Genomic DNA, 70,094 nt, shown 5'->3' with positions numbered 1-70,094 from the left:
GGGACTGAGGCTCGGGATCTCGGTGCCTTGAATATAAGTATCTGATTTGTGTATTGAAGGCTGAGAGGCTCAGGTTTTTGGTGGCTTGAATATCCATACCGTGTGTGTGCGGGTTTGTTTAGACTGGGAGGCTTGGGATTTTAACTTGAAAATCCATGGGCTTGGGACTGTGGTGGCTTGAATATCTGTTGTGGGTGTATTTGTTTTAAGGCTGGGAGGCTTGGGATCTTGGTGGCTTGACGATCCTTACCTGATATGTGTGTGGTTAGGCTGGAAACCTCAGGATCTTGGCTTGAAAATCCACAGACTTGAGCCTGTGGTGGCTTGAATATCTGTACTGTATGTGTGTGTGTGTGTGTGTGTGTTTTAGTTTAAGGCTGGGAGGCTTGGGATCTTGGTGGCTTGAATATTTTTACCTGATGTGTGTTTAGGCTGGGAGGCTCGGGATCCTGGCTTGAAAATCCATAGGTTCAGAATCTTGGTGACTTGAATATCCGTTGTGTGTGTCTGCGATTTTAACGCTGGGAAGCTTGGGATCTTGGTGGCTTGTGTAGCCATATGGTGTGTGATTTTGGGGGTGGGAGACTCGGGATCTTGGCTTGAAAATCCATAAGCTTGGGATCTTGGTGGCTTAAATATCCATACCATTTGTGCGTGTTTAAGGCTGGGAGGCTCATGATCTTGGCAGTGTGTATGTGGATTTAAGGATGAGAGGCTGGAGATCTTGGCTTAAAAATCCATAGAAAATGGTGTGGGTATCCAGACCTGCTGATGCTGGGGGAAGACAGGCTGAATATCCAAGGCCGTGGAGCCACAGGGCTAAGGAAGTCGGCCGAGGTGTTCGTAGGAGCTGGCCGCCGCGGAAGGAGCCCTGCCTCTTGAGAGAAGGGAGCTCTCTGCACCTTTTGGCCCCAGTTTATCTAGGGCTGTGCAAGCTCTGGGATCTCCTCAACCCCCCTTTTTTTCTCCCAGCACATCAAACCAAACTCCTGTCTGAGGTCTAAGGGAGAAGCAGGAGGATCGGAGAGGCCAGGAATCTCTTCTCCAGTTTCCCCAAGCCAGAGAGTCATTGCAAACTTGGGGCTCGACGCCTTTTTTCCGAGTCCCATGACCCCCTCCACCATGTGTCCCAGCCACTGCCCAGGGAGCTCCACTCTTAATAATAACTGTGGTACTTGTTAAGTGCTCATTTTGTGCCAAGCACTGTTCTAAGTGCTGGGGTAGATACGAACTAATCAGGTTGGACTCAGTCCCTGTCCCCCATGGGGCTCACAGTCTTCATCCCCATTTTACAGATGAGGTAACTGAGGCCCAGAGAAGTGAAGTGGCTTGCCCACAGTCACACAGTTGACAAGTGGCAGAGCTGGGATTCGAACCCATGATCTCTGACTCCCAAGCCTGTGCTCTTTCCACTGAGCCATGCATAATAATAATAAGTGGTGGAGTGGAGACTAGAACCCAGGTCCTTCTGTTTCCCAGGCCTCGATCAGCAGGGCCACACTGTTTTACTGTTTGCAGAGTACTGTACGAAGCATGTGGGAGAGAAATACTAATAGTATTTAAGCGTTTACTATGTGTCAAGACTGTTCTATGCGCTGGGGTAGTACAAGTAATCAGGTTGTCCCACTTGGCCCTCACAGTCTTCATCCCCATTTTACAGCTGAGGTAACAGAGGCCAGAGAAGCTACGTGGCTTGCCCAAGGTCACACAGCAGACAAGTGGCAGAGCCAGAATTAGAACTCAAGTCCTCTGACTCCCAAGCCCAGGCTCTTTCCACTAAGCTTTGCTGCTTCTCTACAGTGAAATAGGGTCGGTAGACACGATCCCAGCCCTCAAGGAGTTTAACATCTGAAGGGATATTAGGAAATATTTTGGAATAACATAAATAGCACAGGCAAAGAAGCAGTGACCTCTAACGGGTAGAGCCCAAGGCTGGGAGCCAGAAGGACCTGGGTTCTAATCCTGGCTTTAACACTTGTCTGCTATGTGACTTTGGACAAGTCACTTCACTACTCTGGGCTTCAGTTACCTCATCTGTAAAATGGGAATGGAGGTCGTGAGCCCCCTTTGGGACCTATATCTATGATTCTTTTTATCGATTTTGATGATATTGATGCCTGTCTACTTGTTTTGCTGTCTCCCCCTTTAAGACTGTGAGCCCGTTGTTGGGCAGGGATTGTCTCTATCTGTTGCCGAATTGTACATTCCAAGCGCTTAGTACAGTGCTCTGCACAGAATAAGGGCTCAATAAATACAATAGAATGAATGAATGGCAGGGACTGGGTCCAGCCTGCTTTGTCCAGCAGTGCCTAGCACATAGTAAGCACTTAAGAAATACCACAATTATCATTATTAGTAGTAGTAGTACTAGTGAGCGCCTAATAAATCCGTTGACTGACTGCAATCCAGTGGCTCGGATTTAACCCTCCAAGGAAACAGAATCCGGCTCCTGCAGCTGCAAAGAATCCAAACTCGGCCTTCCAGACTGTAAGCTCGTTGTGGGCGGGGAATGTGTCTGTTTATCATTCTATTGTACTTCAATCGTATTGAGAGCTTACTGTGTGCGGAGTACAATTTGGCAACAGATAGAGACAATCTCTACCCAACAACGGGCTCCGTGCCTGGTCCAGTGCTCTGCACACAGTAAGCGCTTAATAAATACGAGTGAATGAACCCAGTTTGGTTCAAAAGGAGCTCTGGGAGCCTAGATGCAGTCGCTCTTTCTAGCGCCGTCGAAGATATAAAATAAGGAAGAGCCCGCCTTGTGTATCGTTGGGAGGTGCCCCGGTTATTTGGCTCTAATTGCCCTTCGAGCCTCATTTTGCCGGGAGAGGGGACAGATTCATTAATGTTCCGAAGCTGGCCGTGGCTAGACTGCCTCACCCAAGACCTCTTCCACGCACGAACCCCATCCCCCGGTTCCCGTCACTGATTTATTTATTAATGATGTCGTATTTATCGGCAGCTCTCTTCCGGGGGGGCTTCCTGGACCACCTCCCGAGGGACCTATCGTCCGCCCCCTTTAATGCCGGGAATTCACTCTTCCTCAGTGTCTCGGTCGGCCCCCGCTGCTTTCTTCGCCTTTTCTCAGCACTTATTATGTGCCAGGCACTCTTCTAAGCGCTGGGGCAGACACAGGATAATCAGGTTGGACTGTGTCCCCCATGGGGCTCACAGTCTTCATCCTGCTATGTGACCTTGGGCAAGACACTTCACTTCTCTGGGCCTCAGTTACCTCCTCTGTAAAATGGGATAAAGAGCGTTAACCCCATGTGGGACAGGGACCGCATCCAACCTGATTAACTTGTATCTCCCCCAGTGCTCCAAACAGTGCTTGGCACATAGTAAATGTTTTAACAAGTCACAATATTATTATTATGAGGGAACTGAGGCCCAGAGATGTGAAGCGGCTTGCTTTAAAGTCACACAGCGGACAAGTGAAGGAGCCGGGATTAAAATCCAGGCCCTTCTGACTTCCAAGCCCGAGTCCTATCCACTAAGCCAGGCTGTTTTTCAAAGCAGGCTGCCTCAAGGGTGTCTGGGGATTAACGTAATGGATCCACGTGTGGGAAGGATTAAGTGCTTTGTCGATGGCCAGGGATAATGGCTTTTATCCAGGTGAGGGGAGCGAGGCACGGCCGATCGATGAGTCACATGTCGGGGTCCCGGCGGGCGAGAGGGTGAAGACACGGTGTCTGTCCACGCTGAGCGGACAGATTCCCCAGAAGAATCAGCAGTGGATCTGGGTTCTAATCCTGATCCGCCTCTTGCCTGCTGTGAGATCTTGGGCCAGTCGCTTCACTTCTCTGGGCCTCAGTTACTTCCTCTGTAAAATGGAGATGGAAGACCTGCTCTCTCCCCTATTCAGACCGTGAGCCCTGTGGGGGACAGGGTCTGGTCTGACTCACTGAAACACAGAACGGTGCTTGACATCTAGTAAACATACAACAAATTCTGTAATAATAATAATAATGCACATGCTTGGTGCTGGTGTGTGTGGGTGTATAGTAAGTGTCCGTACTTGAACGGTAACTGGAGACCGGACATTTATGTCCCCACAGATTTTGGTTTTTTAATTCTTTACAACCCGAGGACTGAGCGTGGAGAAGGCAGTGGGGAGAGAGGATTTCCCCCCTGTCCCCCAAACATTCCCCTCACCCCGGTCACCCCTCCCTCCCGGTCTTCCCAGAGAACCTTATTAAAGCCAATAATAATTCCGGCTGAGACCCCAAGAACCCAAAATGTTCCGATCCGCCTCCGGACCAAGGAAGGCGATGCCTTCTAGAATGGAAGCTCGTTGAGGGCAGGGAATGTGACTGTAATAATAAGAATGATGGTATTTGTTAAGCGCTCACCATGTGCCAGGCTGAGGCAGATTCAAGATAGCTTGGACACGGTCTTTGTCCCACTTAAGGCTCCCAGTTTTAATCCCCACTTCACAGCTAGGGGAACTGAGGCCCAGAGAAGTGAAGTGACTTGCCCAAGGTCACACAGCAGATTTGTGGCGGAGCCAGGATTAGAATCCATTACCTTCTGACTCCCAGGTCCGGGCTCTATCCATTACGTCGTGCTGCTTCTCAATCTGTATCAAGACTGTGAGCCCCTTGTGGGACAAAGATTGTGTCCAACCCGCTTAGCTTCTATCTACCTCAGCGCTTAGAACAGAGGTGTAAGCACTTAATAATAACAATAATTGTGGTATTCGTTATGGAATTCATTCAATAGTACTTATTGAGCGCTTACTATGCGCAGAGCACTGTACTAAGTCCTTGGAATGTACACTTCGGCAACAGATAGAGACAATCCCTGCCCATTGATGGGTTTACAGTCTAATCATAATAATAATGGTATTTTTTAAGTGCTCGCTGTGTGTCAAGCACTTTCAAAGCGCTAGGGTAGATACAAGGTTATCAGGTTGGACCTAATCCCCGTCCCACCTGGGACTCACCGTCTTAATCCCCATTTTACAGATGAGGGAACTGAGGCCCAGATAATTCATTCAGTCATATTTATTCACTCATTCAATCGTATTTATTGAGTGCTTACTGGGTGTAGAGCCTGTACTAAGCACTTGGGAGAGTATGATGTAACAATAAACGGACACATTTCCTGCCCACGACGAGCTCACAGTGTAGAGGGGAAGACAGATACTAATATAAATAAATAAATGACAGATATGGCCATAAGTGGTGTGGGGCTGGGAGGGGGCGGGTGAATAACGGGAGCAAGACGGGGTGATGCAGAAGAGAGTGGGAGAAGTGAAGTGATTCGCCCAAGGTCACACAGCGGGGAAGTGGCTGAGCCGGGATTATATCCAAGGCCCGGGCTCTTCCCGCCGGGCCTCTCCGCTCTGAGATCCGTGGCTCCGAGATGGTGACTCTTTGTGTTCCATTTGTTAGGGGATAAAAAAAAAAAAAGAAAAATTAATAAACTGCTAATTACACCTAAAAGGAAGTGGGCTCGTTTAGGGAAATTGTAAGCAAATATTCCCCGGTGAACTACTTTGCTTAATTGGACTGCGACTGCTGCGAATCTATTTCATCTGCTGAAACTCATTAGGTCTGGGGTGTTGTGGGTTGGTGAGGGTTTTTGTTCTGTTTTTTTAATTGAAACGACCATCTCACAGTTTCAGTCACTGGTATCCGTCGGCTGCTCAGGATAGGGTGCTGTATTAAACACTTGGGGATAGGCGATAGACATAAAAGGAGGGGAAGCAGCAGTGTGACTTAGTGAAAGGAGCACAGGTCTGGGATTCCGAGGATCTGGGTTCTAATTCTGACTCCTCCACTTGCCTGCCATGTGACCTTGGGCAAGTCCACTTCTCTGCGCCTCAGTTTCCTCATCCACAAAGTGGAGATTCGATACCCATTCTCTGTCCCACTCCCGCGGGACAGGGGCTGTGTCCGAACTGATTATCTGGTATTTATTATGCATCCGTACCCTTTAAGCACGTGGCCTGGTGGGTCGAGCAGGGGCGTGAGATTTAGGAGGACCTGGGTTCTAATCCCGGCTCCGCCGCTTGTCTGTTGCGTGGCCTTGGGCAAAAGTCACTTGACTTTTCGGTGCCTCAGTTCCCTCCTCTGTAAAGTGGGGATGAAGACTGTGAGCGCCAAGTGGGACATTCATTCAATCGTATTTATTGAGCACTTACTGTGTGCAGAGCACTGTACTAAGCGCTTGGGAAGTACGATTCAGCAACAGAGACAGTAATAATGATGATGGCTTTTGTTAAGCGCTTACTATGAGCGAAGCACCGTTCCAAGCGCTGGGGAGGATACAAGGTGATCAGGTTGTCCCACGTGGGGCTCATAGTCTTAATGCCCATTTTACAGATGAGGGAACCGAGGCACAGAGAAGTGAAGTGACTTGCCCAAGGTCACCCAGCAGACAAGCGGCAGAGCCGACCTTTGAACCCATGACCTCTGAATCCCCAGCCCGTGCTCTTTCCACAATCCCTGCCCACACCGGGCTCACGGTCTAGAAGTGGGGAGACAGACATCAAGACAAGTAAACAGGCATCAGCAGCATCATTATAAATCATTAGAATTAGAGATATACACGCGACGTTAATAAAAATAAGTAGAATTATAAATATGTACGTATATACCCAAGTGCTGTGGGGATGGGGGGGGCGGGTACAGAGGAAAAGGGGGAACTGTGTCCAACCTGATTGACTTTTATCTACCCCAGCGCTTAGTACGGTGCCTGGTACATAGTAAGCGCCTAAAAAATACCATAAAGAAAAGAAAATAAACAAGTGTTTGAACAATTTCTGAGCATTTTTTCCTCTGAGAAATTAAGGCCCAACAACTGAGTGCTGCCGCCACCTTGTGGCCAAAGGGAGTATTTCGCGCGTGAGGGCCTAAGTTCCCTCTGCTGCAGTTTGACCGTTTTTCAGTGCTAATCAATCAATCAGTGGTATTTATTGAGCGCTTACTATGTGCAGAGCACCCTACTAAGCGCTTCTGGAGAGTCCAGTGTAACTAATGGAAGTACAGCCCCACCCACCTGTGGCGTGGAGCTCAGTTTGGAAGAACGAGAAGCCGATAAATAGCGCCGATCAATCGATCGATGGGGGCTGCTGATAGGAAGTCACGCCAATCCAGAGACTGAGAGGGTTTGGGACTCGATGGCCTAGCTCAGAAACAGGACTTTCGATCTCTTCTCTCCCCCCCACTACTTCTGAGAGACAGGAGATTTCATCTTCTCCTCCGAGAGCAACAGATGTGACTTGCCCAAGGTCACGCACCTGGCAGGTAATAATAATTACAGTACTTGTTAAGTGCTCACTATGTGCCCAGCATTATTCTAAGCACTTGGATAGATGCACTTGAATCAGGTTGGACACAGTTCCCGCCCCACATGGGGCTCACTCTTAATCCCCGTTTTACAGATGAGGGAACTGAGGCACAGAGAAATTAAGTGACTTGCCCACGGTCTGACAGCAGAGCCAGGATTAGAACCCAGGTCTTTTGTCTCCCAGGCCTGTGGTCTTTCTACTAGGCCACACTCCTTCCCTCGCAATAGAGTTGCTATACATCAATCTTATTTATTGAGCCCTTATTGTGCAGACCATTTAATCAGTGATATCTTAGCGCTTACTATGTCCAGAGCACTGAACTAAGTGCTTGGGAGAGTACAGTGCAGCAGAATTAGCAGACACATAACAAACTTACAGTCCAGAGGGGGAGACAGAATTTACTATGAATAATAATAATGTTGGTATTTGTTAAGCGCTTGCTAAGTGCAGAGCACTGTTCTTAACGCTGGGGTAGATACGGGGTAATCAGATTGCCCCACATGAGGCTCACAGTCTTAATCCCCATCTTACAGATGAGGGAACTGAGGCCCAGAGAAGTTAAGTGACTTGCCCACAGTCACCCAGCTGACAAGTGGCAGAGTCGGGATTCGAACCCATGATCTCTGACTCCCAAGCCTGGGCTCTTTCCACTGAGCCAAAGCATACTATATTTCAAGAGCAGTGTACTGAGCGCTTGGGAGAGAACAATAGAACACAGTGGGTAGATATGTTCCCTGTCCACGACAAGCTCACGGTTTAGAGGGGAAGACAGACATTAATATAAATAAATTACAGATATAATATTTACTATCAATGCCCGTTCTCCCTCCTACTTAGACTGTGAGCCCCACGTGGGACAGGGACCGTGTCCAACCCGATTATCTTGTATCTATCCCAACACTTAGTACAGTGCTTGGCCTATAGTAAGTGCTTGACAAATACCATAAATAGCGAAGCCTATTGGATAGAGCGCGAGTCCGGGGGTCCGAAGGACCTGGGTTCTAATCCCCGTCACGTCTGTGCTGGGAGACCTTGGGTGAGTCACTTCCAATGCTCTGGAGCCCGGTTCCCTCATCCGTAAAATGGGGATTCAGAGCGTGAGCCCCATGTGGGACCAACCTGATGAAGTTGCATCTCCCCCAAAGCTTAGTACGGCGCTGGGCACATAGTGAGAGCTTAACGGATACCGTAATTTATTATTATTTATTAAAACCTCCCGGCCCCCCAGACCTTGAGCTTCCTTTGACGCTACCCAGTGTGGCCTGTGGCCATGAGAGGGCAGTCGACGATCTGACTAACGGCTCGGGCCTCCCTGTCCACCCAGACAACCAGAAAGGCCATAAATTGATTTTTCTAATAAAAAGAGCCCTGGGCCTGTTCTGCAGAGGGGAAGGACTCATTCAAACCGTATTTATTGAGCGCTTAGTATGTGCAAAGCACTGTACTGAGCCCTTGGGAAGAGCTTGGGAAGGCTCCCCCCTCCCCTCAGCACTGGGCTCATTTGTATATAGTATTTATTACCCTATTTATTTTGTTAATGAGGTGTATCTCTTCTTGATACTATTTATCTTGATGATGTTCTGGTTTTGCTCCGCTTTGCTGTCCGTCTCCCCTGTTTAATAATAATAATAATAATAATGTTGGTATTTGTTAAGCGCTATGTGTGGAGCACTGTTCTAAGCGCTGGGGGAGATCCAGGGTCATCAGGGTGTCCCACGTGAGGCTCACAGGCTTCATCCCCATTTTACAGATGAGGTAACTGAGGCCCAGAGAAGTGAAGTGACTTGCCCACAGTCCCACAGCTGAGAAGTGGCAGAGCCGGGATTCGAACCCATGACCTCTGACTCCCAAGCCCGGACTTTTGCCACTGAGCCACGCTGCTTCTCTAACAGGCTCTCAGCCGTGAGGAGGGTCAAAGAAGACTCCTTTCAACGAAGGTGCAAGCAGCAGCGGTTAGTACAGTGCTCGGCGCATAGTAAGCACTTAATAAATACAACTGAATGAATTGCGAGTTATTTAGCCGGCGGAAGCTCGGTGATCTCGCCTCATTGGTCGTGAAGGACGCCAGGAAAAAGTCTCGATATTCCTGTTCTTGTCCCAGGCCCAGGAAATCTAGCTGGGTCAGTCCATGGTATTTATTGAGCGCTTACTAGGTGCAGAACGCTGTTCTAAACTCTTGGGAGACTACAATATAATGGAGTTGGTAGACAGGTTCAAGACCCACCCCCCGTAGGCTGTAAGCTCACTGTGGGCAGGGAATATGTCTAGAATATTGTTACCTTCTCCTCTTCCACGCACTCAGGACAGTGCTCTGCACACAATAAGTGCTCAATAAATACAATCGACTGACCCCAGATGTATGGGGAGGGAGATCTCTTAGCCGCAGGTGGCCCGGGAGACGTTCACACAGTTGTCTTATTTCTGGACCAAGCTATGGGGTCAGTGTTCTTTGGCGGGGTTTTTAAGGGTATTTAAGCGCTTACTACGTGCCACGTGAGCGCTGGGGAAGCAGAAGGTAATCAAAGTACATGTCCCACGTGGGGCTCGCGATCTTCATTCCCTTTTTACAGTTGAGGTAACTGAGGCCCAGAGAACCGAAGTGACTTGCCCAAGGTCACCCAGCAGACAGGTGGTGGAGCTGGGATTGGAACCCAGGTCCTTCAAACAATATAATAATAATAATGGTGGTATTTAAGTGCTTACTACGTGCCAGGCGCTCTACTAACGCTGGGGAAGGTACAAGTCAACTGGGTTGGACACAGTCTGTGTCCTACATGGAGCTCACGGTCACGATCCCCATTTGACAGATGAGGTAACTGAGGCTCAGAGAAGTGAAGCGACTCGCCCAAGATCACGCAGCAGGCAAGAGGCGGAGTCGGGATTAGAACCCAGGTCCTTCCGACTGCCAGGGCCGGCTTCTATCCGCTAGGCCACGCCGCTTCTCTTAGAGGGGAGGGGTTGGCTTTTTATTTGGGCCTAATAGTTCCTCTCTCCACGTCACTCCTTTCTCCCCACTCCTCTTCCCTGCCCTCTCCCTCCGAGAAATCTGTAGCCAAACGGATTTGACGCCTGTGAGTTTTTCATTGCGAAAGGACAGTTTCTGGGGGTTCAAAGAAGGCGCCGGCCTGAATCTAGACGTTAATTATTCGGGAAGCTCTCCCGGCAGAGGAGCGGAGAGGCCCCGAGGCCCGTTTAAAGGCAGCCCGTGTGAGCGCGGTGTAAGCTAGCCGACCCGCATTGATCCCGGGCAGGTATTAAGGGCTAAAATGGATTAAACAAAAGCCAGGCCTCCTCGTAACAAGAAGGGAAAACTTCAAAGTGGGACTTGTCCTGTTGGGACACAGAAAGTGGAATTACAAGCAGCTTGGGGCCGAAACCCTGGGCGACTTTCAATTTGCTCCGTTTCTCCAGGGGGGCCTGGCGGACTTTGTTGCGGGTTTTCGCTCCCCCAGAGCCCCCGTCTCCCCGGGATAAGAACTTTAGGTTAAGAGGATCAGACCCGGGGGGGCTGTTTCCTGTTTGTTTAGAAAGAAGGGGTGCTGGGAGTCCCCATCCATCAAGCCCGGGGTCCCCACCGTCCCGCCTGCCCTTCTTCCCGCGGAGCCGTGATCAACTACAGGAGCCGTCGGCCCCCAGAGACGGCTGCCTCTGCCCCCCGGGACGGCCGGGGTGGGTGACGGGGACGGTGCGGACTCCGGGCCGAGCGCTGTCCCCGGGTCCCCCCGGGGAGAGCAGATCGGATGCTCTGAAGCCCTCCGGCGCCTGGCCCGATTCTCACCTCACCCGAGGGCTCTCCCACTCCAGCCCAACCCGCACACTTCGCTCCTCTAATGCCAACCTTCTCACTGCGCCTCCTTCTCGTCTATCACGCTGCCGACCTCTCGCCCACGTCCTGCCTCTGTTTCCCTTCTCAAACCCGAGAGACCATCACTCTCCCCCGCCTCCGAAACCTTACTGAAGGCCCACCTCCTCCAAGAGGCCGTCCCAGACTTAGCCCTCCTTTCCTCTTCTCCCACTCCCTTCTGCGTCACCCTTGCACTTAGATTTTTTCCCTTTATTCTCCCCTCCCTCAGCCCCACAGCACTTATGTCCATGTCCATCATTTATTTATATCCGTGTCCGTCTCGCCCCCCTATAATCACCCTCTTTCCCACACAGAGGTCTCAGTCTGAGAGGGAGGGAGGGAGAGTAGCTATCTTATCCCGGCACTTAGTACGAGACATATAATAATTATGGTATTTGTTAAACACTTACTACGTGCCAAGCACTGTTCTAAGCACTGGGGCAGATTCAAGATAATCGGGTCGTCCCACGTGGGGCTCACAGTCTTCATCCCCATTTTACGGATGAGGTAACCGAGGCACAGAGAAGTGAAGTGGCTTGCTCCTGGTCGCACTGCTGAGAAGTGGCGAAGCCAAGATTAGAACCCCCGTCTTCTGACTCCCGAGCCCGTGCTCTTTCCACTAAGCCACGCTGCTTCTAGTAAGCGCTTAATGAATACCACAATGATTATGACTATTATTCCCATTTTCTAGATGAAGAAACTGAGGCCTGTAGAGGTCAAGAGAGTTGGCCAGGGTCTCCCGGCAGGCCAGTGGCAGAGTGGGACTGGAAAGGGCATCCCGCGATGCCTACCCTGTTTAGTTGCTCAGTCCTTCCCGATTCCGGTGAATCCATCGCTAGACGGAGAGCGGGCTGAGGGTCTCCCAGGCTGCTGTGGCTTGGAGGCTGGGGAACTGAACAGACTGGGCCTTCTGCCGTGTGCAGATTGGGTATCCACCGTGTGCAGAGCCCCGGGCTGCTGCTGCCACTTTTCCTTCTCCTCCTCCTCCTCTTCTCCTCCTCTTCTTCTCCTCTTCCTCCTTTTCCTCCTCCTCCTCCTCTTCTTCTAGAGGTCTCCTCTTCCAACTCCTCCTTCTGATCCTCCTCTTTCTCCTTCTCCTCCTCTTTCTCCTTCTCCTTTTTCTCTTTCTCCTCCTCTCTCTTCCTCCTCCTTCTTCTCTTCCTCCTCCTCCTCCTCTTCCTCCTTCTTCTCCTCTCTCTTCCTCCTCCTCCTCCTTCTCCTCTTCCTCGTCCTCCTTCTTCTCCTTCCTCCTCCTCATCCTCCTTCTTCTCCTCTTCCTTCTCCTTTTCCTCCTCCTCCTCATCCTTCTTCTTTCTCCTCCTCATCCTTCTTCTTTCTCTTCCTCCTTCTTCTTTCTCTTCCTCCTTCTTCTTTCTCTTCCTCCTCCTCAGCTGCTGCTGCTTCTTCTGCTTACTATGTGCCAGGGACTGTAAGTGCTGGGGTGGGTATAAGTCAATCAGATTGAACCGAGTCCCTGTCCCATATCTGGAGGAAGGAACTGAGGCATAGAAAAGTCAAGTGACTTTTGCCCAGGGTCATGCAACAGACAAGTGGCGGAGTTGGGATTAGAACCCAGGTCATTCATTCAATCGTATTTGAGCGCTTACTATGTGCAGAGCACTGTACTAAGCACTTGGGAAGTACAATTCAACGAGAGAGACAATCCCTGCCCACAATGGGCTCAGGCCATTCATTCATTCAATCGTATTTATTGAGCACTTACTGTGTGCAGTGCACTGTACTAAGCTCTTGGGAAGTACAATTCAGCAACAAATAGAGACAATCCCTGCCCACAACGGGCTCGCAGTCTCTTCTGACTCCCAGGCCCGAGCTCGATCCATTAGGTCAAGTGCTTGAAGGGTCCAGATCGAAGGTGGACAAATGTTTCCAGAATCGTTGACAAGTTCCTATCTGACCATTGTGGTTCCCCGAATCCCAGAGGGTCAGACCCCTCCCCAAATCCAGGGCAGACCAACCTCCTGAGGAAAGCCCTGCTGGAAATTTTCGGAGAGAGCCTCAGAAATTGCACCCCCCCGCCCTCCTCCAAGCCCCCTACCCCGCGTTCGGCTGGGGTCTGACAGGAGTTCATTATCCTGACCCCGTCAGGAGCATCGGCCTGGCATTCTCACCGGAGCCTCTCCGCTCCTCCCCCGGGAGAGTTCCGTGAATAATTAACATCTAGACCCAAGCTAGCCCCTTCTTCAAACCCCCAGAAACTGTCCTTTTGCAAGGAAAACCTCCCAGAAGTCAAATCCCATTTGGCTACACACTTCTCTGAGGGAGAAATCACTGGCAAGCGGGCATTCCGGCCTTCGGTCTTCAGGTCCGGGGTCAAGACGAGCTCCTGGAGAGGTGGTAATGATGGTCATTCGTATTTATCGAGCGCTTACCGTGTGCCGAGCGCTGTACTAAGCTCTTGGGAGAGCACAATATAACAAACAGACATATTTCCTTCCTATAATGTGGGCAGGGTGACACATGGTGCTCACTGGGCTTTTTTTTTAAGTGGTATTTGTTAAGTCTTTACTATGTGCCAGGCACCGTTCTAAGCACTGGGGTAGATACAAGGTCATCAGGTTGGACACAGTCCATGTCCCCCGAGGGGTTCCTAGTCTTAATCCCCATTTGACAGATGAGGTCACTGAGGCCCAGTGAGGTGACTTGCCCGAGGTCACCCAGAAGACGAGTGGCGGAGCCGAGATTAGAACCCAGGTCCATCTGACTCCCAGGCCCGGGCTCGATCCACTGGGACATGCTGCCTTGAAGTATGGGGTGGTGGTATTTATTGAGCACCCACTGGGGGCAATTCACTCCACCAAGCACTCATGGTGGCTGAAAGAGTATTGGCGAGGTATAGTAGAGGGACTACGGGCCTGGGAGCCGAAAGACCTCGGTTCTAATCCCGGCTCCGACACCCGTCCGCCGTGTGACCTCGGGCAAGGCGCTTCGCTTCTCTGTGCCTCAGTTACCTCATCTGTCAAATGGGGATTAAGACCTTGAGCCCTAAGTGGAACAGGGGCTGTGTCCCACCTGATTATCTTCTATCTACCCCTGCGCTTAGTACAGTGCCTGGCACAGAGTAAGTGCTTAACAGATGCCAGTAAAGATCAAAAACAAAGGGATGAGAGCCAGTGGGGAATGGGAAGGAAATGATCACAGCTGGACCTCTTTCAGCTTTAATTTCTGTGATTCGGGCCACAAGAATGGAACAATTAAAAAAAAAAGTGTCTTACATCTCCCTTTGTTAGGTAAGGTCCTCAAGGGCCTGAGAGGCCATGTCACTGAATAATTAGGTCTCCTCTTCGAGTGAGAATTCTTCACCTGAGCCAAGACAACTCTATTAGAAAATGAGGCCTCAATACGGTCGAATACTGAGGCGAGTGATACTTTTTAATTATCCAGGTAAAGTAATGACACCATCGACTTTAATCGAACATCAAGAGGAGAAGCTTTGGTCTCTGCCCTGTGGAAAAGCTGGGAATTAAGACCCCACCCCCCACCCCCCGTTAATTACCGAAATGGGAACGCGGCTGTGGAAAAATAGACCCCAGTCTTCGCCTGCTCTGCTTGTTAGGGACACAGCTCTGCTGGAACTAATTTATTTGCGGGACGTCTTATCTTCTGACCCAAGAAATAATTAACCCCGTTATGGCACATCAGGCTTCAGTGCTGGGTATTTTCAGCCTCTCTGGTTGGAAAGGAGATTAGAATTGAGGAAAGAGTTCAACTTGCCTCACAACTTTAAAAGCAGGCGGCAGGGATTGTCTCTATCTGTTGCCGAATTGTACATTCCAAGCGCTTAGTACAGTGTTCTGCACATAGTAAGCGCTCAATAAATACTATCGAATGAATGAAAAGCAGTTTGTGCTTTCAAGCGGGTCTGGGTTCGCTCTTTCTGTCCGGGGCACCTACCGAATACCGTGTACAGAACACTGTACTGAGCACTTGGAGATTGTAAGCTTGTTATCAATCGATCCATCAAGGAATGGTTTTTATCGAGCGCTTACTATGTGCAGAGCACTGTACTGAGCACTTAGAGCCTGTAAGCTCGCTATCAATCAATCAGTGCTATTTATTGAGTGCTTTCTCTGGGAAGAGCAGTGTATTGAGCTCTTGGAGAGGGCGAGCTCGTTATCAACCAACCAATGATATTTATTGAGTGCTTACTGTGGGGAGAGCGCTGTACTAAGCACCTAGGAGAGTCCAGTATAACAATATAGCAGGCACATTCCCCGCCCACAGCGAGTTTACCGCCAAGCGGCCCGCACTCCTTCCACTAGACCATGCCATCGTTTGAAGAAATTGTCACTGACAGTTACGCCGAACCACGGGGGTTAATAGCTGCGATGGCCAACACGGGATCAACCGGAAGCGTGTGCGTGTACACGTATGCACACGTTCACACATATGCACACAGGCTACCCTTATGCGTGATGGAAGCCGTTATCGCCGTAGCCTCCTCGATTCTCAATCCTTACGAGATTCTTACCGGATGGTCCTCTCCCGAGCACTTAATCTGTGCTCTGCACGCAGTAGGTGATCAATAAATGCAAGCGACCGATCAATACCGATGCTCTCGCCGCATATTCTGAGAACGTCCAAGGTCTTCCTATACTCAGAATGGCATTAAGCGCTTACTCCGAGCCACACGCTGTGCTAAAGTGCTGGGATACCTGTGTGATGTTAGGATCTCCCCCGGTCTCCCCCGCGGTCTACGTGGGGCTCACAGTGGGAGAGGTAGGGAGAGGAGTTCCCTTATCCCCGCTTTCCAGATGAGGAAACTGAGGCCCAGAGGAGTGCTCTGACTTGCCCGAGGTCACACAGCAGACCAGTTGGGATTAGAGTCCAGTTCCTCTGCTCCTTCCACCAAGTGCCTCCCTCCATACTCACGAGAAGCAGCGTGGCTTAGTGGAAAGAGCCCGGGCTTGGGAGTCAGAGGTCGCGGGTTCTGATTCCGGCTCCGTCGCTTGTGAGCTGTGTGACTTTGGGCAAGTCATTTCACTTCTCCGGGCCTCAGTTCCCTCATCTGGAAAATGGGCATTAAAACTGTGACCCCACGTGGGACAACCTGATTACCCTATATCTACCTAACACTTAGAACGGTGTTTGGCACATAGTAAGCGCTTAACAAATACCATCATTGTTATTATTACTATTATTATGAGAAGCAGGGTGGCCTAGTGGAAAGAGCCCAGGCCTGGGAGTCAGAGGAGCTGGGTTCAAATCCAGGCTCCACCGCTTGTCTGCCGTGGGACCTCGGACAGGTCACTTCACTTCTCTGTGCCTCCGTTCCTTCATCTGTAAAATGGGGTTTAAGACAGATGAGCCCCCTGTGGGACCTGATTATCTCATCTCTACCTCAGTGCTTACTACAGTGCTGGGTACCTAGTAAGCGCTTAACAAATACCACAAAGGGTGTTTAATCCACGCCTTGGAGCGGGAGAAACCAAGCCGGCAACCAAGCGAGTTGAACGCGGTCGCAGAGAGAAAGGCGGCCACGAGCGAGCTCGTCTCTAGCAACGTGGCTTGGTGGAAAGAGCCCGGGTTTGGGAGTCAGAGGTCGTGGGTTCTAATCCCGGCTCCGCCACTTGTCTGATGTGTGACCTTGGGCAAGTCACTTCACGTCTCTGTGCCTCACAGTTACCTCATCTGTAAAAATGGGGATTAAAAAATGTGAGCCCCCGGGGTACAATCTGATTACCCTGTCTCTACCCCAGCGCTTAGAACAGTGCTCGGCACATAGTAAGCGCTTAACAAATACCATAATGATTACTATTAGGCTGGAAGCTCATTGTGGGCAGGGAATGCGTCTGTTTATCGTTCTATTATACTGTCCCAAGTGCTTAGTACAGTGCCCTGCACACAGTAAGCACTCGCTAAAAATGACCGAATGAACGCCGGGCCAGCTCCGCGGCTCCTTCGGGAAGCCGTGGCCCATCGGCCGGCGGTGAGGGGGAGAGAGAGCTTTCAGGGGAAATGGGAGCTATTTAATGCCCCACATCAGTTTCCCCGGGGCTCTGGCCTCTCCCCGCAGCCTCCACTCTGCCCTGGCCCACCAGGGCCGGCATCTCTCTGCTGCAAAGGGCTGTGGATAACCACGGGCCCGGTACGGCGAGCGAACCATCGCCGCCTCCCAGAAACAAGAAGGAGCCCTTTGGGCCGTGGAAAATCAGAGGTCAGATCCTATCTGGCCCCGGCCTATCCTCTCGCTCCTCCACTGGCCGTTTTTGGGGGGCCGGAGGGGAGGGTTGAGACGGTCTGGGCTAGAGAACGATTTGAATATTACCGGTCACGACACGTTGTCGTTGTTTGGAAATAATTATATCCATATCACAGACGGTAAATAATAGATGTGCTTGCGCTAACATTTTATTCATGTTCTGCTTTAATATGGCAAACTTAGAAGTAATTTAATCTCCCGGTAAATTGAACTAGTAGGGGTTCTTCACACAGAAGACTGCAAGTTATTAATTCTGGGCAGCCTCCATCTCGTACAATTAGTCACTGTTTGCAGCTGGAAATGTTTTATTAATTTTCCATGGCGGCTGATTTGCCACAGTCTTCTCCGTTGAAATTAAGCAGTAAGAGCTGCTGTTTCTTCTTAAATAAATTTCCTTTCCACAAAAATACATGCTCCCGGCTACGTCAATTTTCCCATTTGATTAAAGTGCCAGCAGGCAATTAATAACTTAATGCATTTTAAAGTACTTTGGGGAAAGTCATTTGAATAGCCCAACCCGTGCGTCGGGGTGGTTTGTGGACGAGGATGAAGCAGGTGTCTTTTGGGGGACTGGACCTCGGGCAGGATGGCGGAGGAGAGGGTTAAACCACTCGGCTGGGAGACCGTGGATTCCCTTCTTCCGGGAGAACCAAGGACGATCCACTCCTTTGGTTGGGTAGGAAAGTGTCTCCATCTCTCTCTGCCTCTCTATCAATCGATCATATTTATCGAGCACACACCGTGTGCAGGGCACTGTACTGAGCGCTTGGAATCAATCAATAGAGCTTGGGCCCGGGAGTCGGAAGGTGGAGGGTTCTAATTCCTGCTCCCTGACTTGTCTGCTGGGTGAGCCTGGGCAAGTGACTTGACTTCTCTGTGCCTCACAGAGGGGGGATTCGTGTTGTGGCTCTCAACATTTCACACATCTGAAAGAGTGAAGGGAGCCTCCCGTTCCCTCGGGGCTAGATAAAATGACGGCTGCGTTGGATCGATGAAGCGCTGGGAAATAGAGGATTAAAGCGGCCGGGGGTGAACTTTAATTTATTTGTACTGATTTCTGTCTCCTCTACTCTAGACTGTAAGCTCACTGTGGACAGAGAATCTATTTCTTGTTGTATTGAACTCTCCCAAGCGCTCAGTACAGTGCTCTGCACACAGGAAGCGCTCAATAGATACGATTGAACGAACAGGTGAGCTTTATAATGAGCGGCAAAACATGGGGAATGTTGGGAGAATGCAAAAAAGAGGCTCAAGACCCTCCCCTTCGCCCTCCATGTTCTTCCAGTCTAACAGTGAGGTAGTGAGGTAGAAATGGCTGCCACTTATCTGCTGGGTGACCTCGGGCAAGTCGCTTCACTTCTCGGGGCCTCTGTTTCCTCATCTGGAAAATGGGAACCCGTTCTCCCTCCCACTTAAACCGTGGGCCCTGGGTGGGGACAGGGACTGGGTCCGACCAGGTTGTCTAGTATCTACCCCAGTGCTTAGTAAAGTGCTTAGCACACAGCAAGCACTAAACAAACGCTAGTATTATTAGGAGAAGCAGCGTGGCGTAGTGGATAGAGCCCCGGGCCTGGGAGTCGGAAGGTCAGAACAGGGCTTGGCACATAGTAAGTGCTTAACGAGTACCATAATTTTTATTACTCACTATAATTGTTACGTAGCAAAAAGCCAAGAGACCTGACTGGAATTTAAATCCATTTTTCCACTGGCGCGAAGCAGAGCACTGGAATTATCTGGCACCGTTTGAGAAGAGGCTGTCTTCCTTCAACTGCCCGCCGATCAAATGCAAAAACAAACAGTGGGAAGCTCGGGGGGAAACGGAATCGATATCCACAAAACAGACCAAATCCCCAAATCTCAAAATAATGAAAACAAAGATATCCAAGTAATAAAAAAAAAAATCTGCCGGACCACAAAGGCACGTAACTTAGATCGCAGCTGGCTCAAAGACGGGATCCGTGGATGGGGGGATTGGAGGGGACGGTGAAGCCCCCCGAGCTGGGCCCACATAGATCATCAGAGCCCATCCTGGAGGGGCTCTGGAGAGGGGAGACTCCGGGATCTAGCGGAAAGGGAAATAATAAAACCAATCCATCATATTTATTAATAATAATGTTGGTATTTGTTAAGCGCTTACTATGTGCAGAGCACTGTTCTAAGCACTGGGGTAGATACAGGGTGATCAGGTTGTCCCACGTGAGGCTCACAGTCTTCATTCCCATTTTACAGATGAGGGAACTGAGGCACAGAGAAGTCAAGTGACACAGCTGCCAAGTGGCAGAGCCGGGATTCGAACCCATGACCTCTAACTCCCAAGCCCCGGCTCTTTCCACTGAGCCACGCTGCTTCCCATATTTATTGAGTGCTATGAGGTGCTCCAGGGTGATGGGAATTTTGTCCCGCTACTTTGACATGATCGTCACTGTTAATTATTGAATTGTTCTTTCCCAAGCATTTAGTAGAGTGTTCTGCACACAGTAAGCGCTTAATAAATACGATCGAATGAAGGCACGAAAGTTAGAAACTCTTTTAAAGGATACTATGCTGTCATTTTGGCGCTCCATTCTCCCCCCATCAGTTACCGAAGCTCACAAGAGACAAGCTGCCGTGGAATCTGAGCGCTGACACTCGCTCCCATCGATGACGTTTACTGAGCGCTCACTGTGGGCAGAGCACTGTACTAAGCCCCTGGGAGAGGACACGACAACAGAGTTGGGGGACACTAAGAGAGTTTTAAAAGACACGTTCCCTGCCCGCAACGAGCTGGCTGACTAGGGGAGGAGACGGATGGGAAGGGAAATCAATAAATCGGAGATAGGACACGAGTGCTGCGGAGCCGAGGGGAGGAAGAATAAAGGATACGAATCCAAGGTCCACGGTGAGACGCAGAAGGGAGTGGGAGAAGAGGAAATGAGGGCTTCGTCGGGGAAGGCCGTGGCTCCTCTCCTTCACGCTTATTCCCCTTCACGTGTTCATTCAGTCGTATTTATTGAGGGCTTACTGTGTGCAGAGCACTGTACTAAGCGTCTGGGAGACACAGTACAATGACAAACTCACATTTCCAGCCCACAACAGGCATCTAGTCTAGAGGTATATTTAAGATTTCCTAAAAGTGAACTTGTCTGCTAAGAAGAAAATGTGTGTGTGTGTGTGTGTGTACACATTGCCTTGAGCTGTCCTTTAAGTTAATTATCAGTTCTTTTGGTACTGCAAATGACTGTTCAATGACACTGTCAGCAAGTGGAATGAACCAAATGACTTTAATTAGGGAGTAATTGCACAAAGCGATGGTAATTAAATCTCCATCAGTTTAAGTGAGTGAATTAATTGCTCCAACTTGGAATGCACACCACAGCAAGAGGAGTTATTTTGCGGTTTAATTAACACTATCCACTAAATTCTTCTCATATCTAAAATGCGGGCAATTAATGAGTTTGATTCTCTTCTCACCTTAGCGGGAACTAGGACGGAATGCTTGCCGGGAAAGGTAGCGAGGCTCGGAAAATGAGAGGAAACTTAATATTCCTGTCAGCGCCAAATCGGTTCCCGGCTCGGAGTCGTTTATGTAGACACTGATCTCCACGAGAGTCCCTTTTGCCGGATCCGTTAATGTTGGAAATTTAAAAAAATCTTGATTGGCCTTTGGTTCCATCGTGATGTGTCTTTTGGTCTTACCTTGGAACTGAAAAGCGGTGTGGCCTAGTGGATAGAGCCCGGCCCTGGGAGTCAGAAAGACCTGGGTTCTAATTCCGCTCTGTCACTGTCCCACATGGGGCTTACGGTCTTCGACTCCATTTTACAGATGAGGGAACTGAGGGACAGACAAGAGAAATGACTTGCCCAGTGTCACCCAGCCAGGTGCGTGGCGGAGTCGGGATTCGAACCCACTCAGGTCCTCTGACTCCCAGGCCCGTGCTCTTTCCGCCAGGCCGCTTCTCCGTGCCTCAGTTTCCTCATCTGTGAAATGCCGATTCAATACACGTCACCTCTCCCACTTGGCCTGCGAGTCCCATGTGGGACAGGGACTGTGTCCTACCTGGTTATCTTGTGTCTACCCACAAACAGAACTAATCAAAACCAAAAACAGATTACCCACTAATCAGAAATCAAAAACACTAATCCAAAACAAACATCGTCATCATTATTAATATCGATCATAATAATATTAAGTCACGGCTAGGGATGAGAATACCAGCCATTTCTATTTGGAAAGAGGTAACTGGGGCGGTGAGGTTTTAAGGTCTCCCTTCCACGATATTTCCTTCTGGGGGCTTTGTCAGCTTTAGTCCCCTTAGAGTCTTTCCACACGTTGGCTCAAAGCTGCTTTTCGCTGAGTGCTTCTTAGCGCTCGCCTCGATCGGACCCTGACCGTTTCCAGGCACCCCGAGAGGGTGTTTTTTAATAGCCAAATTTCATATAAATGACATTTCTTTCTTGTTTACTCCGCAACGTTCCGGGGAAGCAAATGGCACGCCACTCTGCAGCTTAAACCTCCCCTAAAACTATTTTGAAAAACCAACCGGAACCTTCCAGAGAGGGCCGACTCTACCAGCCCGTGACCTTCTGTCTGATCGCCGAAGAAGTGGCTTCGATGCGTATCAGATGTGTTAATGCACAGGAAGAAATACTTTTATCCCTCTGCTTACCTCGGGTCCGATAGGCGCCCTGGATTACAGCCCTAAATAATCTGACATTAGTATTAAAACAAATATTTAAAACATTAGTTTCCATTACCGGTTCTGCTTTCGGAGGGCAGGATTTTGATGGCGCTAGAAGCAGCTGCCCCGAAAAAGCATTAGCGGAAGCTGGGCTGGGGACACGGCGTGAGGGGAGAGGATTATCGTTCACGCCGGGGGTTTTTTTGGTTTGTTTATGGTATTGGTTAAATGCTTACTATATGTCAAACACTGTTCTCAATGCTGTGGAAAGAGCCTGGGCTTCGGAGTCAGAGGTCATGGGTTCGACTCCCCGCTCTGCCACTTGTCAGCTGTGTGACTGTGGGCGAGTCACTTAACTTCTCTGTGCCTCAGTTACCTCATCCGTAAAATGGGGATTAACTGTGAGCCTCACGTGGGACGACCTGATTATCCTGTATCTCCCCCAGCGCTTAGAACAGGGCTCTGCACATGGTAAGCGCTTAACAAATACCAACATTATTATTTGCTAAGTGCTAGGCACCGTACTAAACGCTGGGGTGGATACAAGCAAATCGGGTTGGACACAGTCCCTGTCCCTTGAGGGGCTCATCCCCATTTTCCAGATGAGGTAACTGAGGCACAGAGAAGTGAAGCCACCTGCGCTTAATAATAATGTTGGTATTTGTTAAGTGCTTCCTATGTGCAGAGCACTGTTATAAGTGCTGGGGGAGATCCAGGGAAGCAGCGTGGCTCAGTGGAAAGAGCACGGGCTTTGGAGTCAGAGGTCATGGGTTCGAATCCCAGCTCGGCCACCTGTCAGCCGTGTGACTGTGGGCGAGTCACTTCACTTCTCTGCGCCTCAGTGACCTCATCTGGAAAATGGGCATGAAGACTGTGAGCCCCGCGTGGGACCACCTGATTCCCCTGTGTCTCCCCCAGCGCTTAGAACAGTGCTCTGCACATAGTAAGCGCTTAACAAATACCAACATGAGGTTGTCCCACGTGAGGCTCCCAGTCTTCACCCCCATTTTCCAGATGAGGTCACTGAGGCCCAGAGAAGTGAAGTGACTTGCCCACAGTCACACGGCTGACACGGGGCAGAGCCGGAATTCGAACCCATGACCTTTGACTCCCAAGCCGGGACTCTTAACAAATACCATCGTCATTATCATCATCATCATTATTATTATTATTATTATTACTGTTCCCCAGCCCCCAGGCGCTCACTAGCATGCAGTACCCCCAGCGCCCCCAGAGGGCGCTGCCAGCATTCCCTCCGCCGTCCCCCCTCCCCCTCCAACTACCTTGGGGAACCTACCAAAGCCAACCCCAGGCGGGGGGGGGCGCTGGAGACGAACAGAAAGCCAACAACGCATCTCCGCTCTTCCTCCACGCCAACCTCTCCGTCGCCTTTTTCCAAGCGTCAGCGGAGCTCGAGAGTGGAGGGCGGGCGGGGACGGCGGGGGTGGGATGAGGGTGATTTGATTTCCCCCCCCCGCGCGGGGCCGGGGGTGGTGGAGTCCGTCCCGAGGCCCCCCCCCCGGCCGGAAGTGAAGGCGGCGGCGACCGGAAGTGGGTGAGGCGGCGGGGCCGCTGAGGGGAAGGGCGGGCCTCGGCCGGTCCTTGCCGCTTTTAACCGGTTTTAACCGGTTTTAACCGGTGCCGGAGGCGGCCATGGGGCCCCGCAGCGCCGGCAGGAAGGGCGGGGCCGCCGTCTTCGCCGCCGTCTGGGCCGTCTTCGCCGCCACGCTGCCCCCCTCGGTGCCCGGCGGTGACTCCGGTAACGTATCCCTTCCATCCCCCCCTAATTATCATTAATTATCATCAAGTCGGGATCATCATCCTAATGGTGGGATGTTATTAAATGCCCGGCACTGTTCTAAGCGCTGGGGGGGGGGGGGATAGGAGGTCAGCAGGTGGGTCCCCAGTGGGGGCTCACCCTCTTTAGGTGAGGCCCGGAGACTTGAAGTAGCAACGGTAATTATAATAATAATCATAATATAATTATCAGAGTAATGGTAGTTACCATGTGCTAAGCGCTGGGGGGAGGTGGAAGGTCCTCAGGTGGGACCCTGGCGGTCCTTTTATAGAGAGGAGGGAACTGAGGCCCGGAGAAGTGAAGTTGTAACGATAATTATAATATAATCATAATATAATCATCATCAGAGTAATGGTAGTTACCATGTGCTAAGCGCTGGGGGAGGTGGAAGGTCCTCAGGTGGGCCCCTGACGGTCCTTTTATAGAGAGGAGGGAACTGAGGCCCGGAGAAGTGAAGTTGTAACGATAATTATAATGTAATCATAATATAATCATCATCGGAGTAATGGTAGTTACCATGTGCTAAGCGCTGGGGGAGGTGGAAGGTCCTCAGGTGGGCCCCTGACGGTCCTTTTATAGAGAGGAGGGAACTGAGGCCCGGAGAAGTGAAGTAGTAATGATAATTATAATAATAATCATAATATCTTCATCGTAGTAATGGTAGTTACCCTGTGCCAAGCACTGTTGTAAGCGCTGGGGGACGTAGAAGGACATCAGGTGGACCCCTGATGGTCTTTTTATATAGAAGAGGGAACTGAGGCCCAGAGAAGTGAAGTACTAACAATAATTATAATGGAATCATAATCATAAAGTAAACATCGTCAGAGTAGTGGCAGCTACCATGTGCCAAGCACTTTGGTAAGCGCTGGGGGAGGTAGAGGGTCCTCAGGTGGTCCCCTGACTCACAGTCGTTTTTACAGAGGAGGGAACTGAGGCCCGGAGAAGTGAAGTAGTAACAGTAACTATAATAATCACAATATAATCATCATCAGAGTAATGGTAGTTACTCTGTGCCAAGCGCTGTTGGAAGCGCTGGGGGAGGTAGAGGTTCATCAGGTGGACCCCTGACGGTCTGTTTATATAGAAGAGGGAACTGAGGCCCGGAGAATTGAAGTACTAACAATAATTATGGTGTAGTAATAACCATAATATAATCATCAGAGTAATGGTAGTTACTGTGTGCCAAGCACTGTTGTAAGCGCTGGGGAGGTAGGTCATCAGGGGGGCCCCTGACTCATGGTCTTTTTTTTTTTTACAGAGGAGGGAACTGAGGCCCGGAGAAGTGAAGTAGTAGCAATAATTATAATAGAGTAATAATCACAATATAATCATCATCAGAGTAATGGTAGTTACTGGGTGCCAAGCACTGTGGAAAGCGCTGGGGGAGATAGAGGGTCATCAGGTGGGCCCCTGACTCACCGTCTTTTTACAGAGGAGGGAACTGAGGCCCAGAGACGTGAAACAGTAACAATAATGATAGTGTTGTAATAATCACAATGTAATCATCGTCAGAGTAATGATAGTTACCACGTGCCAAGCACTGTTCTAAGCGCTGGGATAGATACAGAGTAAGGAGATGGTCCCCCGGAGGGCTCCCAGTCTCCATCCCTGTTTTACAGAGGAGGGAACTGAGGCCCGGAGAAGTGAAGTGGTAACAATAATCCTAATATAATAATCATAATACAATCATCATAGTAATGATTGGTACTGTGTGTCAAGCACTGTTCTAAGCACTGGGGGAGATAGGTCATCAGGTGGTCCCACGTGAGGCTCACGGTCTGAATCCCCATTTTACCGATGAGGGAACTGAGGAACAGAGAAGTGAAGTAGTGATAATAGTGGTGTTTATTAAGTGCTTGCTGTGTACCAAGCACTGTTCCAGGAGCTGGGATAGATAATTGGGTTGTCCCCCGTTGGGCTCCCAGTCTTCATGCCCATTTCACAGAGGAGGGAACTGAGGCACAGAGAAGTGAAGTATTTACAATTGTAATGGTAGTTATTAGCGCTTACTGTGTGCCAAGGACTGGGGGGAGATACAAGGTGATCAGGCGGTCCCCCGTGGGGCTCCCAGTCTTCATCCCCATTTTACAGAGGAGGGAACGGAGGCCCAGAGAAGTGACTTGCCCGAAGTCACACAGCTGACAGGTGGCAGAGTCGGGATTGGAACCCATGACCTCTGACTCCCAAGCCCGGGCTCTTGCCACTAAGCCACACACGGAAGCCTGCACTTGGTTGTCATCGCTATCATAACCGTCGTGTTGGATAAGCACTTACTGTGGGCCAGGCCCTCCACTAAGCACTGGGGTGGGCCCGTTGTTGGGTTGGGGTTGTCTCTATCTGTTGCCGAATTGTAATAATAATAATAATAAAGATATTGCTGTTTATTAAGTGCTTATTATGCACCAAGCACTGTTCTACACGCTGGGGTAGATACAAGGTCATCAGGTTGTCTCACGTGGGGCTCACCCTTTTCATCCCCATTTCCAGATGAGATCACTGAGGCCCAGAGAAGTGAAGTGACTCGTCCAAAAGTCACATAGCTGACAAGCGGTGGAGCTGGGATTAGAACCCACGATCTCTGTCTCCCAAGCCCCGGCTCTTTCCACTGAGCCACTCTGCTTCTCTACATTGTGCTAAGCACACAGTAAGCACCTAACAAATACCATGATTATTATTATTGTAACGTGCATATACACACATACACGCCTCTCGAATACACGCACGCCCCTCGCCTCCACACACACATAACACACACCCCGAACACACCACGCCCCCACATACACACTTCTAAAAAAACCCGCACGCCCCGCACCTCCACACGCATGCACCCTTCAAACACACATGCACCGCTTCACACGCATGCTTCTCGAATAAACACACTCCCCTTCCACATGCACACCCCTCCCACGCATGCCTCTTGACTAAACGCACGCCCCTCCCACGCACCTCCCAAATGCATACCCCTCACATACACACCCCCTCCTCACATACCTGCACGCACACTCAAATACACGCACGCCCCTCACACCCGAGCACGTCCCCCCGACCCGCACGCTCCTCCCTCCTCCTTCACATACACCCTTCCATTCCTCGCTAGGGGTGGATCCGAAAGGGACCGGCCCTTCTCCCGGTCAATCGCTGGTATGTATCGAGCGCTTACTGTGAACCGAGCAGCGTGCTAAGTGCTTGGGGGAGTCCAGTAAAACGGAGTTGGTAGGATCCTTGCCCGGGAGGAGCTTCCAGTCTACAGTCTGGTGTCCCCGCTCCGGGAGATGGGGGTTTGAGTGCTGGGAGGCAGGATGGTGTCAGCCTTGATTTCCCCACCCCGACTTCCACCCGGTCCAGTGAGTCCTGATGGCCATTAGCCACCCACTCTCCTCGTCCGGAGGCGCCCTTCTCTTCGGCTTCTTGCCTCCCCCCTCCTCCTGTCCAGCCAGCTCACTAAACAGACACATTCCCTGCGCGCAACAAGTTTACAGTGTAGAGGGAGAGACAGACGTAAATAAATTACAGATACGGATAAAAGCTGTGGGGCTGGGAGGGGGCCATTAGTAGTTATTACTCTGGTATTTATTAAGCGCTTACTAGGTACCCGGCAACGCGCTGAGGTTCGACGGAAGACAGCCACCCTAAACGGCGTCTTTTGCGAGAGGGACTACAAGGGATCTTATCTCCATTTTCCAGATGAGGAAACCGAGATTTGGAGAGATGAAGTACCCTGAACCCCGGTCGTCCACCAGGCTCCAGGCAGGGCTGGGTCAAGGACCTAGGTCTTCCGCCGCCCAGACCCCTGGTTTTTCCGTAAGATCCGGTGGTCGTCGTCATAGCTCTCTTCCGCTTCTCATTTAACGGAATAGACGAGGCCCGAGAAGACGTCTTGGTCCGGATCTGGATAGGGCAGACCAAGGGATGACGCACCGTAAAATATCATTTTGTGTCCGATCGTCGTGGTCATTTTAGGCCTAGAATGATTAGACCCCCCCCCCTTGGTTGTGGGATAGAATTGATTTCTCAATAGACCTTGATTTTTTTGCAGTATCGGGGCGAACCCATTTATAAAGCGCTTTTATGGACACGGTTTCGGTTTCACTTCTCGGGGCCTTTTATTGTGTAAAAAGGGGATTAAGACTGTGAGCCCCGTGTGGGACAACCTGATAGCCTTGTACCTACCCCAGCTCTCAGAACAGTGTTTGGCACATAGTAAGCACTTAGAAATACCGTCATTATTATTACCGTGCATCACGCTCGGGGGGATTTCCATAAATACCCTCCAGCTGATGCTGTTAGTGCTGCCAGACCTTTCAGGACGTAATTATCCGAACCCATCGGCAGTTGACGGTAACAGTTCTGTGGGGGAGCTTTGGCTCAGAAAAGATCCAATTCCGAGGTCTCTTTAATGCCCTAAGTGTAACGCCCGCGGGAGGTGAGAGCATTCAATCGTATTTATTGAGCCCTCACTGTGTGCAGAGCACCGTGCCAAGCGCTTGCGTTGTACTCAGTGCTTCGGCTTCGCTTCAGCTCCAGCTTTCCGTTATTCAGTCGAGTTCATCGAGCGCCGATTCTGTGCAGAGCTCTGTTCTGAGCGCTTCAGCTTAGCTTCAGTTCCAGCTTTCAGACGTATTTACGGAGCGCTTCCTGTGCGCGGAGCACTGTACTAAGGTCTTCGGAGAGTTCAGCACAACAATAAGCTGACACATTCCCTGCCCGCAACGACGAGCATTAGAGTCTGGCAGGTGGAGAATTCACCCTCCCCTCTGCATCGCCTTCGCACTTGGGTCAGGACCATTTAGGCACTTTGATATCCGTTGCCGACTTGTTCATTCCAAGCGCTTAGTACAGTGCTCTGCACATAGTAAGCGCTCAATAAATACTATTGAATGAATGAACCTCTGCCCTAGCGCACTTACGTACATATCCTCTAGACTGTAAGCTCGTCGTGGGCAGGGAATGTATCTACCAACTCTGTTATATGGTCCTCTCCCAAGCATTTAGTACAGTGCTCTGCACACAGGAAGCGCTCAGTAAATACCACTGATTGCTCGATATCCTTATACTCTACCAATTCCCCCGTCTCTGTTGTAACGTCTACCTTCCCCACTAGACCGTAAATTCCTTGAGGGCAGGTATCAGGTCTGCCAACTCTACTGTATTGTACTCTTTTGAGCATTCAAGTACAGTGTTTTGCACACAGTAGGCGCTCAGTAAACGCCATGGATTGAGAGATTCATTCTGTGGCCATCACCCAAGAGGAAATGAGCAACTGAAAATGGTATGCCGGGACACAGAAATGGCTCAAGGTGCTTGTTCCAGGGTTGAAGAAGTACTTTATCCTCAAATTCTAAGGGAATGAAGGGGAAAAATACTGTTTTGAGGGATTTCGCTGACTCTAGTTGTAAACGTTTTAGTGTCTGCTTACTTGTTGGGCAGGAAACACAACGTGCAGCGTGGCTCAGTGGAAAGAGCCCGGGCTTTGGAGTCAGAGGTCATGAGTTCGAATCCCAGCTCTGCCACTCGTCAGCTGTGTGACTGTGGGCAAGTCACTTCACTTCTCTGGGCCTCAGTGACCTCATCTGTAAAATGGGGATTAAGACTGTGAGCCCCACGTGGGACCACCTGATTCCCCTGTGTCTACCCCAGCGCTTAGAACAGTGCTCTGCACATAGTAGGCGCTTAACAAATACCAACATTATTATTATTACCACGTCACCGCGTTGGTTTCCCAGGCGCTGTGGTGTTCCACTGTGCTCACCGCCCAGAGGGCACTCAATAAATACCATTATTATTTCTGCCACCGTGACCTCTGAGACCTGAGGTCTGCATCACCCCCAAAGGGATGAGGACAGTTGGTGATTACCCAGGTAAAGGGACCCGAACATAGCCCACCTGGATCATTCAGATCAGATAACTGGGCCGCCCACGGTCAGGTGAACCAGACCCACCACCTTCTACTCATATTTTGTGTCGGACACTTCCAGACAGTTAGTGTTTTCTGTCAAGCGCTTACTACGTGCCAAGCGCCCCACCAGTCGTTGGGGTAGACGGAAAGATAATCAGGTCCCCCGTGGGGCTCCCAATCTTAAGTCGGAGGGAGAACGGGGATCGAACCCCCATTTTACAGATGAGGGAACCGAGGCCCTGAGAAATGAAGTGACCTGCTCAAGGTTTTTGTGCGGCCCTCCCCGTTCTAGCACTTCTCTGACGGTGAATGTGGATCGGAGCTCGAGTCACGGCATTTCTTCAGTCATGGTGTTTAAAAGTTGGGTCGGCGTAATCCCATCAGCCCTCAGGAAGGCCTGCCTACTTTTCGGGAGTGAAATGTCGATTTTTCAAATACCCAGCGATACCCTGAGGGGCTAAGAGAAAATATAAGGCAATACAGCCTGATTTATTACCGATTTATTACCTAAATATCCACTTCTCCCTCCCGGTAAATGATGGCCGCATCGGACTCCTCCACTAGAGTATTGACTTCAGGGCAGGAAGCACGTCAACCAACTCTCCTGTACTCTCCCAGGCGGTTAGCACAGCGCTCCGCACCCCGTAGGCCCAACAGATACCATTCACCGACTGATCACGAGAAGGTGCCGTGGCTGATGGGGACATCTCATCCTTGCCAGTTACCAAAATCGGCCTCTTCCACGTTGCGCGATCGGTCGAATTTACTGAGACCCCGTCGGGCGCGGAGCACTGTACTAAGCGCTCGGGAGAGTTTGCTAGAGTTGGGAGACACGGCCCCTGCCCTCAAGGAGCTCGCAGTTGAGCCGGGGAGGCAGACACTGAAATAAATTTCGGGAAGAGGGAAGCGACAGTTTCGTGCTGTATACACTCTACCCGATACCGTTCTAAATCCTCAAAGAACGGTGCAGTGGCTTCGGCTTTTTCTGAGCCCTTTTAGGAGAAGCATCTGTTTGTCCTCGGTGCTTTTTAAAAACTCGAGCGTCGAAGCTGCCGATAAGGAAAACTCAGCTGTATCTCCGCTTGGACCCTCGTGTGAAGCGCCCCTTTTTTGAGAACTTGTGGAAAAGGCGGGGGGAAAAAAAATAGTTTGTGCAACACGGTCGGAGGGACAAAAATATTCTTAGAAGATTTCATGCTGTTAAATCTCCACAGATTTACAGTTTTATCCAGTGAAATTAATGCAAAACCCCAATGCAAGCATTTGGATTTTAAAAACTTGGGAGGAGTGTCATCTCCTAACAGTAATTATTGGTTTTACATTATTTTTTCACAGGGGAGCTGATCACAGCCGCCTATGAGCTTGGAGTAAGTATTAGTTTTATTGTTTAATCAATGCTCTCATTAACAGTTTTAGGAATTAAGGAAGTTTAATTAAGCATGGAGCAAAGTAGATTAATTTATTTTCAAACCACAGTTTTTGCTAACTTATAAGAACAGTACGTGACCATTTACTTCGAGTTTTAAATCCAATTAAACTAAATTATAAAGCACAGGCTTTACAGTATGTACAGTAACTGGCTTATTATCAACCCAAATTTTGTCTAAGCTGGGGAGAATAAAATAAATCGGGTTACCAGTTTTAATAAGTTTTATTATTTAATAAAGTTTATTATGGTGTGAGATCCCTTTAGGCAAAACCTAAGGACTGGGAGGTTGGCGGGAATCCAGTAGCAGTGTGGTCCTCTGGCTTGCTAGCCAATAAAATAACCCAGCGTGGGCTCTGACGAGCCGCCCCTCTCCGCGCCCAAGCCACCCGGCTGATGAAGCTCGTCGGGGGCAGGGAAGCAGCGTGGCCCAGCGCTCAGAGTAATGCCTGGCACGTAGTATTGGCTTAACAAATACCAAGAAAACCCTCCCCGAAACAAACACCACTCTGTTATATCCTCCCAAGCGCTTAGTACTGTGCTCTGCACACAGGGAGCGCTCAATAAATACGATGGGTTGAGTGACAGTGGGCCAGGTCGCCCCTGCCTCCCCAGTGAGGTGGCTCTGTGGGAAACGTGTCGTGCACTCCGTTCCCCACCCCGGGGGAAACGCCCGTTGGCCTTGACCCCCCCCCCCCCGGCGACGGTCCCGAGAACCGGGCTCCGAGATTCATTCGTTCATAGTTGAGTGCTTACTGTGTGCAGACCGCCGTATTGAGCGCTTAGGAGAGTGCAATACAAAAATAGACACGTTCCCTGCCCAAAACGAGCTTACAGTCTAGAGGGGGAGATAAACATTAGTAGAAATAAATTATGGATATGGACACAAGCGCTGTGGGGCTGGGACGGGGGGGATGATTAAAGGAGAAAGGATGATGCAGAAGGGAGTGGGAGAGGAAGAAAGGAGGGCTTAATCAGGGAAGGCCTCTCGGAGGAGATGTGCCTTCAGTGAGGGTTTGAAGGAGGGGAGAGTCTTTGTCGGATATGAGGAAGGAGGGCGGTCCGGGCCAGAGGGAGGACGCGGGCGGGAGGTCGGCCGCGAGAGAAGACGAGATCGAGGTACGGCCCCTGCCGAGGACGAGGCCCGGCCTCCTCCCTCGGTGCCCTTGGGGTTTTCCCTCCTCCTGAAGGGGAACTCTTGTCGCCGGTCTGCCCGTAGGTGGCCCACCCTCCCGGCTACCCGCTGTTCACTCTGCTGGCCAGGCTGGCCATTGGGCTCATCCCTTTCGGCTCCGTCGCCTACCGAGTCAATCTGCTGTGCGGCCTGTTCGGAGCCGCCACGGCCGCCCTGCTTTTCTTCACGGTCTTCAGGTAAGGCCGCTCCCGAGCCCGGGGGACTTCGGAGGTGGGGGAGGAAGGGGGCGAAGGCGGGCTCCGGGCAGCGAGCCCCTCACCCGGCTCGGGGACCGTCCACGGCCTCCACCCGCCCGGCAGCGGGCACCCAGCGGCCTCCGCCGCGGAGCGATCGCGCCGCCCCGTCTCACGCTCCCCCAGTCTCCGGCCGGGCAGAACTAACGATGTTTGTCACCCTCCGAAGATGCAGATGGTCTAGTTTAATTGAACGGCGCCAGCGTCACCTGGCGGAAACCGGGCAGCAGCATTTCATCCAGCGCCTGGCAGCCGACGGGCAGCTGCCCGCCGGCACACCTGGGCCGGCCCCGAAAGGTGGCACGCACAGCGTGGTCCCGGGAAAGAGGGTCGGCAGAGGTCCAGCGCCGACTCGGCCGTTCCGTCGGCTTGCGGTTTTCCAGTGTCGGGGGGGGGTTCCGGGGTAAGCGGAGCAGACCCCGTTTAAAACCTGCCCTTCTTTGTGCGGGACTCTAACCCGGTGATTTTAAAAAAAGAAGGGGAAAAAAAAAAAGGAAAACAAAGGCAAGAGTCAGCCTCGCACGTGGTCCAAGGTTTTTGTTCGCCTCGGTTATCTTTGGCGTGAACCTCCTCTATGCTCTTAACCTCAGCCTGACCCGTACTTGAGGATTATTGGGAAAGATACGATTTCTAATTCCCTTTGGCCAAAGGGAAAAAAAAAACCCCACTCAATCCCTTCTTAAACTATGGCAGTTCATAATCGGAAATGAATAAATAATCCGCCCCTGAAACGCACATTTTGACAGGAGCCCTTGCAAGGAAACTCCTTTCTGAATTCAGAGGGGCCAAGACGCAAACCAGGTTGGAGACCAGTGTTTTTTGTCCCCTTTCAATATTAAGGCGGGTGTCTGGGGCTTCTGCCGCCGAGGTTTTTTCTGAAAAACGAAGCGCTCAGAAAACGAGATGACGCGAAATTAGCGAGGGGTCGTTTCTGCCGGTGTTCCGCCTGTTCGTTTTCATGAAGAAGATCAGTCTGACAGGTCCCTTCTCCAGACTTAGTCTTCTTTATCGTATAATCTTCTCCGGGCCGAACTCGAGACCGCGTCCCGCCATGTTGCTCATTTCTCCCCCGCCCCCAGATTTTTTTCCAGAGGAGTTTCTTTTCTGAAGAAAATGGACAAACCAGCTTGCATTTCTTTGGAAGGCAGTCTGCGTTTTAACGGGTGATTTATATTTTCAAGGTAGATGGGTTCAGGCAAATCTGCCTTTCAGTCACTTAAAAAAACTAGATTGCTAGTTTGTCCTGCCTTTGCAAAATACTGACGTCACCCGATATGTGACCTAGATTCATTCATTCAATCATTCGCATTTACTGAGTGTTTACTGTGTGCAGAGCACTGTATTAAGTCCTTTGCGAGACTACAATACAACAATTAACAGACACATTGTAGATGAAAAGGCCTTTGGAAAAAAAAGCTCTCAGCCTTAGAAAAGAACAATGAATTATATTCACCTCCATGAATTTGTAAAACTTTTGAAAAGTAGCGCTTTCCGTTGTTATTGTTCAAAGGCCCTTAAATGTATAAAGGTTGGCTTCGGGGTTTGGATAACTTTCTCTTGAGACTGCCGTGCCTGTGCAATCTGCCGATGGCTTAATAATAATAATACTGATATTAAGCATTTGCTATGTGCCATGCACTGTCCTAAACCCCGAGGTAGATGCAAGGTAATCAGATTGGTCACAGTCCCTGTCCCACTCGGGCCTCAAAGTCTTAATCTCCATTTTACAGATGAGGTAACTGAGGCACAGAAAAGTGAAGCGACTTGCCCAAGGTCAGCCAGCAGACAGGTGGCGGAGCCGGGATTAGAACCCACGTCCTCTGACTCCCAATCCCGGGCTCTTGCCACAAGGCCTTGCCTGCTGCTTCACTTTCCAAGCCCCACAACGTATCATCCTGGTTTCATGCATTTCATCCGGGACCGTCTCCTCATATCGCTGAGCTACAGGTTTCGCGCTTTCATCCTGAGTATAAAGTGGCCGCCGAACACCGCTCCTGTGAACCCCCAGCCCACACCGCCTTTTACTGCCCGTGGCTCCCGTGTTAATAGGAAAATATTTCAGGATTTCACACACAAATAATCGATGGAAGTACACATCCTTTGGGAACAGCCCGGATCAAGTGGCAGAATCTGTCTCGTCAAACAATAGACCCCTTCAGAAAGGAGCAGGCCATCTCTATGGTAATCGGCCTCCCGGTACCCTATTGATTGAATGGAAGAAGACATTATACAGTGTCAGTCGGGTTGTTACAATTTCATTTGTCGTGTGACCCGAACTTAACCTCTAAAACCTTTCTTCGCCGAACATACACTCAACCCGGGGACGCGTTTTCCGGCCGTCCGTTTTTATTTTCTTCCCGTCGCGAGCAGCCTCCGGTCCAGTAAACACATCCCGAGAGGGACTTATGCCTTTTGCTGTCCAGGGCGGTAAGAGACACGTAGCTTGTCTGTCCACTTAGAGGTCAAAGCGTCATTTCGTTTTGGCGTTGACTCCGGAGCGGTTTGATCCGGTGACTGGATGTGCTCCTTTCATCGCTTAAAAGAACGTTACTGTACCTGCACGATTAGCACTGACTGAGGCGGAGCAAATTCGTTCTTCTAACAGGTCTGTGTTTTCTCCGGTAATTATTCACACGGCGTTAACCCTGTTTAGCTCGTGGGATAAACATAATTTTCTTTTCACTTCCGACAGCAGTGCCTCAAACACAAATTTCTGCCCAAATGTCTCAAAGCAGAGGGCTCCCTTTTTGAGTAAGCAAGACCTGTGCCGGAAAGAGCGATTTACTCTCGGTCTGCCGTCCTTACGTGGTTTTTACTTTTCGGAATTTCGCGACGGCTCCGACAGCCCGGGCGATTCCCGGGCGCTGATGTCCTGGGAAGTCTTCGGCAGTGGGGCGCGAATACCGGCGGGTCTGAAACGGAGTGAAACGGGAGAACTGCTTCCCTAACCCAGGAAAGAGAGTCAGTGCAGTGGGCGGAATATTCTTCCCCATCTCAAAAAGGAGCCGGGGAGTGATCCGTTCACTTTATTGGGCCGGACCTGGTCCTAGCTATATCGGGGGGATGTTAGTCTTTCCTAGAAAAGTTTTGTCCCGAGTGTCGTCTGGGTTGTCATCTTATTCGTATTTAAGTAGTTGCGCGTGTTAAAGTTATGTCGTTTTGTAGGCACGTTGCCCCGAGAGCTTCCAAACAGCCCCATCGAGCGCTTCCGAACCGATCGGTTCCGATTCTGAGGGATCCCCATTTCTCTTGAGAAAACGTACAAACCATGGTGGTTTAAAATAGAAGGTGCAGTCAGATTTAGCTGGAATGACCAAACAGCCGAATTTTGAAAACGGTTTTCCAAAGAACGGATAGGGCTTGGGAAAATTCAGCATCTGATGGTACGAAATGAGAGGCGAGGGGGGGAGGCAACGTCCCGTGAGCCAAATCGAGAGACTTGGATCCTTCTAGTAGCATGGAGAAGCACTTCAAATCCCTCTTGTCAGTCAGAGCAGGTTGCAGTAAGTGGCCCGGAGTTTTCCGTGGATTAAGTTTTATGTGTTCCACTGCCTTGTGGAGATTGCTAGTGAGGCATGTGACTATAAGTGCAATATATATAAAAAAAAGTTCCGTCTCTTTGCACAGGGTTTCAGTTGAGTATGATTTCGCCGGCTCTTTGCTCTCGTGCCATCCCAAATCGGAAGCTCGAGCGGAGCCGGGAAGTGCCTTTTCAGCTGGCCAAAGAAGGAGCTGACTTTTTCACCCTTGGAATCCAAGATGTACTTTGGAAATGAGTGATTATCAGTAAAGGAGAACTTCCTCGCGAAATTCTCCCCTCCCCCCGCCTGTCTGCCATTAAATTAAAAGGCCAGACGGTCCACCTTTCCAAGGCATTAAAAGAAACCCTCAGGGAGATCTAAGGTTGATCACACACACTTCTTACTCTTTATTTGTTCATTTAAGGGGAGCTATTCATTTTGACGGATCGAGTTATGTAAGATAACTTCCCAGTGCCGTCACGATGGAGGCGAGGAAGAAAGAGGACGTCCCCGGGAGGCAAACGATACCAGGGCTCGGGCTGAATCCCGGCCACTCAGTAGCTAGTCCCTAGCCTGGGGCGTCCAAGAAGGAGGCCGGCAGATTAGACTCTGGCCGAGAGAGAGCGCGGTCCGCTTCCACGAGGCCCGCGGACAACGGAGAGCCTCCCGAATTTTGTCGATTCCCGCGCTCCTCCAAGCAACAGGGCCGTCGTCGGCCACTGCCGTGGCGTAGACACCACGCCGTCCGGGAAAGAACGGGAAACGAAAGTGATCCCAACGTAAGAAAGCACGTGGCCCCTCCCAGTGACGGAGGGAAGGTTGGAACTCGCAGGTTCAGAGGAGATGGCCACCAGAGAGACCAAGGCAAATCAGTGGCATTTATCGAGCGCTTCCTAGGTGCAGAGCCCTGGGCTGAGCGCCTGGGAGAGTATGATGCAACAGAATCAGCAGGCACGTTGGCTGCCCGTAACGAGCCGCGGAAACAGCCGAGGGCCGCCGAGTTGTCGTCGCCTTCGGGAGGCTATCTGTGGCCTGATTCCCCGGCTAATTGATCATCTCTCTTTTTAAATTTTATATATATATATATATTTAATTCCAGCCGGTGTTCAACTTCCATCGAGCCAGGCTGTTAAAGCGCCTTAAAGAGCTCGGCCCATTTGCGTTTTCCTCCGGAGTCGGCGTCTCGGGCCCGGCTAGCGGGGCGTCGTCTCGAAGGGAGGAAGCGGGGCGGAAACTCTCGGCCGAGACGGTCGAGTCTTCCCCGACAGCCAGTCGGAGTTAGAATTAGTTCAAGGAAATGTTAATAACGCACCGGCCGGCCTAATCCCTTTGATATCACCAGGTACCCTCCTGTTCATGGGTTAATTGCTTTAAAAGCACAGGCAATATTCGGAGCGGTGGGGCCGCTTCACCTTTTCACAGCTGTTACCATTGAGTGACAACTAAATCCCATGTGTAAGATGAGCAAGAGCTCAGCCTCCAATTGGGAGAAAATTTATGTAAACCGCAATCCCTTCAGAATGTGCGCGAGTCGTAGACTTTCTCGATTTACTCCGCTTTTCCCCGAAAGCTCCATTGTTCCCTTCCCTAAGTCCCACCAACCCTTTGTAGCCGAATATCACAGCGGCAGCAGATAGCTTGAAATATATAAATGCTATCATAGCTCTGATTAATAGCAGTGCTTATGAGTCAAGTCTGATAACGGGGCAGCTCTCCACTCAATTTCAGATACTGCTAATGGAATCTGTCTTCTCCAATTGTAATATGAGAAGGCCTAATTTGCTATGGAGCTTGGAGCTGTCACCAGTAGGGGATTGCGGGGTCAGATGGGAACTGCCAGGTTTGTGCCCCGCAGCTTGTATCTCTCACTTTGAATAGAGCAGCCCCCTGCCTGCCAGTTAGCTGATAGGGCCGCCGTGGGGTTTATGCCACCGCAGACAATGGGAGAGGGGGCTCCTCCGGCCGACTCCCTAATTGTGAAGGCGGCTCATATTTCCACAGCTCCCGTGCTGCATAATTTCTAATAAGTGGTTTTTTTTTCTTTTTTTGAACAAGCGTCAGATTATGAAAAGTTTCCCTCTCCCCCCCCCCCCCACCCCCAATTACGAAAACTTAGAAAACACTCCAGTGGCCAGATCCGTTTCCTGCCGAGGTTCGGACCGCGGGCGCGCCCGGTGGTGGACGGAAGTGAGCGGGGACCTAACCTTCTCCCCCATCCTCCCGGTTTTCCTCACGTTGGAAAAATAAAAAAAAAAGGGCGGGTGCGGGCCCATCCAGATGGATGCGGCGGGGCCGATTTGGGGGCGAGGACGGAGAAATGATCCCGGGATGGCGGGGGGGGGGGGGGGGGGAAGGGCGGGGCGAGGTGGCGATAACCGGGCAGCCCGTGCCGCCGGTCCAAAAACTTCGTGGCTCCGCCGAATCGTGCCGCCGCCCGGAGCACGTCCACCTCGAGCTGTCGGGTGGGCTCGGTCGTGTGGTCCCCGGCCCGGGTGGTGTCTGGAAAAGTTTTGACGGAGATGTGCTAAGCGACGGGGAATTCTGGGAGACGGATCGGTCGGCGACGGTCAGAGCTCCGGTGACTCTAGGTGCGGCGATCCGGGATGGTCGGCGCCCCTGGGGGTGGGTACTGTGATCGTTAATAAGGCTCGTTAAACGGGACCAGGTCTTTCGCTCAGTTGTAAAAGCCGGGGTTCCGGGCGTTCAGATTCAGGGCAGTGTTTATCCGAGGCCGAAATTCGGGGAAGGGAAAAGAAACGAACAACCGGAAAACCTAGCTCTCAGTCCAGGTTCTTTCTTCAGGAACCCAAGTGGCCCGATTTAAAGGTGGGTTTGTGTCCGAGGGATGGGTGTTGATTCCCGGATCCCCCGGCCTTCCGGTTAATGGCGGAAGCGAACGGGGTGGATGGTCTCGAGAGCGAACTCCCCTCCCCCCGACTTCTAGAAACGATTCTTCTAGAGCAGGCTCACAGGAGCGGAGAGAAAGCGGAGGACTTAAAATGTGAATAAGTTTCTACTAGCCTCGTTTGAATTTCATCTCTAATGGAGACAGCGAGGTTAAACTGCGGTCACTTACCCGAGTGGTTGTTGGTTTTATTCTCTCCCACCTCCTTAATTTGCCCGCCTCCTGAAAATAGCAGAATTCTCTCTCGTGTGATTCTAGGTCAGCGGGGCTGGAATCTACTTTAATTTTTTAGCCTAGTTTAATCGGGCGGACAACCCGGCACGGATAGAAGATGACGATATTTGACTTCTTCCCGGCGAGGCTTCCCCCTGAGCCAAGTGGCCGAGGCCGCGATGGGGTTTGGTTCAGAGACGTCGTCGCCGTCGGTGGCTCGTGTCAGCCGAGCTCTGGAGCCCCAGCCTCTGTCCGGGAGTTCCTACCCCGTCACCTCTCAGAGGAGGAAAATTTTAGGGCGCGGGTCAGAGACACCCCAGAGTCGTAGCACGAGAGTCGAAGTCATTTTCCAGCTGTGGCGGCCTCGGGTGGTAACTCTGATCACCGAGAAGTCTCCAAGCCGAAACTTGACTTGGGAGGGAGAGGAGCAAGGCCGGGGAAGGGCCGAGACCAGCCCAGCGGACTCACCCCCTCACAGATTACGCACCCGTCCCCACGAGACCGCGTTAACGCTCCCATTGGAACGGAACCGGGAGGATCTGGGGACGCGGGACTTTGCTGGGGGCGCTGGTGGTTCTCAGCTTTGGCTTTTAAGGTTCCCGACTGTGGGTCAAGCACTGTTCTAAGCACTGGAGTTAGATACAAGTTAAGCGGGCCGGTAACCTTCCCGACCCCACGGGCTAAGTAGGAAGGAGAACATTGTCTGCCCGTCTCCCCCGATCAGACCGTGCGCCCGTCAAACGGCAGGGACCGTCTCTATCTGTTGCCGACTTGTTCATTCCAAGCGCTTAGTACAGTGCTCTGCACCTAGTAAACGCTCAATAAATACTATTGAATGAATGAATGAATGAAGGAACAGGCATTGGATGACCTTCCCGTAGTTGAGGAAATAGGCACGGAGAAGCGAAGCGACTTGCCCGAGGTTCCCCAGCCGGCAAGTGGTGACGCCGAGATTAGAACCCAGGTTCCTCAGCTCTTCGGGCCCGTGCTTTAGCCATTAGGCCACGCTGTTTCCCCGAAAGCCGTCTGCACAGTCAGTCAGTGGTAGTTATCGAGTGCAGCGCGCTGCGCTAAGCACCTGGGAGAGTCTAATACAGCAGAGTTGGTGGACACATTCCCTGCCCACAAGGAGTTTAAAGTCTAGAGGAATTGGCAATTAGCGCCTCCTTTAGAATCTCCAAGAGCCCCCCAAGATCCCTCCGAGGCACCCCACCTCACTCTGCCCATCTCGGGCAGAGTCCAGGCTTCTCTCCTGGTGTTGGCCTTGGCGTATGAGTGCGGGATGTTACGCGGGATCGAATCGACACGGAAGAAGCTCTGATCTATCCATAGATATTGAGACCTGCCTGAGGAGGTGTCTTTCGGGTGGGCGGGCGTCTTCTCACCAGGCTAAGTCAGAGAGAGAATCGCGGCTAAGGAACGCGGCGGAGTCACTGATAATAATAATAATAATAATGTTGGTGTTTGTTAAGCGCTTACTACGTGCAGAGCACTGTTCTAAGCGCTGGGGTAGATCCAGCGTAATCAGGTTGTCCCGCGTGAGGCTCACAGTCTCAATCCCCATTTTCCATATGAGGGAACTGAGGCCCAGAGAAGTGAAGTGACTCGCCCACAGTCACCCGGCTGACAAGTGGCAGAGCCGGGATTCGAACCCATGACCTCCGACTCCCAAGCCCGGGCTTTTTCCACCGAGCCACGCTGCTTCTCCGATCAGAGTCGAGGGTTCGGGAAGGGAAAATGCGACAGGGCTGGATGGCTGCCATTTACCGTAGAGAGGCCGGTCCAGAAATAGTCGTGTACCCAACGGGTCATTTCTGAAGAAGGGCCCTCCCGGGGCTTGTCGCATTTGGTTATCGACTCTGGTTCTCCAGCTCCGGGATAGTCTGTACGGGGTGGTTTTGGATTTTTCCCGGAAAAACCTATTCATTTATTCATTCATTCAAAGCTCTGGAGCTCATCGCTGCACTCTTTAGACTTGAACGGAAAATCGGGGGTTTTTTCGTTTTCCAAAGCGTGTGCGTATTTATTGAGCATTTACTGTGCGCGAAGCCCCGTACTAAGCACTTAAGTGCAATATAACAAACCCCTGCCCACAACGAGTTTCTAGTCCAGAGGGTGAGACGGACGTGACTAGAAAGAAATAAATGACAGATGTGGACCTGAGTGGTGTGGGGCTGTGGGGGGGGGATGAATTAAGGGAGCGAGTCGGGGCGGTGCAGAAGGGTGTGGGAGGGAGCTCACAGGAGAGCTCGATCAGGGAAGGCCTCTTGGAGGAGACGGGCCTTCAATAAGGCTTTGAAGTAGGGGAGCGTCCCAGGCTAGAGGCAGGATGTGGGCTAGAGGTCGTGGCGATTTTCTCATTGGCTCGGTGTCTACTCCGGCCTGGGGGACGTAGTTTTAAAAAAAATCCGAAAGCCCCCTGCTTATGCTTTTCCGACGTTCGGGGCGACAGCGTCTCTTGAAAAGAAGCAGCAAAGTGAAAACCGGATGGCTCGCTTCCAGTGGAAGCGGCGGATTTTAACCTTTCCTGCTGGTGAGAGCTGGCCCGGGTGGGTTCCGTGCTTTGGTGATTTCGTTTGAAGGTTTTTCAGTGCCCATACGGACGGCTTTCTGGGTAAAAGGGAGACATCTCTTCTGCTTGGGGCTGGATTTTGTCCAGGACCACACTATCTCGAGGAGATGGCTGTAATAATAATTGTGGTATTTAAGTGCTCACCATGTGATAAACACTTCTGTTAGCGCTGGCGTAGATACATGATAATCTGTCCCACGCGAGGCTCGCAGCCTTAATCCCCGTTTTACAGACGAGGGAACTGAGGCCCAGAGGAGCGAAGCGACTCTCCCCGGGTCACGCGGCGGAGCCGGGATTAGAACCCGCGTCCTCCGACTCCCGGGCCTGGGCTCTTTCCACTGGGCCACACTGAAAGCTTCAGGTGGGAGACACCCGTGCCGTAGAGGCCCGAGGTGGTGGATTGGTGAGATGTGGGCAGGTGGAAATGGTTTGGGTTCTCCCTAGCGAGAGTCCTGGCATCAATAAGAATTGGCTTAGCCCCTCTCCGGGGTGGCTTTTCCGTACGTTCCAGGTAGTTTATCGCGCGGGATTAAAGACGGCAGTTTCACGAGACTACTCAGATAACAAGCCAGGCTGAATGTTCCTTCCAAATGTTTTTAAAGAAAAGATTATTCAGCCGGAGATCTGGGTTGAACGCATCAATCCTTTTAGCAGCATTAAAAACCAGTGAGATTTACGGGCCCCGTCTCGTTCCGTCGCTACCGCCGAACGCGTGTTTTGAAAACGACTCCCTTCGGAGCAACTCGGAAACGCTTTATTCAACGAAAAGACCGTTTCTCCTTTCAAGTCTAAACAATGCGGCGATGAACTCCGGAGCTTTGGGAAGCAGAGGATTTGGCCGGTGAAACGAGGTCCGGGAGAGCCGCCCCTGGGCGGTCCGGCGAGCGCCAGGGTTTGCGGGGAGCTGGTTTCGAGAGGGCCGAAGGTCGGGGGGGGGCGGGGAGAGGGGGGGCCGGAGGTCCGGTCCCGGAGGTTGCAGAATGAGAAGGAAACCTCTTCCCTTCAGAAGCAGCGTGGCTTAGTGGCTAGAGCCCGGGCCTGGAAGTCAGAAGGACCCGGGTTCCGATCATGGGACCTTCACTTCTCTGGGCCTCACTTATCTGGAAATCGGAGATGAAGAGTGTGAACCCCATGTGGGACGGGGATCGTGTCCAACCCGACTAGTTTGTATCTACCCCAGTGCTTAGAACGGTGCTTGGCGCATACTCATCGCTTAACAAATACGATTATTATTATTATCGTTTATCCTCCGCAGCCCCCGGCTTCCCGTAAACCCAGCGGAAGGCCCAGGGTCTCTCCTCACTTGCAAAGGCTCGGGACTTGGTAACTTTTTAAAAACTCCGTTGCCATAAAGAGGCACTTGAATGTGAAGCCGACTCTCCCGAACTCCACTTCTTCCCTGGCCCTCTTCTGTTCCCCCCCCCCCCCCTCCACTTCTCTGGGCCTCAGTTTCCCTCACCATAAATTGGGGATGAAGACCGTGAGCCCCAAGCGGGACAGGGACTGTTTCCAACCTGATTACCCTCTATCTACCCCCAGCGCTTAGAACAGTGCCTGGCACGTGCCATATAAAAACAAGCCAGAATCGAGGTGCCCCGGAGCTTGGATTCAGGCACCCTCACGCCCCGTTTAAAGGGAAGCCCCGTTTTTGCCTCACCCGGCCGGGGTAGGACGTGAGCGAAACGTGGCTCGGAACTCCTGAGGCTCGGGCACGGCTTGAGTCTTCCGGAGCCGTTTAAGCTGCCCGTGATAGCTTAGTGGCGGGCACTCGGCCAGCGGGTGTTCCATCGATCCTTTTACCGAGGCGGCCGCCGGATCTTAGCGACGCCGCCCGGCCAGGACCTCCCACCCTCCTTGGCCTTAGCTTGGGTCGTTCCACGCCGCCTCCCGCCTCGCCGCATCCGGGGGCGGGTTCCGTTCCACCGCTCCGCCAGCCCACACGTGGCCGCTGGCTTCCGAGGAGACTTGACACCTTCGGAGTCCTTCAGGGAGGCTTCGAAATGAAGAAGATCGCCCGGAGCGAGGCGCCGCTGCCGTCTTTTTCCTGCCGTAGCCGGGGCCACCTGAGGCGGGACTCGACGAGGTACCCCGCGTCTCCCATTCCGCCGGCTGTTCAGCGTAGCTCAGTGGCTCGAGCGTGGCCCTGCGAGTCAGGAGGACCTGGGTTCCAGTCGCAGCTCCGCCCCGTGTCTGCTGTGTGACCTTGGGCGGGTCACGGCACTTTTCTGGGCCTCAGTTGCCTCATCTCTAAAATGGGGATTAGGAGCGTGAGTACCACGTGGGACAGAGACTCTGTCCAACCTGGATCGACTTAGAACTAAGCCAGTGCTGGGCATGTAAGGAGTATTATTATTATTATTCGCGTGGGCTGAGTTACAGTCGTGTCAGCACGCGCAAACCCGACAAGCCGCCGCCGTTTTGTCCTTTATGTGTCCCGAGCCCCCCCCCCCCCCCCCCCCGCCCCGTCTCCTCGGGGCTTCTCTGGAGCCCCGGAAGTCTGAGCCGGGGTCCGCTCTCGGCCCCAGTTCCATCTGAGGAGACGCGCGCCCCGACTGAAGATGCGGAAAGGTTGCGAGCCGTCCCCGGTGCCCCCAGCTGTTCCCGTGGCATCCGTGCTCCGTGGGAAAGACGATTTTGCGTCCGCTCCTCCGCAGGCTTTCCGGCTCCTTCGCTGGAGGGATCCTGGCTTCGGGGATGTTCTCGTTTTCGCGCCTGACGTGGCAGTGGTCCACCACCGCCGAGGTCTTCAGCCTCAACAACGTGTTCGTGGGGCTGCTCATGGCCCTGGCCGTTCGGTTCGAGGAGGCTTCCGCCGCTCAAGAGAGGTCGAAGGTAACCGTCGGGCCTCTGGGAGAGCCCTCCTTTTTCTCGGGCAGGTCATCCTTTTTCAAGTCCTTGGCCCCTGGGCCCTCCTGGGCCCTCCCCCCGCGCACACCGACCAGAAATGAAGGGGCTCGTGGGTCACGGACCAGAAATCCCCTACGCCCTCGGAGCCCACACGGTTTCTCGGGCGACGCTCGACCGTTCAGGTGATCTCAAGTTAGAAGGCCTCGCCCTCCTCACCTTCCAACACGAGCTTGGTTGGCATCCCAACGGCCTCCGAGCGGGAACGGGTGAGGTCACAGGAGCCGGCCGAAGACCTTCCGGATCGGCGGACCCCCTCGTGGGTCCCCGGGCGGCCCCTCGAGCGGCCAGGGGACCTGGGTGGGCTCGGACGCCTCGGGCAACTTAGCGACACCTCCCCCTTACTTCCCTGTGCCTCACCTGCCCGCCTTTCCACTCTCTTCATCTGTTTTATTTTTTTTCTCCCTAGGTAGCTCAGATCGGCGCCTTCTGCAGTGGCCTGAGCTTATGCAACCAACACACCATAGTCCTCTATGTCCTGTGCATCGCGCCCTGGGTCCTGCTCCGCCTTCTCAGAGAGAAGGTAGGCTTCCAAAGCTTGATGGGCGCGTGGCGGAGCCGGGATCAGAACCCAGGTCCTCTGACTCTCGGGCCCGGGCTCTTTCCACCAGGCCACACCGTCCGCCCGCCGGGCGGTCGGCGCCCGGCCCGAGCCGCCCGGGACCCGGCGCTGACGTTGAGCCCGCCGGGTGTTGCCGCAGGAGCTGTCCGGGGGCCGCTGGGCCAAGCTGACGCTCTGCTTCTCGGCCGGCCTCCTGCCGTACCTCTACCTGCCCGTCTCCTCGGGCCTAAACCGGGCCCGCTGGACGTGGGGGGATCAGACGACGCTCTCGGGATTCCTCACCCATTTCTTCAGGGAAGAGTACGGGACATTCAATCTGGTACGTGTGGATCCCCCCCCCCCCCCCGTCTCTCTCTTCCGGGGGCGGCGGTTGCCTCTTCTGCGGCCTCGGGAACGGGGGTGTCGGCGGGGAAGTGGGGGATCGGCCCGGGGGAGAGAGACCCTGGAGTTCCTGGGTTGATCTACAGGTGGGCCGTGGGCTCGCGTCGGGAGTCGGACATTTGCTGGGTTCCTACCCTAGACGACTTCAGGCGTCGGAACATAGAAGAGGACGTTCTGGGGGGGGGATTTTTCTAGCGTTTGTCCCCGAGCCCCAGCCCAGGGGGAGAGAGAAGCGTGACAGAGTTGAGTCTCTCTCCCAACCGCCTCGTAAACCGGCCCTGTTTCTCTCTGCGACCAGGCCAAGTCGGAGACGGGATCCAGCCTGGCGGAGATCCTGCTGTGAGTAGAGACCCCGTCCAGCCAGGGCAGCGCGGGGCCGGGAGGAGGACTGGGACATCGGGGGGGCTCTGGGACATCAGAGTGCTCCGGGCTCCACGCTCTGCCGCCTCCGCCCTCCGCACTTCACGCCCCGGAAAACGCAGCCTCACTTGGCGCGCCTTCCCCCACCTTTCTATTCGACTCCAGCTTCCTCCCCCCCTTCCTTCCTTCCTCCCTCCCTCCCAGATTCTTCTCTGGGACCAGGAAGAATTTGTTTCTGGTCCCAGAATTTATTTTTTTTTTTTTCCTTTTCAAAGTGGTTTTATAACATCTCTCCCAAGAAGGAAACAAAAGGTCTCCATCGTGTGCTCTGCTGACTGGGGTCTTCAGCGCTCCATCTAGTCAGTTCCCTCGAGACTTGGCACACAGTAAGCGCTTAAGAAATACCTTAATTATTATTATGATTTGCTTGGATCTACCCCAGCGCTTAGAACAGTGCCTGGCACACAGTAAGCGCTTAAATACACCCCTGCCCGCCCTTCCCCGTCCCCCGAAAAGCCAAGCACTAGATTTTTCTTCTCCCGCCCCTGAAGCGTGGAAAATTCTTCCATCCAGTTTTCCTTTGGGTTTTTACACCTCTCTGGTAACGACGGGAGGCCGATAACCTAGTCACCGGTAGAATATTTAAAGTTACTCCGGGCTCTCTCCCCTTGGTGTCCTGTGAAGGCACAGTCACCGAAAGGCTGTCGTGGAGCCAGTAGAAAGGGCCTTTTAGGACACTTGGGGCTGGTGAACGACCTCGCCTTTATTAAGCCCCCGATACTTGTGCAGGGGGGCGGTCAGCGCCGGCCCCTTAAAGGAACCCAGGCTCCGATGGGTTCCGACGAGTCGAGGTGTCGTGAGAAACGGTCCCCCCTGCCATTGCCTGCCTTCACAGGGCCCCCAGGGGAGAGGGCCCTGAGTAACTTTAAATATTCTACCGCTGACTAGGTCATCGGCCTCTCGTCGTTACCGAAGAGGTGTAAAAACCCAAAGGAAAAGTAGATGGAAGAATTTTCCACGCCTCATGACGGGAGAAGAAAAATCTAGTGCTTGGCTTTTTTGGGGGGACGGGGAGGGCGGGCGGGGGGGTATTTAAGCGCTTACTGTGTGCCAGGCACTGTGCAAAGCGCTGGGGTAGATACAAGCAAAAATAATGATAATAATCATGGTATTTAAGCGCTAACCGTGTGAGGGGAATAGAAATCAGCCCTTCTGAGGTGAAGATTATTTCTGAAAGACGACTCCAGAAGGATCCTTGAAGCAAAGCGGACCAAATGCAAGGGTTCCCTCAGCCCTAAGGTTCTGGGACGCTGAGGATCCGGTCCCTGGAACGCTGGGTTGGCAGGCCTCCATTTGCTTCTCCATCCTCCCCCCTCTCCCAGGTTACGAAAGGCCCCTTGGAAAATCATTTCTCTGGAGAAACTTGGCCAGACTGCCAGTTTCATTCTGGTGTTTTGTTTTATGAAAAATCTGGCATTTAAGTGCGTTACAGGCACTTTACTAGGCGCTGGGGTAGATACGCGGTGAGCAGTTCAGACACAGTCCCTGTCCCGGTCTTCATCCCAGTTTTGCAGATGGGGGAAACCGAGGCCCCGAGAAGTGAAGTGATCTGCCCCAAGTCCCACGGCAGACAAGTGGCGGAGCCGGGATTAGAACCCACGTCCGGGCCCGTGCTCTTTCCGTCAGGCCACGCCGCTTGAACTGACTCCCTCCGGACCTCGTTAACATTTCACCGATCGAATTGGGCGTTACGGGAAATGGCTTCAGTTGAGCCTTTTCTAAATACGTAAAGGGTAAATGGGATGGATTGTCTCGTATTTCCCGTACAGGTTGCAAGTGGTAAATATGAGGAAGGAACTCTCCCTTAACGTCCAGGCCCTCGCGGTCGTGGCCTGCCTGTGCGCAGCAGAACCGTAAGTCACGCTACCTCTTGTCCGTCAGCCGGAAGGTCTCGAAAGTTTTTACTGTGCAGATAAGGTGTGTGGTGAGCTTTTACGGCGCTTACGTAGGCGGGTGGTGGGCGGGACCCTTCCACGGTGATCTTTCTCTCCCGGCCACCGTTTCTGTCGGTATCCACTGAGCGCCGACCCGGTGCAGAGCGCTGTACGAAGCACTTGGGGCGGACAGTGTAACAGAGTGGGTAGACACCCTCCCTGCCCGCCCACAACGAGCTTCCAGGCCTCGTCTCCCGAGAGAGCGCGTTTAGCTCTAGTTGACTTTCACTTTCACTCGGTTACGAAGCCTGCGGGCCGGAGAGATGGAGAGCCGGCCTGGGGCACGGGGCGGGCACAGGCTCGAGGGGCTTTCTGCCGTTATCCCGCTTCACGTCGGCGAGCTCAGTAAACTGTCCAGATCTTCCCCGGCCCTCGTAGAACTGGTCGACGGCCTTGGTTTCGGCCAGTTTCAGAGCCCGGCCGTTTCCTAGTCTCACTTCTTTCTGGTGTCGGGGCTCATCTTGAATTTCGGGATTTTGCCCACCCTCCTCTTTTGATCCGCTGTCATCTCACCTCCTGCAGGGACAGACGGAATCGGTCGTTGGTGTGGCTTTTTGCCGGCATGCTCTGCGTGTATTCCCTCTTCTTTGCCTGGAGGGCAAATTTAGATATTTCAAAACCACTCTTCACGGGCGTGGTAAGTGTCACCCAGCTCCCAGGCGGAGCCTGTGTATTATTATTAACAACAATAAGTATCGCTGTGGTATTCGTTAAGCCTTTCTATGTGCCAGGCGCTCTACTGAGCGCCGAGGTGGACCCGAACCCACTCAACAGTGTGAGAGTTCGAGGCGGGGCGAGAGGCCAGCGGCAGGTGACTCGGGGGGGCTGGCGGAGATTCATTCAGTAGTATTTATTGAGCGCTTACTATGTGCAGAGCACTGTACTAAGCGCTTGGAATGCACAAACCGGTAACAGAGACGCTCCCTGCCCATTGATGGGCTTACAGTCTAATTGGGGGAGACGGTGATTCATTAATTCAGTCAGTAGCATTTATTGAGCGCCTCTGTTTATTGTACTGGACTCTCCCAAGCGCTTAGGACAGTGGCATGCACACAGCGCTCAATAAATACGGCGGAGTGAAATAGGACTGAACGAACGACTCCACCTCCTGAGGAATCCACCCGGCCTGGCGGATGGAGATCCCGGGGGCCGCCGTCGGGGGCCGAATTTTGGGCCGGTGGGCTGACTCAGAGGATCGGTGTGTAGGTTCTTCAAGGACTGGTGCGGTTACGGTGGGAGCGGAAGGAATGATCTGTTCCGCGTGCCCGGTGCAGCAGCGTATTGAGCGTGGCGGTCAGTGGTATTGCAGAGCACTGTGCTAAGCGCTTGGGAGAGTACAATACAGCAACAGACGCATTTCCTGCCCAGTGTCATTTCTCCCCCACCCCCGGTCCCAGGACCTCAATCGTAAGGCGTTAGGATTTTAAGAGTCATTATGTCATCAGCGTTTTCTCATATTCACTTAATACATTTTACATTGCGGCTTTAAAATCACATGAGGAACGGTGTGGCTCGGAGGTTAGAGCCCGGGCCTGGGAGTCAGAAGGACTTGGGCCCTAAACCCGGCTCTGCCGCCGGTCTGATGTGTCCCCTTGGGCAAGTCATTTCACTTCTCTGGGCCTCGGTCACCGCCTCTGTCAAATGGGGATTGAGCCCATGGGCACCAGATGGGACGTGGGACACAGTCCAGGTGCTTAGAACAGGGCCTGGCGCATAAGAAGCACTTAGTACATACCACGGAGAGATATAGAGAAGCAGCGCGGCCCAGTGGAAAGAGCACGGGCTTTGGAGTCGGAAGTCGCGAGTTCAAATCCCAGCTCTGCCGCTCGTCAGCTGTGTGACTGTGGGCGAGTCGCTTAACTACCCTGTGCCTCAGTTACCTCACCTGTAAAATGGGGATTAAGACTGTGAGCCCCACGTGGGACGACCTGATTCCCCTGTGTCTACCCCAGCGCTTAGATCAGTGCTCTGCACACAGTGAGCGCTTAACCAATACCAACATCATTATTATCATATATTAGTCGTATAATTAGAGTAGTAACAGCGGTGTTTGGCAAGTGCTTAACCTCCCTGGACTGTAAGCTCAAAATGGGCAGGGAACCTGTCTCCTGATTCTGTCGTGTGCCCCTCAATGCCCAGTACAGTGCTCTGCACGTAGTAAGCGCCTAATAAACCCCACCGATCGATTGCCCGCTGTGTGCCGAGCACCGTACCCAGCGTCGGGGTCAATCCGGGACAGTCGGTTAGGACCCGGTCCCTGTCGCGCGGGGGGGGGGGGGGGGCTCACCGGAGCGGCAGGATCAGGCGGGATCAAGGCCAGCGGACCCCGGGGGGGAAGGGAATTGGGAAAAGGAGAGGGCAGGAGGCCGGGGAGAGTGGGGTGGAGGGAGGACAGGTTTGGCCTCGGTGGGCTCTGCTCCTCCCCCTCTCCCTTCCCATCCCCTCAGCACTGTACTCGTCCGCTCAACTGTATATATTTTCATTACCCTCTTTATTTTGTTAATTTTGTTAATGAAATGTACATCGCCTCGACTCTATTTAGTCGCCATTGTTTTTACGAGCTATTCTTCCCCTCGACTCTGTTTATCGCCATCGTTCTCGTCTGTCCGTCTCCCCCGATTAGACCGTGCGCCCGTCAGACGGCGGGGACCGTCTCTGTCTGTCGCCGACCTGTTCATTCCAAGCGCTTAGTCCAGTGCTGCGCACATAGTAAGCGCTCAGTAGATACTGTCGAATGAATGGGAGGGCATCGCCTGGAGAGCCCGCGCGTCAGTTGTATTTTTTGAGCGCTGACCGCGTGGCGAGCACTGTACTGAGCACTCGGGAGAGTCCAGTGTAACAGTAAACAGACCCATCCCCCTACCCACAAGTTTACGGCGTAGAGGGAGAAGGTCGGCATCTTGGGCTGCGCCCCAGGAGGGGGACGGAGAAACCCTGGGCGGGGCCCGCCGAGGACCCGGGCTCTCGCTAAGCTCCCCGTTTCCTCGTGTCCCGCTCCCTCTCTTCAGTCCCTCCCGCTTCCCAGCCCTACAGCACTTACGTCCATATCTCTCATCTCTTTCTAATCACGTCCGTCTCCCCCTCCGGACCGTAAGCGCGCCGGGCGGAGGGCAACGCGCCTGTCGGTCGTTCCGTCGTCCTCCCCCGAGCACCTAGCACGAGCGGCAAACGCCCGGGAAATGGGACTGAGCGAACGAAGCGGTGTCTCGGCAGGTAGAGCGGTTCTGGCTGCAGAGCAACGCGGTGGTGGCGGTCCTGGCGGGCCTGGGCTTGGCCTCGTTGACCTCTCTGAGCCGCAGGGTCCTGGCCCGCGACGGAGTCCCGCGCTGCCTGGAGGGGCTGGCTGCCGTCCTCTTGGTCACCTGCCAGCTCCGCTCCAATTACAGGTGAGCGCCCGCCGGCCCTGCCCCGCGCTCACCCCGGCCCCGTCGCCGAGCTCGGGGCCGGGGATGGCGGACGCGCGGGCCGGGCCGGGAGGTGGGAGGCCGAGGGTGACCTGCGGCCGCCCTGGCTATCCCGCTCCCGCGAATTAAAGAGTTCTGCAACTCACCGAGTGCGGAGCTCCGGCGGGACAGGGACCGTAACGGTGGAATGGTGTTACGCGCCGTTGCTTTGGTCGGGTAGGCTCTTTTTTAAAGAAGCGTTCGGTTCCGCCTTCTCTCGGCTTAGAACTCTTTTAAAGTGGGGAACTGGGGACGGAGCCGGTGGCCCCGGGGAACTGACCCTGCTTCGGAAATAGCGCGTAGGCCCGAGGATTTCAAAAAAAATCCCACGGAGGTGGAGCCAGCGTGGGCGTTAGGGAAGGCCAAGCCGAAACGCCGACTTCGGAAGCGGAAGATCGGCAGCTCCGCTTTTGAAAATCGTCGTATTTCTTGAACGCTGACTGTGTGCGGAGCACTGTACTGAGCGCTTGGAAAGTACAGTGCGGCAATAGAGACATTCCCTGCTGACGATGGACTGAATGGCCTTTTCCAGTGCAAAAATGATTCCTGGTTTCCGAGACCCAGCAAAGCCCCCGCCTCAAAGGCCCAAGTCTCCTCCGTCTTCCCGGAGAGAGACATCTGTGTCTAAACAGGATCGAACCATTCGGGAGCCGCAAGGGCCGTTTTTCCACCGTTGGGCGAAAGCACGGGTGGGTCCCGCCGTCCCGCCTGGGGCCGAGATCTAGGGGAGAACCCCACCCCGGGCCGTCGGCTGACCCTCTCCGATTCTCCCCTCCCGTCCCCCCGGGCTCAGCACATGCGACCAAAGCAGCAACTACGTGATTGCCAAGTTTGCCCAGAGCATCCTGTCGTCCATGCCCCCCGGCGCCATCGTCTTGCTCCGAGGAGACCTGCCGGGCAACTCGCTCCGCTACGTGCACTACTGCGAGGGGCTGAGGCCCGACGTCTCGCTCGTGGATCAGGAGGTGAGTGCGGGACCACCCTCCGCCCCCGCAGCGGGCAGGGGTGGCGAGAGTTCGCCTCCGTTTGGCCGGTGGCCCCTTGGACCAGCCTACTCGCCCCCCCCCCCGTGCCTCCGCCTCCCCCGTTAGTATAAGACTCGAGACTGGGAAGACCCTGGTTAGGGTTCCTGAGGACTACCCAACCCTGCCGAGTGTCTTTTCGTTGTCGTATTTATTGAGCGCTTACTGGGTGCGGAGCACCGTACTAAGCGCTCGGAAAGTAAATTAGGCACGACAGAGAGCTGATCCCTCCCCGGCTGTGGGCTCACAGTCTAGAAGGGGGGAGACAGGCAACAAAACCATACGAATAGGCATCCGTAGCATCAGTGGAAATAGAGTCATTCATTGTCAGTCATATTTATTGAGTGTTTACTATGTGCAGAGCACTGTACTAGGTGCTTGGAATGTAGATATATACACATCGGTAATAAAATAAATAGAATAATATGTACATATATACTCAAGTGCCATGGGGCGGGGAGAGGGTAGAGCAGGAGGGAGGGAGTCGGGGCGACGGGGAGGGGTGGAGGAGCAGAGGACAAGGGGGCTCGATCTGGGAAGGCCCTCTGGGGGAGGTGAGCTTTCTTTGGCCCGGAACCTTTATCTTATTTATTTTTATTAATGTCTGTCTCCCCCTCTAGACTGAGAGAATGTTTTGATGTTGTATCGTACTCTCCCAATCGCTTAGTAGAGTGCCTTGCGCTCAGTTAATATGATTAACAGTAATAATACAATCAGAGCAGACCCACGCGGGCTGACAGTCTGAGGAGGAGGGTGGAGAACAGGTATTTAATCCCCCATTTTACCGATGAGGAAACAGAGTGACTTGCCCAGGGAGCAGGGAAGTGGCTGAGCCGGGATTAGAACCCGGGCCTCCGGGCGCCCAGCCTTGCGGTCTTCCCTCTGGGTTTCGCCGTGTCTCTGAGGGGAACGGAACAGTGCAGAAAGTTTTCCCTCTGGCCAGAGAAAGTCGGTTTCGTCGTCTGAACCGTCTCAAACGTCCCAGTTGGCGGGGTCCGTAGTAAAGCCGTTCGGCTGTTCTTCCTTCTGCGTGTTTCTCCCCACAGTGCTGTGCTGATAAAATGTGGCGCTCGCAGCAGAGAAGCGGCGTGGCTCGGTGGCAAGAGCCCGGGCTTGGGAGTCAGAGGTCAGGGGTTCTAATCCCGACTCTGCGGCCTGTCAGCTGTGCGACTGTAGGCAAGTGGTTTCACTTCTCTGGGCCTCAGTGACCTCATCTGTAAAATGGGGATTAAGACTGGGCACCTCACGTGGGACAACCTGATGACCCTGTGTCTCCCCCGGCGCCTGGAACGGCGCTCTGCACGTAGTAAGCGCTCAACAAATACCAACGTTATTATTAGAGAGAATTTCCCCAGGTCTCTTAAGCCCCAGTGTGTAAGTGACTCAACCACGCCATGTGGCGTTGGCCCAGACACGAAAAGAAATTAGGCTACGTTTAAAAGGACAGCAGTTGTGGCCTAGCAGATTCTAATCCCGGCTCTGCTGCTCGTCTGCTGTGTGGCCCCGGGCAAGCCGCTTCACCTCCCCGGGCCTCGGTTCCCTCTTCTGTCGAATGGGGACGGAGACGGTGAGCCCCACGTGGGACGTGGACCGCGTCCAACCTGATCAACTCGGATCTGCCCCGGCGCTTGGTGTACGGTCCCTGGCACAGGTACCATTAAAAAAAAAAAAAAGAAGAAGCCATGCGAAGATGATTCTGACCCACGGCTTTATCGATCATTTAACGGTATTTGTCGAGCACCGTACTAAGCGCTCAGTACGGGAGAGATTCTAGGCACCATCCCTTCCCCCACAGGGAACTCACCGTGTACAGGGGGAGGCAGACATTAAAAATAAATGAGAAGCCGGGGGGGGGGGGGCGGATTGTATAAGGAAATAGAGTATAAGGTTATGAACACAAGTGTCGGGGGGCCTGGGACGTCAAAAGTGCTTAAGGAGACTACACGGCCGAGTGAGTAGGGGAACGGCGAGTGGGGGAAATCAGGGTCTTGAAAATCGGGGCGAGTCCCAGATATGGGTGCTCTTCGAACGTGAGCCCTCACGGGGCCGAGACTGCGTCTTCGGCTTCCAGCTCTGCCAGCGAATCCCAGAGGCGCTCAGCCCTCCGCCTCCACGCAAGAGGTAATAATAACGTCGGTATCTGTCAAGTGCGCCGTTCTAAGCGCCGGGGGAGACCCGGGGTCATCAGGTTGTCCCACGTGAGGCTCCCAGGCTTCATCCCCGTTTTCCAGGTGAGGGAACTGAGGCCCAGAGGAACGAAGCGACCTGCCCGCAGTCACCCGGCTGCCAAGGGGCGGAGCCGGGATTCGAGCGCATGACCCCCGTGTTCGCTCGGGCGGAGCGGTGGGGACGACCGTCCCTTTCTGAGCCCTCAAAATGTGGAGGATCAGAAGAGGGAGAATCGAGAGCGATGGGGGAGTGGGATCCCCGGCCCGCGTCCGCCCCGGCGCGTAGCGCGGGACCCGGCCCTTGCCGAAAGCGGCGGTTATGACACGCGAAGGCACCCGCGGGTCTCCCTCCTAGATGATGACTTACGAGTGGTATCTGCCCAAGCTGGCCAAGCACCTGCCTCGCGTCCGCTTTCCCGGGAGCCGGTGGAATCCCGTTGAAGGGACGCTGCCCGGTGGGGTGGTCACCTTTAATCTGGATGGCTTCCTGAAGGCGAATGAGCGGTAAGCGTCCCCCTCCCCGCGTCACGGCTCTCCCTAAGCCTCCGCGCTTCGCTTCGGGTCGCTCAGGGAGCGGCGGGGGCCTCCTACCCCCGTTTGCCCGGCCCGGGCCAGGGGACCGTGGTGATTCGGCCGAGGATTTCTGCAGAGAACGGAAGTAGATGTTATCGCTCTGAGCGGGGGGAAACGTAAAGGCAGGCACTCGAAGTCTTAGCCCAGTTCAGAGAGACAGAAGCGGGCTGGCGACTGGACCTTCCTCATGAATGTGGGCAGGAGATGTGTAATAATAATAGTTGTGGGACTTGTTTAAGCGCTTACTACGGGCCGAGCACTGTTCTTGTGCCCTGGGGTTAGGTTAATCAGTATGAAGAAGTTAATCAGGTTGGACACGGTCCCCGTCCCACGCGGGGCTCACGCTTCTATCCCCATTTGACGGGTGGGGGAACCGAGGCAGAGAGAAGTAACGTCGGTATTTGCTAAGCGCTTACTACGGGCAGAGCACTGTTCTCAGCCCTGGGGGAGATACAGGGGCATCAGGTCGTCCCGCGTGAGGCTCACGGTCTTCATCCCCACTTGGCGGATGAGGGAACCGAGGCCCGGGGAAGTGAAGCGACTCGCCCACAGTCACCCAGCTGACGAGTGGCAGAGCGGGGATTGGAACCCACGACCTCTGACTCCCAAACCCGGGCGGTTTCCGGGAACCGGAGCCGGGCGGGTAGGGGCGGACGGCTAAGGGCTCGTCTTCCTGTGCGTCCGGCCAGCAGAGAGACCTTCGCCTGCATCGGGCTCCACGAGGGCGATCCCACGTGGCGGAAGAGCCACGCGCTCTGGCCGTGGGGCTCCTGCGACAAGCTGGTCCCGGCCGGGCTGGCGTTCGACGCCCAGGAGTGGATCGGGCTCACGCGGGACCTGTACAACTGGACCGAAGGATACGGGAGGTAGGGGCCGCCGTCCTCTCCTCCTCCTCCTCCTGCCGGCCCGGCAGCCACCCGGACGCTCACCGTGGCGGCGTACTCCGCTCCCTTAGGCCTCAGGCTTCTCCGAGTCGGGGTGGGAGATGGGGGCGATTGCTCTTGCACCTCGTTGGTAAATCCCCCGGCCGCCTAATCGTCGTGATAATCGTAATTTTGGTATTCTCTAAGCGCTTGCTACGCTGGGTAGGTACAAGGTGACGAGATTTGTCCCCCGTGGGGCTCACAGGCTTCATCCCCGTTTTACAGAGGAGGTCACTGCGGCACAGAGACGTGGAGTGTCGGCTTGCCCGAGGTCACACAGCGGAGTGGAAGAGCCGGGAGTAGAACCCACGTCCTTCCGATCCCCAACTCCAGGCTCTCACCACGAAGCCACGCTGCCCAGGACGGGGCCGCTGCGGACACCTGCTGCGGGACGCTAGACTGACTTGAGCACGCGAGAGGCGGCGTGGCGTAGTGGCTAGAGCCCGGGCCTGTGGGAGTCAGAGGGACCCGGGTTCTAATCCCGGCTCCGCTACTCGTCCGCTGTGCGGCTTGGGGAGGGTCGCTTCGCTTCTGGGCCTCGGTTCCCTCTTCCGTAAGATGGGGATTCGCACCGTGAGCCCCCACGTGGGACCACCCGATCAGCTCGTGTCTCCCCCAGCGCTTAGAACGGTGCCTGACCCGTAGTAAGCGCTTAACATGTACCATTATTGTTATTAATTGATAAGTAATACCGTAATTGCTCTTAAGTGCTTCGAATCATTAAAATGATAATTAGGTGGAGAAGGATGGGGATAAATCTAGCAGGTGAAAGCCACTGATCTCACCTGAATGACTTTGCAGATTTGATCCATCTTCTTGGGAAGCGGTCGCCAACGAAGAGATGTGGCAAGCAAGGTGAAGTTCTCGCTTTCGGTGCTCGCGGAGGGCTGGCTATTTATTAATGATAATAATGATGGCATTTGTTAAGCGCTTACTATGCGCAAAGCACTGTGGTGAGCGCTGGGAAGGATACAAGGTGATCAGGTTGTCCCACGTGGGGCCCCCCCCCGTCTTAATGCCCATTTGACAGATGAGGTAACTGAGGCGCGGAGAAGTGAAGTGACCTGCCCAGGGTCACCCAGCTGGCAAGGGGCTGGGCCGGGTTTTGACCCCGTGACCCCCCGACTCCCCCGCCCGGCCGCTTTCCGCCGAGCCGCTTCTCTATCTACTAAGCGCTTACTGCGTTCCGGCGCCGCCCGGCCCCAACCGCTGCGGCCGGCACGGGGTCATCGGAGCTTACGGTCGCGGAGGGCGGGAGGACGGCTCTCGGTGCGTTCGATCGCCATTCTCCAGATGAGGAAACTGAGGCCCACCGAGGGGAAGCGATGGGTCCAGGGTGACCCAGCAGGGCCGAGACAAGAACCCGAGTCCCCCAGCGTGGGTCCCGTCCCGTCCCCCCGTCCCCCCCCCACGCCCCCGGACGGTAAGCTTGTTGGGGACAGGGAACGTGTCTATTTTAGGAAGCGCTCGGTAAATACGGTCGACTGTGGGAAACTCAACTCCTGGCTAACGCTTACGGGAAGCCAGCCAGGTTTTAACCTCTCCTGCCTCAACCCGTTCATTAAAGCGATGCCCTGCCGCAACAGTGGTAAGTAGCGGCCGCTCACTCTAAGGGCCGGACCCCCTAGGGGAGAGGAGGGAGCCGGAACGGAAGAGAGACCGTCAGGAAATCCACCTCCGAGACGCGGCGAGCGAGAGGAGGGGAACCTGAATTTCTGTCGAGGTGTCGGGGGCCGGGCCTCGAAGAGCCGGCGACGGCCCATCTTGGGGCCCTGCGCTTAAACCCGGGGGAGAGTAAAATGGAGTAGAGGTGATCCCTGCCCTCCAGCGAGGGAGGAGGAGGTGGGAGGGAGCGCTTAAGCGGGCGACAAGCGTGGAGAGCAGAAGTGGCCCGGGAGGTCGCGCGGGAGGGATGGGAGCCGGGGTCAGAAGGCGAGAGGGAGGCCCGGCGAGGAGGTCGGCGTGAGAAGACTCAAGCGGGCGAGCGGAAGGGGAGGAATAGCCGGGGGGGAGAGCCGACGGAGCGCCCTAAAGCCGGCCGGCCTCCGGGGCCGCCGCCGGATAGGGAGAGGAACGGGCAGCCCCTAGAGCTTTCGGAGGAGCCGGGGGGGAGGCGCGCCGAATGGCCGTTGAGAAGAACGGCCCCGGCGAGGAGGGGGTGGAGCGGGGAAACGCGGCCACCGACTCTACCGTCCTCGCCCGGGGGCTCGGCCCAGAGCTCCGTACACGGTGAGCGCTCGGTAAAGACCGTCGACGGAGGGGGCCGGGCGGGGGCGAGATGGAGAGGAAGGTGGGCGGGGGGAAGGGGGGGTCGAAAGAGAGGAGTCGGGAGGGAAGACGAGGAAGAGGGCGGTTCGGAGGGACTCGCCGGCACGGCCCGTGTAGAGCTCTCCCGGAGGCGGGGGGAGCCCCGGGGAAGTGACCGATGGCCGTTGGGCCGGCCGGGACCGTGGCGGGTCGTGAGATTTCCTCAGAGGGGTCGGGAGCAGACAAAAGGCGTCTGTCCACCTCGGGGAAACGAGGGGGCGAGTGCCGTTTACCAGGCGCTTATGGAAGGCACCGAATAGGCTAAGCGCCGGGTCGGATTCGGGATCCCTCCCACCGGACGATTCGGAGGGCGAGGGGCACGGGCAGCGAAATGGAGGTCCCCGGGTTGGCCCCCCCCCCCCCCCCCCGCTCCGTCCCCCGGGCCGTCCGGCCCCAAGGGCCCGGGAAGAGCGGGGCCCCGTCCCCCCGGCCCTCAGGTGCGAGGGGGCCTCGCCCGACGAGCGGCCGGGAGGGCCGTCACCCACCTCCCGAGCGGGGCCGGGCCCGTGACGCGGGCCGGGACTCTCCTCCTCCAGGATGAAGACCGCCTTCTTCGTCTTCGACCTCGCCGACAGGGCCAGCCTGCCCGCCGCCACCAGGGCCCGGCTCTACGCCCTCGCCCACGGCGTAGGTGGCGCCGGCCCCGCGGGGACGGGGAGGGCGGCGGGCGGGGGACGGCGTCCGGTCGCCTCGGTTGCTGGGAGGAGCGGGGACGGGACCCGGCCCGGGCTCCGCGCCCGTTTCAGAGACGCACCGGTCCTCGCGGGGGCGCCCGGGGGAGGGGAGAGGCCCGTGTAGCTCAGTAGCCCCGGGCTCTTTCAGAGGGTGTTGCTCTAAGAGCCTCCGGTCCCCTTGCGGTGCTTCCGTTCAGTCGTATTTCCTGAGCGTTTACTGCGCGCTAGGAAGCGGCCTGGTCTCGTGGGGGGAGCACGGGCCCGGGAGTCAGAAGGACCCGAGTTCTAATGCCGGCTCTGCCGCGAGTCCGCTAGTCACGTCACTCAGGTGCCTCAGTGACCTCATCTGGAAAGCGGGGATTAAGAATGCGAGCCCAGCGAGGGACAGGAACCGAGTCCGACCTAATTGTTTTGCATCTGTCCCGCCGCTCGGTACGGTGCCTGGCACGTTATGTAAGCACTTAACAAGTACCGGGGAAAAAAAAAAAAAGACACATTCCCCGCCTCCCAACTGCCCCTGCTCGCGATTAGTGCCTCCTCCCCGGGAGGTGACTTAGCGGTTGGCGGGACCCCCGGCCGCTCCTGGACTCGGGCGCCAGAATGCATCCCGAGAGAGAGTCAACCTGACATCAGGGAGGATTTCCCGTAGCAAGCGACGCCATTTCCCCACAGCGGGGCCGGGGGTGTCGGGGAGACACCTCTCACCTCCTAGCGAGCAGGAGGAGCCGGGACCTGGGCCAACCCCCACTCTTCCGCTCGCAAGAGCCCAGTAGGTTTCATCCCTGAACCTTAATTAGAAGAACGACCATTTGTTTCCGTTGGCGCGTGCCACGGGCCGAGCACCGGGGTAGGTTCGAGGTGACGAGGCGGTCCCCCGGGGGCCCCCCCCCCCCCCCGTTTTCCAGATGAGGTCACCGAGGCCCAGAGAAGCGAAGCGGCTGGCCCGAGGTCGCACGGCAGCCGAGGGGCGGCAACCCAGGCGCCGCGCGCCCGGCACCTCGGGCCGTGCGGCGAGGTCGGGGCCGGGGCGTGGTACCCGATCTCGACGGGCGTCCCCCGCCCCGTTTTTCAGCGGTACAAGGAGCTGGTGGCCCCGCCGGAGAAGCACCCGGTGAACTGGCACAAGAACTACGCCATCGCCTGCCAGCGGCTGCTGCGCGGCGGGGGCGGGGACCCCGCCACCCTGCTGGCCGACAGCATCAGACACTTCCTCCTGTACGCGGAGGGCGCGCCGGACGACCCCCAGCGAGGGGAGATCGCCGCCGCCGTCGGGCTCCTCCGCCGGGACCTGCGGGCGCTGAGGACGGCCGGGGGAGGCTGAGCCTCCCCGCCCCCGCCCGCCCTCGTTACCGGCCCCCCCCGGGGTCGGGAGCCTCCGGCCCCGCGGTACCCCCCTCCCCCCGCCCCCGGCTAAATTCATTTTTGTCACCGACATCTTTTCTACGTATCACCGGAGGGCCCACGCTAAGAGATGCAAATAATAGTCCTTTCTCTTATTATGGCAGCTAATTGATAGCGACCTGTTTCGCTGAATAAAGTCACTCAGAACCCTCCGGCACTTCCTAAGTCGAGGCCAGGAGCGGCCGGGGCTTCTGGTCGGCCCCCATTGTGGGGCTCCTAGACCGGGGCGCCCCAGAGGCCCCGCGCCGCCGGGAGAGAAAGGCTCGCTAATGAAGAGGGAGGGCTCGGGCCCCGTCCGCATTCAGAGATCGCCGGTGAGTCATTCAGCGAGAAAAGGCCCCATACGGGCCCGTCACAGTTCCCCGGCATTGTCCTCGCCCCGAGGTCTGATCAAAGGGCCCCCCGTGGGGCCTGCCGGGTTCCCTCTCGGGCCACGGCCGCAATTAAAACCGCTAATTCTCTTTCAAAATGCCGCGGGACGCCGTGTAGGCATCGGTCCGGAGTGGCCTCCGTCACGCCGTCGGGAAGCCGCCGGGGACCGGGGCCTTCCCGGCGAGAGGACGGGCCCGGACGGCGAGGACCGCCCCGAGGCTGCTCCCGGACTCTTCCCGGAAGGCCGCCCGCCACCGGAGGACCCCCCCCCCTCCCGCCCCCCCCCAACCGGGACGCTTACTGATCGTCACGGAGCGCTCGCTGTGTGCGGAACGCTGTGCCGAGCGCCCGCGAGTGGCCAACGCAGCTGGTAGGCGACGCGTTCCCTGCCCGCAACCGTCCCGGGGTGTAGGCGGGGGCTTGGGTTTGGCGGCAGAGTAGAGGTGCGGCGGATTTCCCCCCCCCCCCCCCCCGCTCGCCCGGTCTCATCACCGCGAAGCTCTCTGGGGGGAAGACAACGGGTCTACCAGCTCTGTATTATCCTCTCCCGAGCGCTTAATAATAGTGCTCTGCGCGCGGTGAGCGCTCAATAAATACTACTGAATGAATCACAGAAACGACGGTGTCGGTTAAGCGCTCCCTCCGCGCCGAGCGCCCTCCTAAGCCGTGGGGTAGGTCCGAGGTCATCAGGTCGTCCCCCGTGGGGCTCCCCCATTTTACAGAGGAGGTCACGGAGGCCCAGAGAAGTGAAGCGACTCGCCCCGCGCGTCGTAAACGCTCCGCGAAGACGATCGCCGGTCCCCGTCCCCTAACGTAAGCGACCCGGAGGAGGTACGGACCGGAGGTCCCGCAGGGGCCGAGTCGTCCCGGAGAAGAAGTACGCGAACGTGCCCGACCCCGAAATGAAATCCGCGTTTAACGTACCCCGGCGGGCGGCCGTCTGTGGGGGCGGGGCGGGGCCCGGGAGGTCACGCCGCGGCCGGGCCGCGGAACCGAGGGCCGCGCGGGGCGGCGGCCTCGAGTCGTGCCGCGCCCCGTCTCGACGGCCCGCGGCCTGAAAACGGGCCCGGGTCCCTCGGTCGACGTCCGGGCAGAGATCCCCCGCCCCCCGGTCCCGAAGGGCCGGGGCAACTCCGCTCCCGAAGGCCCGGTCGGCCGCGGCGGCGGGGGACGGACACAGACACGCGAGATGGAGAACGAGCGTGTCCTCGCCCACCCGCCTGTGCCACCGTGTCAAGTCCGGAGGGAGACCGGACGTGTCGGGGCCCCGGGTGCCCCTCGCCGCGAGCAGGGAACGTGTCTCGCCGTCCCAACCGCTCGGTACGGTGCCCTGCACGGAGGAAGCGCTCAAATCCGCCCTGCCCTGCCCGCCTCGGGAGTCGCCCAGACGTGGGGCTGTGGGTGAGCCGCCCCTCCCGGGCAGCCCGCACGAAGTCTTCTGGCCCGCGTGAGTCGGGGGGGGGGGTCCCCTCGGGGGGCGGGGGGGACGCCCACGGGCCGACCCGTGGCACAGAGCGCTCCCGGCCGACGGGGCAGTCGATGGTATTTACTGAGCGCCTGCCGTCCGCGGGGCCGAGCGCCTGGGACAAGGCGACACAGCAGTAGCCCCGGCAAGCCGGATCCCGGCTCTGCCGCTTGTCAGCCGGGTGACGGTGGGCGAGTCACTCTGCTTCTCCGTGCCTCGGTTCCCTCATCTGCAAAATGGGGATTAAGACCGTGAGCCTCACGTGGGACGACCCGATGCCCCCGTATCCCCCCCAGCGCTTAACGGATACCAACATCGTCGTCGTCGTACCATTCGCTGTCAGAAAAGGCGATCGGCGTCCTGGGCGGCTTTACGAGCGCGGGCGGCTGGAAGTCCACGGTCCGTGGCGTCGTGCCAGGCAACCTCACCGGGCGTGAGATTCGACGGGTCGCGGGGAGGGTGGAACGAGGGCCTCCCGGAGGTCGGTCCCGTCGCGGGACGGTCTCGGCCGGAGCCGACGTCAAACCTGATCCTGGGCGTTCCACGCTCCGCCCTCCCCGAGCCGCCGGCGGCCGGCGGTGCCCGCGGGAGGGAGCGGGCCGGCGGCCGCCTTGGGTTCTGGGCCGGAAGAGAGGGGCACGGGGAAGAGCGTGCCCCCGGGGTGCCCGCTCGCAAGTAACAATAATAACGTTGGTGTTCGTTAAGCACTCACTATGTGCAGGGCACCGTTCTAAGCGCTGGGGGAGATGCGGGGTCATCCGGTCGTCCCACGGGAGGCTCGCGGTTAATCCCCCTTTTACAGATGAGGGAACTGAGACGCAGAGAAGTGACTCGCCCACGGTCGCCCGGCTGACAAGTGCGGAGCCGGGATTCGAACTCACGACCCCTGGCTCCCAAGCCCGGGCTCTTGCCACCGAGCCGCGCTGCTCCTCTACCTAAAAGTGCCTTACTGCCGGTTCGCAGTGGGGCACCGAATGAGAGGGTTTGGCGTCTGGACTTGGTTTCCGCCCCGCCCTTCGAGGGCGAGCTCCGCTTCGGCCGGTTCGTCGTATTTATCGAGCGCTTACTGTGCGCGGAGCGCCGTACTGAGTTGGCCGACGCGCGGCGGTGACGTCCTCGCCGGTCTTTGCCTTCTCCCCCGCCTCCGGGCCAGAGTCGAACGACCCACGTCGTCAATCCGTGACCGAATCCCGCCCGTCGGACCTCCGCAACGGGACTAAAATCTGCGCTCCCATCCCAACGGCTACGATCCAAAGCAGTCGCCCTGTCTCTGCCCGACTACCGCGTCGGCCTCCTCGTCGCCCTCCCGTCCCCCCCGCCCCCCGCCCCGGTCCATACGTCTCTCCGCTGCCCGAATGGTTTTTCTAAAATAAAACATTCAGCGGCCCCCCCGGCCTCCCCACGCCTCGGAAACCTCCGGCGGTTGCCCGTCCACCCCCCCCCCGCCCCGGGCAAACAGAAATCCCTCGTAGAGCGCTCGGTCGCCTGGCCTTCTCCGGCCTCCGTTCCCGGATCTCCTACTACGTCCCGGCACGTCGGCCGGGTTCCGACACCAAACCGCTCACCGTGTATCTCCGTCTCCTCGCTGCCGGCCCCCAGTCCCGCCTCCGGCCTGGAATCCCCTCCCGCTTCCTGACGACTCTCCACGCCTTCCCGAATCCCATCTCCTCCCAGAGGCCTTCCCCGACGGAGCCGTCATCTCCCCTTCCCCACCCTCGGCCCCGGAGCACGTAGGTACGTCACCGGCGCTCCGCTCTACCGTCCCTCTGCCCCTCGGGACCGTGCGATTCTTGTGGGACGTGAACGCGTCGACCGAGTCTGGTTCCCCGCGCTGCCCCGAGTGCCCGCTTCAACGCTTCGCGCCCGGTAAGCGTTCGAGCCAATCTCGCAAGGGCCCGCGCCCGGGGGTCGGAGGCCGTGGGTTCCGATCCCGGCCCCGCCACTCGTCCGCCGCGGGGCCTCGGGCAGGCCGCCTCGCCTCTCCGTGCCTCGGTTCCCTCGTCCGGGAAACGGGGACGGCGGCCGCGAGCCCCGCGTGGGACAACCCGACGACCTCGGATCCGCCTCGGCACGTAGCGAGCGCTTAACGGGGATCGTCGTCGTCATTGGCCGCCCCGGGGCCCGGCCCGCGGTAGGCGCTTGAATACCGCAATTGACGGGGAGTAAACCCGGACACTGAGCCCCTCACCCCCGTCCCATCTCAGCTGCCCTTATTTCGCCGTTTCCTGTGACCTTTCCTCGGCCGGGGGCGGGGGGCCGGGGGCTCCCGGGAGGGTGGGCGGTCGTGCCTCTGCCCAGCGCGCCGTGCGTTCGGTCATTCACTCGGTCGTATCTATCGGGCGCCGACTGCGTGCGCGGGACCGCGCTGAACGCTCGGGGAGTACGACGCTGGGCTGAAGGCGCGCTAAGTGGGTCCGGAACCGGTGGGACGTCCGGACACGCCGGGCCCCAAGGCCCGACCCGTCCCCCCCCCGCGCCGGGGCCGTCGGGGACCAAACCGTCCCCATTGGGGCGGCGCGGCCGAGCGCGCGCGTCTGTCTGCGTGTGCGCGCACGGGGGAGTACGTGCTCACGGGGACCTCCCGGCCATCCCGTTCCTAATAATAACGGCAGTATTTGTGAAGGGCTTACTACGTGCTTGGCGCCCGTACTCGACGCTGGGTTGGACCCGGTCCCCGTCCCACGTGGGGCTCGCGGTCTTCGTCGCCATTTAAGAGAGACGGGGCCCGGGCCCGGAGAGGCCCCGTGGAGCTCACTCCCAAGTCCACGCTCTTCCCACTGTGCCACGCTGCTTCTAGGCCAATCGGGTTGGGCAGTCCGCGTCCCCCATGGAGCTCACTCTCTTCATCCCCATTTCTTTTGGTACCACGAAGGTAACCGAGGCCCGGAGGAGCCTGGGGCTCCGTCGCAGTCACCTCTCCCCCGGTCCCAAGCCCCGGGGAGGTCCCGAGGCCGCGGCTTGGCCCGCCCCTCCCCGGTCCGCCCGCCCCTCGCCCTCGATCTCGCCTCTCCTGCCTCCGACTTCTCGCGCGCGCGTCCCGCTCCCCCCGACCTGGGACCCCCGCCCCGTCCCCGCGCGGGTCCCCCAGGCCTCCCCGGCTCTGTCCGCCTCCTCCCGGAGTCCCGCCTCCGCCGGGAAGCCTTCCCAGATTGATCCCCGACCCCCCCCCCCCCAATCGCAGAGATCCGCCAGCCGAGCGCTTCCGGACCCGTCCGCTTCCGTCCGTAGCCGTACACCCGCGGATTCGTACGTCTGTGAAGACGTACGGGTTCGATTATTTGTTACCCTAACGCTTCGTACCCTCCCGAGCGCCCCAGCGAGGTCCCCGAAAGGCACTCGGTAAACACCGTGGCTTGAGCGATCGACTCTGATGGAGGACGCCGTCCCTTCCTCGTCGTTCCCGGCGATCGCTCCCCCCTCCCGACGGCTGTCACTGAGCGGGGCCCGGGTGAGATCCGGCGCTCAGCACGGTGCCCCGCCCGTAGCGAGCGCTCAACCGACACCGTCGTCGCTACGGTTCGGCCGCGAGACGACCCAGATCCCCGACGTCGGTGCCCCCGGGCTACTTTCCGGGCCGATTCCACCGCGTCGATCGCTCACTCCGTTAACGCGTCCCCTTTGTTGGGTTCTTACTTTCATTTGTTCTTAACTTACTCTGACTCACCGCGTGTTAAGCGCCGGCGCGGTTGAACTTACTTCATTGAGTTCTCACACCGTACCGAGCGATAACGGTATCTGTTAAGCGCCTACTACGTGCCGGGCGCCGGTCTGAGCACCGGGGTAGATACGAGATAATCAGATCGCCCCGTCCCGCCGAGGGCTCGCGGTCTTGATCCCCGTTTTCCGGATGGGGAGACCGAGGCCCAGAGGAGCAATCACGCTCCCCCCTTGTCCCCGGCCTCCCTCCCATCCGCCTCATCCCGACTCCCTCCCTTTGCTTTACCCCCTCCGCGCCCCGCTGCACTCGGGTATGTATGGTATGTGGGGGAAGCTCAGCGGAAAGAGCCCGGGCTTGGGAGTCAGAGGTCATGAGTGCGAATGCCGGCTCCGCCTCTTGTCAGCTGGGTGACTGTGGGCGAGGCGCTTCGCTTCTCTGGGCCTCGGTTCCCTCACCTGGAAAACGGGGATGAAGACCGCGAGCCCCGCGTGGGACGACCCGATGACCCCGTATCTCCCCCGGCGCTTAGACCGGTGCTCGGCCCGTAGTAAGCGCCTGACGAATACCAACGTCGTACGTATTCGTTCCATTTATTCACGCTGATGCCCGCTTACCTGTTTTGATGTGTTTATACCTATAATCCTATTTATTTCTCATGCCGCCTCTTTACTCGTCTTCATGTCCGTCTCCCCCGCCTCTAAACCGTAAGGCCGGTGCGGGCGGGGGTCGTCTCTTCATTGCCGAATGGTACTTTCCAAGCGCTCCGCGCAGAGGAAGCGCTCGATGAATACGACCGAATGACCGAAGCGACTCGATCGAAGGGATTTACCCTCCGGGGGAGGAGGAGGAAGGGGGAAGAGGGAATTGGAGCAAAACCCGAGGTCGCACAGCCCAGTGGCGGAGGCTGGATTAGAACCCGGGTCCTTCGGACTCCCTCCCGGGCCACAGGGTCGCCCTCCCACTCTAGAGGGGGGAGACGGACGTGAATAGAAAGAAATAAATGGCAGATAAAGGACGTAAGTGCTGTGGGGCTGGGAAGGGGGGGGGGGGGTGAAGAATCCTCGCCCCTTCCCGCCCCTCCTCACGGGAGATCCCACTAGGTCGGGAGCTCCTGGAGGGCAAGGATGGTGGCTGTCGTAGTGTTCTCTCCCAAGCGTCCGGCACAGAGTGGCTTCCGCGCACACAGAAAGCGTTCAACGAGCACCACCGACAGAGCGGGCCGACCGTCGGACCGGCCCGGCGGGCGGAACGGAGGACACTTCCCGAGACGCGGCCCGGCCCCGGCCCTGGGGTCGCCCGGACCTGGCGGCCCCCTTGGAGAGGTCGGACGGGCGGCCCCTTCCGCCGTTCCCACCCGCTCCAGCTTTACGACGCAGCACTGGGGATTCGTTCCGCTGGGTTTACTGAGCGCTTACCGCGTGCCGAGCGGATGGCTCCGTGATGAGAACCGATGGTCGTTAACAACGATCATTATTATTGCCGTGGCATTTGGTCAAGCGCCCGCTTGGCGCCGGGCACCGTCCCCGTGGGGCTCACGGTCTCAATCCCCGTGTTCCCGACGAGGGAACCGAGGCCCAGAGAAACGAAGCAACGCGGAGCCGGGATTAGAAGCCCGGTCCTCCCGAGTCCCGGGCCCGGCCTCCGTCCGCTAGGGCCACCCCGCTCTCTCCCACCACCGGCTCCCACGGCGGTGCCGGCATCTCCCAGCCCGCCTGGGCCCGCATCCCGCTTCAGGGAGTCGCCCCCCGGGGCCGGACAGGGTCTTCTCCCTCGCCTCGGGTCAAGCCATCCGGGAGGACCCGGAGCCGGGGGAAGCGGGCCGGAGCCCCCACGGGCTCTTCCCGCCCCGAGCCTGGATCCTCCCGGGGCGCCACCGGAGCCAGGAGTCTCTCGGTCTGCTCTCGCCGCTCTGTTCTCCCTCTTCTTAATCCTTCTTCTCCCCCTCGAGGAATGATCTCCGCGCCTCGGGAGACCCCGTGCTCTAATTCCGTCGACGGCAGTAATCCACCCCGACCACGCCGGCGGATAAAGGAATACGGGCTTCCGGCGGCGCGGGGTGGGGGGCCGGGCCGCCCCAAGCCGACCTCGGAAAGACGCGGCTCTGTCCGCTGGGTTTGGGGTTTTTTTTTTTTTGGTATTAAGCACTTACTATGCGCCGGGCGCTGGACCAAGCGCTGGGGTGTAAATACAAGTTAATCCAGCTGTGTGCAGCCCCTGTCTCGCACAGTCTTCGTCCCCATTTTACGGAGGAGGTAACTGAGGCCCGGAGAAGCGACCTGCCCGAGGTCACGCCGCGGACACGTGGCGGAGCCGGGATCGGAACCCAGGTCCCCCCCGGGCCCGGGCCCCCTCCGCCGGGCCGCGCCGCGAGCGGAGGGAGAACTGCCGGGAAGGCCGCGTTCTCGGTTCCTCTCCTCCTCCTCCTCCTCCCCCCTCCTGACGCCCCGGCCCGCGGCCGGGGAAATCACTTCCAGAACAAACAAGGAGCGGCAGAGAGCTTAGCATCGGGTGTCCGGAGAGCCGGGGGATTGGGGACTGAGGTCGGGGCGGGGGGGGGGGGAACAGGGCCAGCAGAAGCGCGTCCTGAAAAGCTGGACCGGCAGACGCAGAGGAAATAGATACCGATCGCGACGATGATAATAATAATAGTCACGATAGTCCTTGTCGAGCGCTTACGACGTGTCAGACTCTTCTTCTGATCACTGGGGTAGATACGAGATGAATCCCACGCGGGGCTCACGGTCTTCATCCCCGTTTTCCAGATCAGGCGACGGAGGCCCAGGGAAGTGAAAGGACCGGGCCGAGGTCCCACGGCGGACGAGCGAAGCGGCGCGGCTCAGTGGGAAGGGCTCGGGAGTCGGGGGTCGTGGGTTCCGATTCCCGATTCTGTTTAGTCGCCGCTGTTTGACGAGACGTCCTTCCCCTCGACTCTATCTACCGCCACCGTCCTCGTCCGTCCGTCTCCCCCGGTCGGACCGTGAGCCCGTCGGACGGCGGGGACCGTCTCCGTCTGTCGCCGACTCGCTCGTCCCGAGCGCTCGGTACAGTGCTCCGCACGTAGTAGGCGCTCGATAAATACTATTGAACGAATGAATATCGAACGACTTCTAATCCCGGCTCCGCCGCTCGTCGGCTGCGTCACTTCTCCGGGCCTCGGGCCCCTCGTCTGTAAAATGGGGATGAAGACCGTGGGCCCCTCGGGGGACGACCCGATGACCTCGTACCGGTGCTTGGCGCACAGTGAGCGCTCGGCGAAGGCCACCGTCATCCTTACCACCGTCACTAAGTGGCAAAGTCAGGAGTAGAACTCGGCTCCCCTGACCCGAAGGCGCGGGCTCTGTCGGCCAGGCCGCCCGGGGGCCGCGGGCCCCGTCCCGGCGGCCACCTCGTTCGGGGAGGCGAACGGGACGAAAGGGAACGAGCCAACGGCGACGTACGGGGCCGCGCCGTGACACCCCACGTGGGGCTCTCGGCCTTAATCCCCATTTTGCAGACGAGGGAACCGAGGCCCAGGGAGGCGAAGTCACTCACCCAAGATCACGCAGCGGGCGATCAATCCCCAGTTACCGTCGCTGATGATCGTGACAATGACGTCGGTATCTGTTAAGCGCTCACTACGTGCCGAGCGAGGGGTAGACGCAGGGGAATCGGGTCGTCCCACGTGGGGCTCGCGGTCTTGATCCCCGTTCTACAGACGAGGGAACCGAGGCGCCGAGAAGCGAGGCGACTCGCCCGCAGTCGCCCAGCCGACAGGTGGCGGAGCCGGGGTTCGAACCCGTGACGTCTGACTCCCAAGCCCGGGCTCTTCCCACGGAGCCGCGCCGCCGCTCTGGAACCCGGGTCCCCCCCCGACTCCCCTGACTTTCCACTAGGCCGGGCTGCTTCCCTTAGCCCCGGGCTCCGATGACGATGGTGGTATTTATTGAGCTGTTACTTGGTGCCAAGCACTGTGCCGAGCACTCGGGTAGATGGAAGATAACGGGGCGGGACCCACGTATAATTACTCCGGGGCTCTCCCGAGGGAGAAGGGAGGCGGGGGAGGAAGCCCGATGCGGTTAATGCAACGGACCGATCGCCGGAGAACAGATAACCCAAGCCCCCGACCC

General features: G+C 55.7%; 1 protein-coding gene across 5 annotated transcripts; it reads left to right on the top strand.

The window, feature by feature from the left end:
• The first annotated feature begins 23,589 nt into the window (after positions 1–23,589).
• TMEM260 (transmembrane protein 260) lies at positions 23,590–60,443 on the top strand. 5 transcript variants are annotated; one of them, XM_029079073.2, is made up of 16 exons: positions 23,590–23,781; positions 31,052–31,083; positions 32,362–32,513; positions 44,436–44,613; positions 45,095–45,208; positions 45,387–45,566; positions 45,927–45,967; positions 47,818–47,901; positions 48,505–48,619; positions 51,196–51,368; positions 52,219–52,390; positions 54,971–55,119; positions 55,881–56,054; positions 56,913–56,966; positions 58,955–59,045; positions 60,165–60,443. In XM_029079073.2, exons 1-16 carry the CDS (start codon positions 23,676–23,678, stop codon positions 60,411–60,413), a joined length of 2,064 nt encoding a protein of 687 aa, XP_028934906.1. In that variant the 5' UTR covers positions 23,590–23,675; the 3' UTR covers positions 60,414–60,443. The 5 variants fall into 5 exon arrangements, with proteins under 5 accessions (XP_028934906.1, XP_028934905.1, XP_028934908.1 ...); XM_029079072.2 differs by having other exon boundaries at positions 55,878–56,054; XM_029079075.2 differs by lacking the exon at positions 55,881–56,054.
• The last annotated feature ends 9,651 nt before the right edge of the window (positions 60,444–70,094 follow it).

The sequence above is a fragment of the Ornithorhynchus anatinus genome, chromosome 14, assembly GCF_004115215.2.
Source record: "Ornithorhynchus anatinus isolate Pmale09 chromosome 14, mOrnAna1.pri.v4, whole genome shotgun sequence".
Classification (NCBI taxonomy): domain Eukaryota; kingdom Metazoa; phylum Chordata; class Mammalia; order Monotremata; family Ornithorhynchidae; genus Ornithorhynchus; species Ornithorhynchus anatinus.
This window is presented reverse-complemented; position numbering and strand designations above follow the sequence as displayed.

Coding starts and splice junctions, on each gene's coding strand:
- TMEM260 (XM_029079072.2), top strand. CDS start 23,676: ATGGGGCCCCGCAGCGCCGGCAGGAAGGGCGGGGCCGCCGTCTTCGCC. Junction 45,209..45,386: donor TCCGCCTTCTCAGAGAGAAG/GTAGGCTTCCAA, acceptor GTGTTGCCGCAG/GAGCTGTCCGGGGGCCGCTG. Junction 51,369..52,218: donor CAGCTCCGCTCCAATTACAG/GTGAGCGCCCGC, acceptor CCCCGGGCTCAG/CACATGCGACCAAAGCAGCA.